The sequence below is a fragment of the Danio rerio genome, chromosome 15 (assembly GCF_049306965.1).
Source record: "Danio rerio strain Tuebingen ecotype United States chromosome 15, GRCz12tu, whole genome shotgun sequence".
NCBI classification, from domain to species: domain Eukaryota; kingdom Metazoa; phylum Chordata; class Actinopteri; order Cypriniformes; family Danionidae; genus Danio; species Danio rerio.
In genome coordinates this window covers 43,878,862-43,950,950 of record NC_133190.1, presented here as the reverse complement: position 1 = coordinate 43,950,950, position 72,089 = coordinate 43,878,862, and the positions used below count along the sequence as shown (strand labels likewise).

Sequence of the window (72,089 nt, the reverse complement as noted above, 5' to 3'; positions counted from 1 at the left end):
AGTAACTACTAGCTAGTTTGTAACTAAATTTGTTCTCACTTCGGTATATAAACCTCTTTGTGCTGTTTGTGTTGCTCTGCAATAACACTTCTGAAACGCTAGCTGGCAGTAGGCCTCTGTTTCTCTGTGTCGAGTTTCTTCATGGGTGTTTTTTTTCCTGAGATACAAACAGCTAAAACTTGCTCATTTGGGAACCGACGGATGTGCAACAACTTTTATTGCGACATCCTGATGCCTCCTGTAAGTCGCTCGAGAGGCAGTGAGGGTCCTTTTAATTTGTGACGCGCTGGTGGCTTTAGACAGACACACTGAGCCCAAGATGTTATATGGAAAACTTATGTAAACTTGAAGCATGACAAACAATACAGCAATTTGTGTCGTGGAATACCTGTTTTGTATGGTGCCGATTATTGCGTTGGTGTGATGGTTGTTGCATGTGCCGTTGCGATGCCGTTTTGCATTGCTGTTTTGCGTGGCTGTTTACGTGGCTGTTTGCGTAGCTGTTTTGCGGTCAACAAAAAATACGGCTACCCCACTCTCCTTCTCTCCTCCTAACACCTGTGTGATTGTGCACATGCTTTATATGTTCTAGCAGGTGCCAGTTATGCCCACGTGACCAAAACATAAAACGTCACTGTGAAACCCAAACTAATCAGTATACAAATAAACATTATAATTAAATGAAAAGTAATATGGCTCCTATAACTTTTAATCATAAGATTAACACAAATTTGATTGGTAGATTTGCCTCTCCTCGCAACAGACTTCGGGAAAGAGGAGAGACAAAAGAGAGACTCCGCTGATATTGAGAGAGTGACTGGCTGTGTGTGTTGTACAGGACAACATACAATCACCTCAGCATGAGCAGATTTGTGTGGAGACTTCCTTTAATTAAAAATAACACAATGCAGATAAACGACTGCAACAAAACTGGTGCCGTGACCCGGATGGGAGTGAGGTTCAGGGCGGTGAGTGTAACGGAGGCCAACTAGTAAATGCAGTGCAGTTAAATCTCACTCCTCTGACCTCTAAAGGTGCTCTAGCGACAGACACTAGAGGCCATGGTCTTTATAACCTTCTTGTTAGAGTAACCGACTCCCATAAGGAAGGTCATCGGTTCGATACCAGCTCGGAGCAGCGTCAGCATCACCCATGGCCAAATCTTTGCGACTGCACAGGCAGCATCGGAGCATACATGATAGTGATGCGAGGATGGCGGCTATATCCACGGCAGCTTCGAATAATCCAGGGGTCGGGAAGGGTGAGTAATAAAAAATACATTATGATTAATATCGGGTGAGTTGCAGGTGGATGATGAGCAGGACATGGCAGTGGACCAGCGATAAAGCAGAGAGTGGGCTTTGCAGAATGAAAAGATGAGACACCTAAAATAATGGATGAAGTGCAAGAGTAGCCTACTGTTCAAAGTTTCAGTTAGAGGAGTCATCAGAGGAAAATCTGCTTTCGTTCTGGGAGAAACGAGATCGCTTATTTCTACGACTGCAGCACCTTGCAAGGAGATTCTTGTTTATTCCTACAACAAGCGGTGCGAGTGAACGCTCATTCAGTGCAGCTGGCCATGTTTTGGTGGTGAGGCAGAATTGCCCGAATCCAGGCACAGTAGATGCTGTTCTGTTTTGGCACAGTGTGAAGAAAAAGGCCAAGTAAACACAACATACCTGCCATTTAGGCTGAAGTGGCACCCTTTTTGTTATCTTGTTCCTGTATCTGTAAAAGCTGAAATGTCTTATTTTTACTTTCTGTATCTATTTGAAAATGAAGTTAATGTTGTCTAAAGACAAACTTTTGTTTTTATAAATAAATGTTGATTTAAAAACGTTTCAGATAAACATATTACTTTACTATCAGAGATGCGCAGATTAGCTCACTGAATCTGCTGTTAATATCCACGGTGACCTGCCTAAAACAAAAGATTCAATTATTAAAGTGACGATGGGGTGCGGGTCAGGTGCGGATACATATATCAGATAAAACTATTAAGTGCGGTAGGGTGGCAAGTAGATTGTTAGTATGAAGCTGCAGATTCGGGTGTCATTTTAGCTGATCCGCGCATCTCTAATACGCGTGCACTTGACAGAAGTATGATTCAGCCTTTATAGTGAGAGCGGTCTATTAATAATAAAACAAAGACATTTCATTTCTGTCATGCAGCCTATACAAAAATTATGTTACTTTAATTTTATAATATTTGATTTTGTAATGTACAAAGGTAGAATTGCTCTTTAAATGCCATCTGGTTGTCAGATGTAGAAATTCATTTGGCACAAACTGTAATAACAGTGCATTATAGGGATTTTCTAGCTGTAGAGTGTACATGGATTGTAGACTTGTTATTGCGGTGCATTGTGGGATTGATTGAGTGCACCTAATGTCCACTATGATTTCGGCCACCACTATAAATGCCTGCTCTCTTAAATACATGCACTATTTGAGCTTACAGGGTTGATTTTGGATACAGTCTTTACTTCTTCATGTCTAAATTGTACTAATACAGTCTGTTCGTGTAGATGTTGTATGTTAGTAAACGTTTCTAATTCCTAACATTAGGCATGGAACGCCTCTGTGTCTTCCTCTGTCGGTTGTGCGAATTCACTGACGCTACAGATGTTTTCATTATTTCGTTTTCACCTCCTCTCTCTCGTGCCCCCGCAGACAGGGAGAGCGCGCTCGCTCGTGCGCGCGCCTCCTCCTCGGCCTCCTCGTGCGCGTGACGCTCCATTACTGCCACGTAATCTCGGTCGAGCCCCCGCTCACTCACTGAAAACCTCCGGGAACCGTGACAACGACTGCGGAAAACATTCAAACCGTACAGTACGGAACCCCTCCGGGCGGTGCGCGCGGGTGTAGCGGAACACAGACACTGCAGCGGTAAGCGAAAAGTGCGTGGAAGTGAACGAGACGCAGACCACATTAGTGCATTATCACAAGCAACAGGGCGAGCCATGTGTGTGTGAGAGAGACTGTGAAGTGGAACTGGATACTTTTCAAGTCATTTGCATGCAACAGGTCGATGATTTGTTGTCGGTAGGAACTCGTTTTCAATGTAAACACCGTCACGCAACTTTAATGCAGAAAAGAAAGTGCGGCGCTCACGCTGTCATGCGGTAGATTTCTAGCATGTTCCACAATGAAGCGAGTCTGAACGGGACCCTGCTGCCTTTCTAGGGGGTAATTTTAACACTCGTTCAGCTCACATACTGAGAAGTGTAACTTGTTTTGGTCTTCAAAAGAAGTTGAGCACAACACGAGATGTCACACCCACCTGTAGAGCTGATTCATAGTGTGACACCCGTCAGCGCTTATTTACGTTCATGCTATGCTGCATTGTGCTCAGTGGATTTGGCATGTCGTGTAAATTTGCTTATTTCTATTAATGGAGTGAGTTAAGGTAATTTAGGAAGATATTTAATTAATAATCTGTCACCAGAGGCCTACTTGGTGATTAGAGGGCAATTTCAGGTATGGGGCTCTAGCATTGAAACTCAAAGCATCTTCTTTCTCTACACTGTAAACAATTATATGATCAATTAGTCATGACAACATATGTTTTAAGTTCATTGTAACTTATTAAACTAAGTTAATCATGTTCTAACTTAATTTTTTAAGTTATGCAAGCTAATTTAGGTCAGTTTAACATAATATAAGTTTAATGGACTCATGAAGTTATTTTGAATCAGCTTAAAATTTTAAGGCAAACAGTTGTTTTTTACAGCGTATATATATATATATATTTTTCTCGTTTTTTCATATTAAAATACATTTTAAGTGGAACCTTTATAATGTAAAATTTAAAATAAATAAAAGTTATTTACCAATAAAAATCAAGTTCACTAACGATGTACAGTTAATTAGCCCTATTATTCATGGGGGCCTCCAGATTTGAAAAGATGTGATGGCAATAACATCTGAATGGTTACAGACAGATTTTACCACATATGATAGAATATTTATAAGAGCTATATGTTTAATATAGACTTCTTGGCATTAATCGGGACCCTCTAATTTCCTGGGGCCCTAAGCAGCAAGTTTACCTCACTTATAGGTTGAGTACGCCCCTTTCTGTCACATTACAAATATTTGACCTTGGACCACAAAACTAATCTAGTGTTGCAGGGGTATAGACCATTTCTATGTGGTGATATCATTGGCCCATGAACATTTCCATATTGCCATCAAACTATTTTATAACTGTAACAAGAGGTGAATCAATCATAACCTTTAATACAGCTATCATAACATATAATCATGACAACATGTGTTTTAGTTTATTGTAACTTAAGCTAAGTTAATCATGTTCTAACTTATTTTTTAAAGTTACGCAAGCTGTTTTAAGTCAGTTTAACAAAGTTCAATGAGCTCAAAGTTAGTTTAATTCAGCTTAAATTTAAGGCTACACAGTTTAGATTTTATTTTTTTTTTTCATGTTAAAATATATTTTGAGTGGAACTTTTAACTTCGTAATGTAATATTAAATGCAATAAATTCACCAGTAAAAAAGGTTTGAAAACAAATGATGTACAGTTTATTAGCCATATTTGTGATTAGATTTTAATATTTGCATGTGCAGTACAGAAGGAATGTTCCATTATTCATGGGGGCCCCAAATTTGAATAGAAGTATTTGCGGGAAAATCTGAATGGTTACAGACAGATTTTACAACATATGATAGAATATTTATAAACAAGCTATATGATTAATTTCGGCTTCTTAGCATTGATTGGGGCCCTCTATTTCCCAGGGGCCCTTAGCAGCTGCTTACCTCGCTTATTGGTTAAGTCCACCCGTCTATCACATTACAAATATGTGACCTTGGACCACAAAACTAATCTAATGTTGCAGGGCTATATTTTTGGAAACAGCCACAAATACATTGATTAGATCAAACTTATTGATTTTAGTTTTATGCCAAAAGTCATAAGAGTATAAAGTACTGATCATGATTCATCAACATGTTTTGTACATGTTTTACTATAAATATCACAAAATTACACGTTTGATTAGTAATATGCAATGCTCAGAGCTTAATTTATATGCGATTCTCTCATTTTTTTTTAGTTTTACTCATATACCCCAGATTTTCAAATAGTTGTATCTCAGCCAAATATTGTTCAGTCTTAAAATATACATCAATGGGAACTATATTTCGGGGTGTCCGCGGGGTCTTAAGTCTTAAAGTGTCTAAAATCTCAATAACTAAATTTTGGGCCTTAAAAAGTCTTAAATCTACTGAAATGTTGTGTTGTAGGTCTTGCATTTTAACTTTTTGTTTAAAGATTGCATTTTTAACTCTATTACCGTAATGGTTTAATTACTTTTCTTACAGTAACATTTAATACTGACCTGGCCTATATTTTATTATTATTATTATTGTTATTATTACTATTAAATGTATTAAATTATAATACTTTTTTGACAAGTCTTTTCCTTATTCTTAGCATTTAGCCCTGTATACACTGCAAAAAATGCTTTTCTTTCTTAGATTTGTTTTGTCTTGTTTCTAGTACAAATATCTAAAAATTCCTAAATCAAGAAAAAATTTCCAGACAAGCAAAACATATTGTCTTGTTTTGAGAAATAATATGCCAATATTAAGTGAGTTTTTCCTTAAAACAAGTAAAATAATCTGCCAATGGCATAAGCAAAATAATCTTACGTCGAAAGAAAAAACAAGATTATTTTGCTTCCGCCATTGGCAGATTATTTTGCTTGTTTTAAGGAAAAACTCACTTAATATTGGCATATTATTTTTCAAAACAAGACAATATGTTATGTTTGGCTAGAAAATGCTTTTTGATATAAGAAATTTTAAATATTTATACTAGAAACAAGACAAAAAATCTAAGCAAGACAAGCATTTTTTGCAGTGTAGGTCTAAGTTTTTATTTATAATGGTCTTAAAATGTCTAAAAGTCTTACATTTTACTTGGTGAAACCTGCAGACACCCTGTATTTGTTCTGCTTTCTTGTTATGTATAAATCTCAAAAATCCCAAAATTTAAAGTCGCAAAATACATTGTTATATAAAAAATATATATCATGAAATATTCACTTGTTTTGTGTATATAAACATGATTTAGTTTGTCATTAGTCTTATTCAAAGTAAAATCATTATCTACTAATCCCCAATGATGAGTTTCAGTTCTACTATCTCGCATCTCACAAAACTGGACTGACAGTTTCAGTTTTCTAGACCAGGGGTGTCCAAACTCTGTCTTGGAGGGCCAGTGTTCTGCAGATTTTAGCTCCCACTTGCCTCAACACATCTGCAAGGATGTTTCTAGAAAGCCTGGTAAGAGCTTGATTAGCTAGCCCAAGTGTGTCTGATTGAGGTTGGAACTGAACTTTGCAGGGCACCGGGCCTCCAGGATTTTGGGCACCCCTGTTCTAAAACTTCTATGTGAAGCTGCTTTGACACAGTCTACATTGTAGAAGCACTATAGAAATAAAGGTAATTGAATTGAATTTCATCTATATTATGCATATTTCAGCACTTATATTTATGTTTAGACTCTGAATTAGTCTCCTTTAACATATTACACATTTGCCAACTAGTTCATTAACACGATTACACGTCTCCATGACCCAGATTACTGTAATTCTATTTAGCATAATACTAGAGTGGAAGTAAAAACTGACTTAAGTTTTGTTTGTTAAAGGGTTTTAAATATGTATAAAGTTTACACAAACTTCCCCACCCTTTAGCAAGTAGTTCATTACGGGACACACTTGAAGTGTGCACAAAACCACACAATCTTAAGATTCAGGATACAACACCCAGTTCCTGTTTGCCTGGGTGGGAATTGTGCTTCATTCTGTGTGTGTGTGTGTGTGTGTGTGTGTGTGTGTGTGTGTGTGTGTGTGTGTTCGCACTGCTGCATTTCACATTTCTCAGAGCTGGCCTTTGCTCAGTTGCCATGACTACAGTTGGAAAAAGTTACTATAGGTATGAAGCCGCAGACATGGAGCAATATTTCATGTATATAGTTTTATTCTGAAGAGAAAGTGTGATATGAGGCTTTTTCATATCAAAACTACCTTAAGAACTTTGGCAAGTTTTATTTTTTAAGTTTACAATGATTAAAAATTCATACAACAAACTTAATATGCCACACAGAAGGACTGCTTGCCATAAAAAAAATAGAAATGTCAAATCATAGTTTTATTTATTATTAATTATGCATTGCAATTAGATCTTGCTAATGTGATATTGATCTGTTAATGTGCATTGCTGGAATTATTGTGCATAATTCATCAGTCATCCGTCTGTCCGTCCATCCATCCATCCATCCATCCATCCATCCATCTGTCTGTCGATTTATCCATCCGTCTATCTATTCGTCTGTCCGTCCATCCATCCATCCATCCATCCATCCGTCTGTCTGTCGATTTATCCATCCGTCTATCTATTCGTCTGTCCGTCCATCCATCCATCCATCTGTCTGTCTGTCAATTTATCCATCCGTCTATCTATTCGTCTGTCCGTCCATCCATCCATCCATCTGTCTGTCTGTCAATTTATCCATCCGTCTATCTGTCTGTCAATTTATACATCCGTCTATCTGTCTGTCAATTTATCTATCCGTCTATCTATTCGTCTGTCCGTCCATCCATCCATCCATCCATCTGTCTGTCAATTTATCCATCCGTTTATCTATTCGTCTGTCCGTCCATCCATCCATCCATCTGTCTGTCAATTTATCCATCCGTCTATCTGTCTGTCAATTTATCCATCCGTCTATCTATTCGTCTGTCCGTCCATCCATCCATCCATCCATCCATCCATCCATCCATCCATCTGTCTGTCTGTCGATTTATCCATCCGTCTATCTATTCGTCTGTCCGTCCATCCATCCATCCATCCATCCGTCTGTCTGTCGATTTATCCATCCGTCTATCTATTCGTCTGTCTGTCCGTCCATCCATCCATCTATCTATCTGTCTGTCCGTCCGTCCGTCTGTCCGTCTAACCTACCGTCTGTCTATCCGTCTGTCTGTCCATCTATCTATTCATCTATTTGTCCATCCATCTGTCTGTCTATCTATCTATCCATCTATTCGTCTGTCTGTCTATTCGTCCTTTTGTCTGTCTGTATGTCCGTCTGTTCATCCATCTATCTATCTATCCGTCCGTCCGTCCGTCCATCTATCTATCTATCCATCTGTACATCTATCCGTCTGTCTGTCCGTCCGTCTATCCATCCGTCTGCCTATCCGTCCGTCTGTCTGTCTGTCCATATATCTGTCTGTCTCTCTGTCTCTCTCTGTCCGTCCATCCATCCATCAACCAACAATATAAAGTGTTTTGTTGTTGTTTACAGAATGAAGGCATGCTATTTTCTATCTTATTTTTAAAGTTCTTCTTTTAAGAAATATTATCCATTCATAATTAATATGACATACTTAAATATTTATTTGACACGCTGCAGGGTCACATTGGAATAAAACAAATTAATATGTAATCAAACTGGTTTTGTGTATTAACAATATATTAATTGTATTATTTATTATGGTGTATTAATATTTATGTTGTACACTCCTGGTTTTATTGTGCATTATTCATCAGTGTACATTATTAAGTCATAACCTACTGTGCCTCTGCAACAACTTTTCTGTTTATTTTTTTCATGATTTTCCAATCAAATCCCAATTGCTTTTCTTACTGAATATCATGACCTAAATGTCTTGCAAAAAGCTTCAAAAATACAATTTCACTTATGTTATTTTTTAAAACAGGTTTAGTGTTTTTTTTTTTTTTGTAAGTAAACTTTTGTTAAACCATTTTTACACATATGCAAGGGTCCACTTACAATGTGTGTGATGATAATTCGATAGAAAATTTGATAAAGCCGTTTGCTCAAGGTCGCAGGCCGAGTGCATTAAGGGGGTTGCACACCAGATGCAAAAAGTGCTGTCGTGCCAAGCAACACCATGCATTTTAGCATTCTAAACATGGATTTTTATCAGGGTAAGCACACTGATGCCGCAAGCTGGCGGCTGTCTGTGGCACCCAGCTATGACTCGGGACACTGTTCATGTTCTGACGTGCCACAGGTCGCCATCTGAATAGTTTCATTTTAAATAAAGTGTGAATTTGCATGTCTAGTGTGGTATACTTCCAACTGTTATGTGCGCGCTGTGTCGTGGCGCATCCGCTGTGCGACTTGATTGAGTGTCCCACCAGTTCCGATATATAGCCATATCTCACTGCTTCAAGTGTGATATTGCGTTTATACAACAGTTCGACGGCATAATTTTATATATAAAAACAAAAGCTAACATGAAAAGTCTCAAAAATCCTTTTTTATGAGGAACTAAAATCCTTTTTTATGAGGAACTAACGCCATTCATTCACATCTGCAGCTGACACTCAGAACAGCAGAAACCGTTGCTACTTCACAAACATCACTTTAGAGCTAGTGTTTGAATGATTCTCTAGCATAATGTCTAAAGTGATGATAAAACAGCTGATTTGGCTTATATTTCAAGATTATAAGGCTGAACGGCATGAAATGCCTTCAGTCTACATAGATATCCCAGTATTTCTCTGTTGCAATCGGAAATCACAATAATTAACACCAAAAAAGCCAGAGCAAAGTAAACACTACCGGATTACCATGGTATAAATACAGCACCACAACTTACAAAATGTCACTTACCTGATTTATAATGATTTGATCAGCTGTAGTTTAAAATTATGCTGAGTTTATAAGGCATATGGGCTTATTATGCTTTCTTTGTCACCATCTTTTGGTGGAACATCAACCCTCGTTGCTCTGCTGTCATCAATGACATAGGCACTATCCTTATAAATAAACTGCATAGTGCATTCTCGCCTAAAAAAGCCTCAAAAGTACATTTTGTTGTCCAACAGCTGCAATATTTGTGGAACTGTGGTGAGTTTATTGATCTGCTGTCACTCTATGTGGGTGAAGTAATACACAAGGGTGAAGAGGCTGCATGAGTTTTGATATTGCAGAATATTGCACGGCGCAAATGAAAAATATACAAAAAAACTAGATGTACTTTAAGTCTGATTGAACTGTGTTGATGTGCTTCCAACTGAAGCTGAATATTGACAAGGGGGCGGGGCTTTCTTTGTGTGCATCATTTTCTCATAGCAAATTAAAAGAGGGGCGTGGCTTAAAAATATTGTAGCTGAAGCTGTCAAACTGACATCAACAGAAAAGAATCGCCATTACAAACGCGGAAACACTCAGAATTTGATTAAAGATTATCAAAACAAACTATATTTCATTCAGTCAACTTGCAGGTATCAATTCACTTAAAGAATACAATGAATGGACTTTGCCATTCACTTGTTTTCATTTGTAAAGCACAGTTTTTAACATCTCAAAACTGTATGTGTTTTAACAGGAGGGCTTCTTCTTTGTTTTTCTTTGGGATCGCCGGTGACCCGTTGTGTGGACGCACACTAAGCCATGCGGCAGCTGAAGGGCAAACCGAAAAAAGAGTCATGGAAAGACAAAAAGGAGCGTAAACAGGCCATGCATGAGGCGCGAGAGCAGGTGACGACTGTCGTTTTACCGACGCTCGTCGTCCTTGTGCTGCTCATCGTTCTCTTCGTTTATGTGGCCACCAGACCCGGAGCGATCGAGTAAAAAGACTCAAAAACAGCCAAATGTCCCCTGTCCGTGTCTCTCTATCCTTCCCCCTCATTCTTTCCCAGTGTTACGTTCGGTGTGGATTGAACACAATCATAAGGATGAATGGATTGATTTTCTGTGCCACGATTGGAGTTTGTCGAAGGAGTCTTCCATTTTGGTTTCCAATTGAGCTGCTCTTTCAGCCACCAGCATTGGTGTCTGTGGCAGCCATGTTGACTCCAAATGCATTTACAGGGTTCCAGTTATATGCCAAAGCACCTGAGACGCAGTCGGACTGATCCAGGAACAGATCTGAAGCTTCTGCGCTCAAAGTCTGTACAAGTGAGAAGTGACTAGTAGTATTGCACATGTCTGTAGCATGCACGCTTATGCACACACAAACGAACATTGACGGGCGACACATGAAACTGATTCTGACAGAAATGAATGTTATCCAGAATGTACACTTCTGAATGCTCATTACCGAATGCCTCTTAACAAGCGGTCGCTGATGTTTTTTGGTTTAACCGTGCGAGCGAATGCACCATGGAGTGCATGTTTCTATGACACATCTGTGATATACAATCCCAACGGCAAACATGCTCTTGTTTTAAAATGTGTTCCAGCAGGACTTGGATCTAAAAATGTGCCTTAAAACCTTTGATTTAACATGCAGTTAAAGTGTTAATAAAGAAATAGAAAGCCATGCTGAGTGCTTCAGATGTGTTTCCAGGAAGAGTGTGTTGTGAATGCCTTGATGTAATCGCAGTTCTTTGTTCTAGATCAGGGGTGTCCAAACTCGGTCCTGGAGAGCCGGTGTCCTGCTGAGTTTACCTCTAACTTGCTTCCACACACCTGCCTGAAAGTTTCTAGTACAGGCATGTCCAAACTCAATCCTGGAGGGCTGGTGTCCTGCAAAGTTTAGTTCCAACCCCAATCAGACACACCTGGGCTAGCTAATCAAGCTCTTAAGCTGCGGTCACACTGGGCTTTTCCTCCCATAGACTTCCATTCAAACGAATGCGAATGCATCAGACCTGAAACGCAGGGTTAGGTTTTGCAGGTTGCTGCAGTGTAAAGTTCAAGCTTGGTGAACTCTGACCTGCGAAATTGCATTACTTGACTGCGTGAGACCAATCGAGGATCAAAACATGATCTCTCTGTACAGAAATTTAAAACATGGAGCAATCGCTCGCTTTTTTAAATGTTTAAAAAGCTTGTTTAATCCCGACCCTTTTCACAGAATATCGCATGCTCAAACTCTAATGTGACCGCAGCTTTACTAGGCTTTCTAGAAACATCCTTGCAGGTGTGTTGAGGCAAGTTGGAGCTAAAATCTACAGGACACCGGCCCTTCAGGACCGAGTTTGGACACCCTTGTTGTAGTATATCTAGTAAGAGCTTGATTACCTGGTTCAGGTGTGTTTAATTGGGGTGGGAGCTAAACTCTCCAGGACTGAGTTTGGACACCCCTGTTCTAGATCATAGGTCTCAAACTAGTTTGCTGGAGTGCGCAGCTCTGCACAGTTTTGCTTCAACCCTAATCAAACACAGCTGATTCAACTAATCAAGGTGTTCAAGAATACTAGAGACTATTAAGCAGGTGTGAGTTGAAGGTGGTTGGAGCAAAACTACGCAGAGCTGAGGGCCTTCAGGAATTGAGTTTGAGACCAATTTTTTAGGGTTGGGGTGTCCAAACTCGGTCGTGGAGGGCCGGTGTCCTGCAAGTTTAGTTCCAACCCCAATTTGACAGCATGGCTGTTTCTCAATATGCGTTCTTCAGCGGTCTTGCGTCCCTCGTGTTCTCGTGCAACGTCATCATCAGCTGCCTGAGTTCAGTTCCAATACTCAAGACCGCAAGTACGGAGGACACGTGAAACTTCCCAGATGTGTTCTTGATATCGAGGACGCACTGATGCAGACTTGAGCAGCGAACTCGCTCTGGAAGTCCCAGAAGTCATTGCGACTGGAGGTGGGAAGCGCAGAATTGTATTTAGATTCATTATTAAAGTTCAGAGATATCACTTATTTACCTCAGGAGTTTCCCTAAATGAAACGGTGAAAATAAACATTAACATGGATATCTTAGTAAAGGAATAAACACATTAAGGGTTGTTTGTTTGCTGAAATTCGTATTAAAATCTGTTTTATTTACATTGTGCAGAGTATATTTATAATGTTTTTATGCAAAGTATATATTTTGAAGAGGGGGGAAACAATAAATCGTTGTATGAAGGCTGCAATGTTTAAATAATTTACCATATAAAACACGTGAAGGTCATGTGACCATCAAGAAGAACGCAGTATCTCAATTCTCAAAGGACGCGTTCTCTACCCTCGCGGTCTCCTGAGTTCATTCTTCCGAGGACACCTGGCAAGACCGGTCTCCACAAGAACACAAGTCCGTTCTCTGCGTTCTTGGAATTGAGAAACAGCCTGAGTTTGGACACCCCTGTTCTAGATCATAGGTCTCAAACTGGTTTGCTGGAGTGCGCAGCTCTGCACAGTTTTACTTCAACCCTAATCAAACACAGCTGATTCAACTAAACAAGGTGTTCAAGAAAACTAGAGACTATTAAGCAGATGTGAGTTGAAGGTGGTTGGAGCAAAACTACGCAGAGCTGAGGGCCTTCAGGAATTGAGTTTGAGACCAATGGTTTAGGGTAGGGGTGTCCAAACGGTCGTAGAGGGCCGGTGTCCTGCAAGATTTAGTTCCAACCCCAATTTGACAGCATGAACCAGCTTATCAAGCTCTTTCTAGGTGTACTAGAAACTTCCAGGCAAGTGTGTTGAAGGAAGTTGGAACTAAACTATGCAGGACATTGGCCCTCCAGGACTGAGTTTGTACACCCCTGGTTTAGAGGTAAAAAGGAATTTGAACTATGCAGTTTGGTCTGAGTGAACATCTTCAGTGTTTACATTTTTATTTTGGACTGAACCATGACTGGAAGAAATTAAGTTGTAAAAGGGGTGGGCCACATAACCACACCAACCAATGACAATCACCAAGGACCAGTGCTAGTTCAGATGTTCACCAGCACCAGTTTTGACCCCACTTTGAAATGTCACACCAGATTTTCAACATATTGAGGATTTAGGTTTAAAATGCCTGAAATTCAGATCCTTTTCTCTCAAAAATGTATCTCATTTTTCCGCAAGAAACTTTGCATTCAAACAATTGTTCAAAGTTAGTTCTAAGTGAATGCAAATCCCTCAACTATATTTTTTACTCCTTTTCGTTCAATCAGAGGATTCAAATGTAAGTTTTGCATATGATTATTAACTTTTCAGCCAGAACTAGATTCTGTTTACCCATATATATTCTCCAATGTTTTGTTTCCTCAACGAAACGTGTGATTATTGCTTTGGAAGCCCCCCAAATGTTACGTTCTAATGCACAGTATGGCTGGGAGTGGGAGAAATAAACTAATTAAAGATTATAAGGAAAATATAAATGAAAAATGAATAAGGTTTGGCGAAATCCCTCCTATCCTCTGCCACAGCAATGCAAGAAAACCAGATGATTGGGCTCATTCCATATAGTCCTGTTATTTCTATCACAAAAGATTATAAACTGGACTATACATTAAACTTTTGACATTAAAATTAGAGAAAGAGTATACCTCTATAACTAGCCTACCATTCGTATTTTGCTCATATTAAATGACTCAAATTCAAATTAAGTCGCGAAATTTCAAAAGTAAGCGATAAATTATGTAGTGAAGCTTTAAACTATTCAGTACACCTAAATATATCATGGAAAACTGCTACCAAAATAAAATACAAATGACCATGGGTATGATTTAGTTAATGCTTACACATAGCCCTATTTAGACACTGTTCCTACAGCATTCATTCAATAAAACTCCTCGCAAGTCATATGAAAATTAGGCAACTGTTATCTACAGCATCTATTTAAGTATATATCATGAGAGAAAATGTATCCGCTAAAGATGATTAACTTGTTGTGTGTGCAATATTGATGTCGCGGTCCCTTTAAGATGTTGCTCCGTCATGACGGCGGTGACGTTGAGCGCATAGTTTGTGTGTGAGATCCTGAAACGATGATGATGATGATGTGTGAAGCTCATCTTCGGTGATCCTCGAGAAATCTCCAGCGGAACTCAGCTTCATTCACGGTTGAATGTTTCTCGGTGGGATGTCAACACGCTGGGCTTGATTATATGGTTTTTCGGGGCGGTTTTCAGAACCAGGACAAGGCCGGTGATGGTCGGGCTTCAAGCCGGAGAGAGAGACCGAGGAGAGGCTGAGATTTCTGCGCTCCTTCGGTGAGTCTTCTGGAAGTACATTACACAAACAGATCGCTTTTTACTGCTTATAATACATCACATTTAGATCCAGGTGTTAATTCGTTGATTAGTCTATTTATTATTATACATTGTGATGTTTTTCATGAGGTTTATGTCAGGAGTTTTGGATTTAAAATGATACTTAAATGTAACAAATAAACTGTAATCAATTGTGATAAAGCTACATTATAACCTTTGGTAAACGTTCATTGTTTACTGTGTGATGTGTAGTCATATATATATATATATATATATATATATATATATATATATATATATATATATATATATATATATATATATATAAGACTACAGATCACATATTAAATATTAAATGTTTACCTTAAGTTACAATGTAGTTTCATTACGCTTGATTACAGTTTGTTATGTTATTCATATATATTAAAAATATATTTCTGTTATATATATATATATATATATATATATATATATATATATATATATATATATATATATATATATATATATATATGTATATATATATATATATATATATATATATATATATATATATATATATATTAGTAGCAACTATTTTTTTATATTGATTTTTATTTGTAATTTGTTCATATATTTTGCAGCATGGGTTTTCTGTCATGTGTTTACAGTTTGATTTTTGTGTTTATGAATGTGTGTCTTTGTGTTTGCAGTTTAGAGCTGATTCCTGGTGTGCAGACTCATCAGAGTACACGACACACACACTGTAAGATAATCATCTGTTGATAAAACATCCTCCAGATGAGCAGCAGAAGATCATGGCTTCAGCTGATCAACTAGGTAATGATGATGTATGTGTTACAGCTCAGGTGACACAAAACTTTACATATTATCAGATATGGGAAATTAAAAATGTTCAGTTTACTGGAGTAGGCATGAGCCGGTATAAGATTCTGACGGTATGATAACGTTGGATAAAACTATCACGATTTTACAGTATTGTGATTACTGCTCTAAAATATATTCATTTTAAATGTCTGGGTAAAAAAGTAAAACTTGTTCCTCTTTGAACACAACATATTTTATAAAAAAAAAAAAAAACATTGAAAATATTTTAAAGCAGTAAACATGTCAGGCTACATAATGAAAATTAATTATTGACTTCTTCTGTCTTCATTAGGTTCAAAAACACAGATTTCTTTACAATTTAAAAGGACATCTTTGGATATCCTTTCTGCTGGAGATACTGTTATCAAAAAAAAAAATGTAAATAAAAAGTCATACACATACCTTAGGAATGGTATTAGAAAAAAGTTTGGCGGTTTTAAAACCTTGAATTTACAAAACCACGGTATACCTTGAAAACGGTTATCATCCCACACCTAATCTGGAGTTTGAGTAAATTGTTAGTGTTCATTTAATTCTACAAGGGTCTGATAACAATTTTTGCAAATTTAAAGAAAATATAATGTCCTATTTTATTTTCAGAAAATGACTATTGGTCATAACAAATGTTTATAAATAGATGTATGTACTATAGCCTTTATATTACCACGAAAAAAACACATTAAGATTAAAAATATCATTTACAAGAACGTCCTGGCCAAGATTAGGCAGTATAGAGTTCACGTGGGTTTAACAAACATAACAGAGAATATCATTCATCCATCAAAACACGCATCAAATGAAAAACTACACAGAACATCTACAGGCCAATGTTTAAAATTTCACTTTTTTTAAAGTAGCTAGTGAAAGCAACTCTTTAAATATGTATACGTGTATACATAAACAAACACACGCACACAAGTTTTCCAGAAACGTTCTCACAAAATACAACACATTAGGAGAATATAATGTGGCCAATAATTGTCTTTAAAAAAACCACAAATGACGGCGATGCGGTTGCGCAATAGGTAGTGCTGTCTCCTCACAGCAAGAAGGTCGCTGGTTTGAGCCTCGGCTGGGTCACTTGGCATTTCTGTGTGGAGTTTGCATGTTCTCCCATGGGTTTCCTCCGGGTGCTCCGGTTTCCCCCACAGTCCAAAGACTTGCGGTACAGGTGAATTGGGAAGGCTAAATTGTCTGTGGTGTATGAATGTGATTGAGTGTGTGTGGATGATTCCCAGAGATAGGTTGCAGCTGGAAGGGCATCCGCTGCGTAAAACATATGCTGGATAAGTTGGCGGTTCATTCTGCTGTGGCGACCCCGGATTAATAAAGGGACTAAGCGGAAAAGAAAAGAAATGAATGAAACACAAATGACCAAAAACATACGTTAGTATTTGAGTTCCCCTTCTTTTCCATTTTAATCCTCAACTCTTTAACTACCCCAAGAAAAAAAATGTTTGGATTGCATTTTTTAACTCCTAATGTCGCTAGTTAACACACTCAAGGCAATTTTTTTTCAACACATCACATAATTTCTAAAATATCAGCCTGTATCCAATAGTAGATATGTTGGTTTATGGTAAAAGTACCAGAATTTAATGCTAAATCACCTTCCTTTTTTTGAAGTATGCCATAAAATATTTCAGATTCTCATTTAACATACTCTCTTGTTTTTTTTTTTTTTCTGTTTTTGTTACAATAAAACCAAAATAAAGAGTAGTAGTTCAACAGGATTATGTTTGTTTGATTTTTTTTTTTTTTTTAAATAAACATTTTTATTCATTTTTGTAAACCAACAATGCTGTGTGTAAGCCATTATTTAAAACAGTCATTCTTTAAATGACTTTAACAGTCATCATTTAAAACTGTAAAAACATGATTAACCATTTGTGGTAGAGGAGCAGGCAATGGGTTAAAGAGTTTTCAGTATAGAAAAAGTAATTAAAAATAATTGTACAAAACAAACAGAAATAACTGGCATTTACTATAATCTACAAGCCTATATTCATTTATGAAAATCAAGGTCACTTAAAGGGTTAGTTCAACCCAAACTGTCACATCTGCCATTATTTACTCACCCTCCACTTGTTCTAATCCTGTTTGAGTTTCTTTCGTATGTTGAACACACACACAAAAAGATGTTTCATAGAATGCTGGAAACCTGTAACCATCAACTTCCATAGTATTTGTTTTTCCTACTATGTCAAAGGTTACAGGTTCTCAGCTTTCTTCAGAATGTCTTACTTAGTATTCGACAAAAGAAACTCCGGTTAGGAACTACTTCAAAGTAAATAAGTCGTGTATGAATATTAAGTTTTGGATAAACTGTTCCTAAGCTTGTAGTGTTTGTGAAATTCACAATTCAATCAGCTCTTCCTGTGGTTTGTGCTTGGTCTTGTCTTGATAATTTGATATATGATCTGAAAAAGACTTTCCTCTTGAGGCTCACTGTAGTAGTCCATTTTGGCTGTTCAGGTGTTTCTTATGATCTGAATGAAGCTGCTTTTTTATTTTAAAGGGACAGTTCACCCAAATATGCCAATTCTGCTATCATTTACCCACTTTACTTATTCTAAACTTATTAGAGTTTCCTTCTTCTGTTAAACTCAAAAGAAGATATTTTGAGAAATGCTGGTGCCCATTGACTTCTGTAGTAAATAGGCTGCTTTTTCCCCAAACTTTTTCTGAATTTCTTGTTTTGTGTTTAACAGAAGACGTCCCAGAAATCTTTGAGTCTGTTTATTTACTTGTGTAAATGTGTGTAAATGTATATTTGTTGAGTTTTTTTTAATAATTTCAGCAATATCACTGACTAATGTGCAATTTTTGAGTAATTTATGTACAATACAGTTTGCAAGGTCATCTTTTAGTAAATATATATTATATAAGAGGCTTGCTTTGTTTACCAAACAAAGAGATCTATTTGTATTTGCATTGTTAACCCTTACTTATTGTTTTTTTATTTTGTGTTTATAATGTCCCTATATTCTGTCTGGTCCTGCTCATATCTCATATAAACCACATGAGGTAGAATAAACAATGTGGTCATTTGATTTTTTTGGGTGAGCTATCCTTTTTGAATCAAGTTTCATTTTAAATAGGCCAAAATTGAGTCAGATCAATGCATTTGATTAATCTGTGAATTTTGATTTCGAATCGGATCAGACATGGAGGTGATGACGCCGCTGATGGAGAAAGCAGAAGGTGATGAAGAGGAGGAGGATGAGAATGTAGATGGAGATGAAGATTCCAAGCATCTTCCTCAAGGCATCACGTAAGTCTCTCCTGTCGTCTGTCACATCACAGATGCTTGTCCTGTTTTAAGTTGGGAAAATATGCAATATTTCGATAACGGTATTTCTTAAAATATGACCAACTTTTAAAAATTAAAATGCAATTCATTTAAATAAAATACATTCATGCAATTTTAATTAACTTCATAAGCAATTTTTTAAAATATTTCGAAATTGTTCACATTAATCTCAACTGTGTGTGGGTCTCAATATGTATGCAAATATAAATATGAAAAGGTGACAACGCCAATATAAATTAATATTCATATATCAGCAGTTTGTACAAAATCTTGTATGTAATCTTCATACTAAAAAAAAACTAATAATAGATCATATTTTTCTGCGCTAATTAAATACTAAAAAAATAAACAAAGTCCAGATGCAAACAATTAGACTTTAAAACATCAGGAATGGCTGAAAACCTCAGCGGAAATTCAGATTTTTATTGGCTGTTGTCATTTTCGTTGTTCATTCACCTCATGGCCGTGACATTGCTTTGAAAACAAGTTAAATGCCTGAACGAATGCAAAAATAACCAATTATTACTGTGAAACATAAAAGAAGGTATTTTGAAAAATGCTGAAAACCTGTAACCATTGACTTTCATTGTAGGAAAAACAAATACTATAGAAGTCAATGGTAGCAGGTTTTCAGCATTCTTCGAAATATATATATTTTAAAAGCATGCACATCAATCTCAACTGTGTGTGCGTCTCAATGTACATGAATATATAGAAAAGGCTATATTATTATTATTATTATATTATCTATATTATTATTCATGTATATCAGCAGTTTGTACAAAATCATTTATGTAATCATCATACTAACATAAAAGTCCAGCGCAGAGCGCGTTAGTTGTGCACATCGCTTACACATTGCTTAAAACACACAGCATGTACAGCAATACGCAAATATCTTTACATATGAAAAAGAATAAAAGGATTAAAATATTACAAAATATTTTATTTTCTAGCCTACATAAATATAAAACCCACTGCCTCCATGCCTTCTTCATCTCTGAAGGCTTTTTCAGTTTATTCATAACAATTTGCTTTTGTATAATGTTATTATTATTAGCAGTATTATTTATTATATCCATATTTATATTTGTTTTAGTAAAAACAAGCTTAGATTTGCCCATCTGTCAGGTTTTAGACAGGTGCATATGGTTTGGAAATAACTCAGTTGTTTGAGCACACTTCATTATTATTGTTCATTTATTAATTTGCTGAAAATTAGAACTAAATTAAGAAATAGTTTTGAAACAAATATTTGCGCTTGATAAACTAAATTAATTATGCAGGCTAATGGATGTCTGTGCCTACAACACGTTTCCCTATCCACGAGTGTGAAAGTGAAAGTAGACTCATCTCTCATTCTCGCTCTGCAGATGCTGTTTAACTGTTTTCTCGCTAGTAAAACGCTCATTTTTTTCACTTACGAAGTCTGTCATGTAAATAGCAAATGCACCATGGCGTGACGCAACTGACTCTTAAAGGGAATGGGAGATGAGACTCTGATTGGTTTATTCTCAAAACACACCTATAACACATTAAGAGAATAAGCTCAACCCTGTTAGACCATGCGCCACGGCACAAGGCGGATTTTTCCATTCTTAAAATAGTGAAAGTGGATTCGGACACGCCCTTAATGCTTTTGTGCCGTGCACTATGGCACCTGGATTGTCAAAATAGAGCCCAAAACAGAGACTTTAAAAGACAATGAATGACTAAAAACCTCGGCAGAAATTGAGATATATATTTTTTTTTATTGGCTGTTGTCATTTTCCTCTCATGTCTCCCAGTTTTAATTTTCAGCTCTAAGTTGACTGAGGCCGCTTCTGATTGGTCAGATTTGAATAAACAACATATACATGCAGTGCACTGATGCTTTGCTCTGCTTTGCTTTGAAAATTCTTTTTAAACCAGAAGAATGAATTAAATGCCAGAATGAATGCAATAATCAATCACTCTATAGTAGGGATGTAACGGTATCAGAATTTCACGGTATGGTAATACCTCGGTATGAATGGCACGATACGGTATTCATTGAATCCTTTACAGGAAAAACAAAACTAATGAAAATACTCCAAAAAAGTGCCAAAAGTGTCAATGACATACAAATTAGCCATCTATCTGTAAGCTTTGAAACAGGAACTTCAATTTTTCAATTTTAATAACAAAAAATTATTAAACCATGTAAAAAAATAAAGTTTCACTTTAGTATTGTTGACTACTCATCACATTCAACATTTACTCACTCACTCACTTAGATAGAGATGGGTTTTAAGGAAAATTATCAAATAACTATAATCTGGTACAAGCTGGGATCTGTGGCCATGTCCCCTGCAACAGAAAAAAACCCCTCTCATTTGGGACTGAGCTTTCTGGGACAGAGATATGACTTGGCCCAGGTTGACAGCAGTGGGTAACGTTGTGCATTGTCTTTCCCCCACTTGAGAGGACAAGCCATGAGTGAGATAGAGGTCTCTTTGCGGTACAAGTCAATGTCTGCATCAATCTAACAAGTGTGCTGTGTTCTGCAGTCCCCATGACTGTTTTTAGTTGTATTCCCCAACTTGTATTTCACCACAGTCTGGCAGTGCCTGCATACTGCTTTTTTAAAAAAATTTTTGTCTGTCACCTTTTCTCCTTTTTCGTATCTTTTTAGAGAGAAACCGAAATGCTTCCACACATCCGATTTAAAACCCGCTTTAGGTTCGATCATTTCCAGCTCTTTTTCATCCCTGCTACTAGCAGCACACTCCATTTCCGCATTACTGGATCTGTAGCGACAACAGACCACAAAGGATGATGGCCACGCCTGGGCTGATGGGAAGTGTAGTTTCCGCTACCACCCGTTCAATTCATTCGCCTGAGCAAATTTTCTCAGAAGACCTATAGTTTTATCGAGTCATGCAACTATGGTAATATTGAAAAAAATTACTATTGCGGTATGACGGTATTTACAATACCGTTACATCCCTACTCTATAGTAAAACTAAGGTGTCCAAATAGTGTATTTATCAACGCACCACACATGTATATCTGTCAATATCACAAAAATGTGTTTTAGCGTTTAATGACCATTTCATTTATTGCACTTCTCTGCGTTATTGCATATGCTATTATCACGATAATGATATTTTTCCGATATATTGTGCAACTCTTATTTGCATAAAGTTAATCTGTAAAAAAAACAATTTGAATATATGAACACCATACATTTATAAAGAGATGGTTCACCCAAAAATGACAGTCCTATCACCATTTACTCACCCTTCACTTACTTTCTTCTGTTAAACATAAAAGAAGATATTTTGAAGAATGTTGGGAACCTGTAACCATTGACTTTCATAGTATTTGTTTTTCCTACTATGGAAGACATGGGATACAGATTTTCAGCATTCTTCAAAATATCTTTTTTTGTGCTCAACACAAGAAAGGTTTGGAACTACTTGAAGGAGAGTAAGTATTGAGTAAACTTTAATTTATGGGGTAAACTATCCCTTTAGTTCATGCTGTAATCTTCTGACATCTGAAGTAAAATCACTGGTGTGGATTTCTTCTTCTTCTGTGTTTCAGGTTTACTCAAACTCTGCTGCATCTTTTGAAAGGGAACATCGGCACAGGATTGCTCGGGCTTCCTCTAGCAGTGAAGAATGCTGGCATAGTGGTATGTATTAATAAACTAGGTCAAGGTTAACATCAGCATTTTCAATTCAATTCAGCTTTATTTGTATAGCACTTTTACAATGTAGATTGCGTCAAAGCAGCTTCACATAGAAGATCATATTAAATTGGCACATTGTAGTTCAGCTTTTAGTGTTTAAGTTTAGTTCAGTTTAGCTCAGTTCAGAGTGATTTAATAGTCACTACTGAGAGGCACACTTTAAGCTGTATAGAAGTGTCTTGAAAAATATCTAGTCAAATATTATTTACTGTCATCATGACAAATAAAATAAATCAGTTATTAGAAATGAGTTATTATGAGTTATATTTATGTTGAGAAATGTGTTAAAAATCTTCTCTTCGTTAAAAAGAAATTGGGCAAAAAATAAACAGGGGGTCTAATAATTCAGGGGGGTTAATAAATCTGACTTCAACTGTATATAGTCACTAATTTACTAATTAAAAATATATATTAAAATATTATTCAATAGTTTCCCAGTCATGGGTTGCAGCTGGAAAGGCATCCTCAGCCCACAGTATCTAATTTAAAAAAGCCAAAAATACACAGCTCAAAGAAACATTTAAAATAAAACAGACACATATAGTCACTAATTTACTGATTTAAAAAATATTTAGATATTAATAAATAGTTACAGCTCATTTTATATTAAAATAAAGCTAATCCTCTGGTTTGAACGTTAATAAAAAAAACAACAAAGCATGAAAACTGACTCTCAAACTCTAAAAACCTGAAGCGCTTGAGGGGAATGTTAAATGTACAGTATGTGTTGTTTGCTAAAAATGCAATTCCAGCTTTCTTGCCTCATTATTAGTTAGTTTTGCCATCATATCCTGATGCTGACTGTTTAAAGTGAGTTGAAAAACCGGTCAGTTAGGTTTACAGGCTTAAACCGCACAGTATAGAGGCTGTGTTGTAGCTTAAGGCTAGATTGCTGTTGGTTTGTAACAGCGTTAGTCCACAAACTTTACTGCCATCATAAAGACCTGTACAGTATGAAAGCAAAGTTCACAGTGAGTCAGAAAGAGAGCGATAAGACTTTACAGCTGTGGTAAGATGTTAACTTTGGTCATTAAAAACCGATATTTGCTTTTTAAACTGTTTGTTAGTTTTGAGTTTTCATTAAAAACATACTAACCTAAAAACTGTCACCTCACAGTAAAAAGGTCGCTAGTTTCAGCGCCAGCTGAGTCAGTTGGCATTTCTGTGTGGAGTTTGCATGTTCTCCCCGTGTTGGCGTGGGTTTCCTCCAGGTGCTCCAGTTTCCCTCACTGTCCAAAAACATGCAGTATAAGTGAGTGAGTGTGTGAATGCGACAGAGTATGGGTGTTTCCCAGTACTGGGTTGCAGCTGGAAGGGCATTCGCTGTGTACTCTGTAATAGTTGGTGGTTCATTCCACTGTGGAGACGCCTAATAAATAAGGGATTAAGCCGAAGGAAAAGGAATGAATGAATCCTTTATGGGTTCCTTTTTTTCCGTTGAATACAAAAGAAGATAATTTGAAGAATGTTCTTCGAAATATCTTCTTTTGTGTTCAACAGATGAAAGAAACAGGTTTAAAACAAGTGGTTGGTGAATAAATAATGACAGAATTTTACTTTGATAATTATAGTGAATGACAGAATTATCTCTTTAAATGAAATTTTAGCGGTCTTTTATTCCAAATTGTACTAATAATAATAATTCCTTACATTTATATAGCGCTTTTCTGGGCACTCAAAGCGCTTTACACAATGAGGGGAATCTCCTCATCCACCACCAGTGTGCAGCATCCACCTGGATGACTCAACGGCAGCCATTTTTCGCCACACCACACACCAGACAGAGAGGAGACAGAGTGATGATATGCCAATTATGATATGGGGATGGTTAGGAGGCCATGATATACAGAGGCCAGTGAGCAGATTTGGCCAGGATGCCGGGGTTAAACCCCTACTCTTTTTCAAAGGGCATTTTTAACGACCACATGGAGTCGGGACCTCGGTTTAACGTCTCATCCAAAAGACGACGCTCACTAAGCATAGAGGCCCCGTCACTATACTGGGGCATTAGAACCCACACAGACCACAGGTTGAGCGCCCCCTGCAGGCCTCACTAACACCACTTCTGGCAGCAACCTAGCTTTCCCATGTGGTCTCCCATCCAGGTACTGACCGGGTACTGACCAGGTACTGCTTAGCTTCAGTGGGCGACCAAGTAAGAGTTGCAGAGAGCTAGCTGCCGGCTGAATAATCTGAATAATCAAGTAAAACTGCATCTGAAATATGAAAAATGTAGGACAGGTCTTGATTTTATCATTCAGGAATTGATTGGTTGGTCGTGGTCTGCTATTGGTGGATCTCATGTGATTAACGGGATGATTCCACCATTGTGACATCATATATAAATATAAAATATGTTATAGTAGAGGGAGAGAAAGGTATTTTGATTAAAGAATTAAAATGTGTTTGTACAAATGCAAAACTGATAACAGATAGTGTCTTAAAAACACATTTTACTGATCATGATTGTGTTGTTTGTTTCCTCCAGTTGGGTCCGGTTAGTCTGGTTCTGATGGGTGTGGTGTGTGTCCACTGCATGCACATCCTAGTCAACTGCAGCCATCAGCTGAGTGAGCGGTAAGAATACACCAATCAAAGCCCTCCGCCTCAGTCTGCACAGCCAGTCACAATTCGTCAACACAGAGATCATATTTTTAGGGATGAAAAAAAGAGTGTACTTTTGCCAACTGTTTTCTCCCATTCACTGCGCTCTAAGGCCTCGTTTACACTAATACATTTTAGTTTTAAAACGCATAAGTTCGGCTACGGTTACGCCATCCATCCACACCACGCTGTAGTTTTTGAGTGCAGAAAGCAAAGCATTTTGATAACGCTGGAGAGGCCATTTTCATTTTAAAACGTTGCTGCTCGGTGTCAGTGTGGATGGGGAAAAACGGAGACATCTGAAAACGGAGGCGTGGCTGCAGACATTCGCCTCTCTGATTTGGGCTTTTTACTCAATATTACGTAGACTACATACAACTCTCCTGCATCCTCTCCTAGTTCAGACTACGCAAGTTTGATATGGAAAACAGACTCTCGAGGACATGTCGGGTAAATCTTCAAAGGACACTGTACTTTATAACCTCATTCACATCTCCCATATTTCACTTTCTTAACAATAAATTGAAAACATGATATGAGGAACTGCAGAATTTTATGTATTTATATTTTATATATTTATCCAAGTAACTTTTTATTGTAACACAAAATACTTTTTTTATCATGTAATATTTTATGTATATCCATCTTGCCATGAAATAGCCATAAGTTGCTGAAGTGGCAATAAATAAGTAATAAATAAACATGAGGAACTGCTTTTTTCATTTTGGTATTAGCAACTTAACAGACACCAAAACTGTTGAGGCGTCGTGTAGCTGCATATTTTAGATGAGCGTCATCTCCACTGTATGCATAGTTATAACAAAACAGAGCCTATAACATCAATGGCTCCTTTCATTTTCATTCAAATATGAAACATATCCTTTTTTTTGCTGAATATCAGTTTTAATATTCAGTAATGGCCATTATAAAAGTATAACATACTAATAGTTTAATCATTATAGGAAATAAAGGTAAGCAATCAGTCAAATGTGCAGAATCACTTCATGTGGTTACATAAATTAATGTATTCACTTATCTTTGCGCTCAGCCAAAACGCATTACCTGAGAATAAGTAATAGATTCAAAAGTCCAAAGTGGGGGAATATGTCGTTAGATATACGCCGCTTTCACACATTGATACCGGTAAATATATGGAAAATTTCTGGAACGACTTTACCGGTAAATTCAAAAAAGGGCTGTTCACCCAGGCGAGGACGTTACAGAATTTTTCCGGAAAAGTTCACACATCTATTCCAAAATACCAGTAAATTCTGACATCATTAACCAGAAATGACCTCTAAACGGCTGCGCTTGTATTTGTAAACATTTGACTCCATTACAAACTCTGTGGATGGATCAGTGTTGTGAACAACTTCGAATATAAACATACAGAGAAACACTTTCACATGTCGAGATGTACATGATATGTGTGTGTGCTGGCGCTCACGGGCACACGCAAAGCTTGAAGGTAGACAAACAACAGATTATCATAAGCATCTTATCGATAATTATTCACATGGTTGGCATTAAGAAGAACATATAAAACGTTATCTGACTAATTTCTAGCAGCTACATGTGTCTGGAAAAATATTCAAAGGCTTTTATTTTCATAAACCACGCAGATGTGAATGCGTCTGACTGTTCTGATTGGCTAAAGCAGACGTCTCATGTCAGCAGATTCTAAACGTGTACGCGCTCTTTCCGGCAATCTTCCTTCTGCGTTCACACAGCGCAGCATTCCGGCAAATTACCGGTAATGTTACAATTTCTCTTTCCTGAAAATAGCCAGAATGAATTTACCGGTATTTTCAAAAAGGGCCTGTTCACACATACACACCTTTCCGGAAAATTGCTGGTAATTTTCCGAAAAGGTCACAGGTTTTAGACGCGATATGTGAACAGCCCCATACAGATTTACCCTTAGAGATACAGTACAAGCACTGATCTAAAATAGAGATACCTGTTTATAAGCCATGCAGGGCGATTACAACTTATAACACACAATTAAACACATATTTTGCAAACTACACAAAACAAGGCAACAGTTTTGATCACACTTGCTTGTTATGATCCGGAGGAAGAAGAAACTGGTCCATTTCAACTGTAAAAGTTACTGACAAAGTCTCTGCTGCACTTCAATAGCAAACGGCCGACGAATCCCGCGCTGCAGCGTAGGCTATTGTATCAAAAATCTGAATCATGACAGGAACAAGAGCGTCATCTTCGCATCATGATCAGTCCCGTGATCCCCGCGCCTCTGCTTGTGTGTGGAGGGAAAATGCGTGCACATTATAACAGAGCTGGAGTACATATTTGGTGATGTACCGTACCGTACGTTGATGCGATCAAACAAAAGATCCGAACCCAACTCGATTTGTTTACTAGATTTTGCAAAAGAATCAATAGTTTTAAACATGCTGCGCTTTTAGATTTAAACCTCAGCTGAATGTTTTCATTCACTTAGAGCTGTGTTACACACTGCATGAAGATCGTTTTCAAAAACCCATATTAATCATTAATATTGGAATGTGGAGACTTTCAACCAGCATAACAAAACATGTTTCTGAAGACAATCTTCGGTCCTACTTTATATTAAGTGTCCTTAACTACTATGTACTTACATCATAAAATAAATACAATGTACTTACTGTGTTTATAATGTATTTGAGAACACTTGTGGTGCTTTTGAGTTGGGTTAAGGTAAGGTAAAACTTTATTGTCCCAGTTAGGGAAATTTGTCTTGGGCTCCTGCCCCCAGCTGCAGTCATCACAAACATGGACAAAACAATGCAACATACAAAACACAAATAGATAGTTCAATAAAAGTTACAAGCCTCACTCCAACAACACATAAATAAGCAAACTGAATACTCTTAATCTAATCTAAGCCAACACTATTATTTAATAGCTTAATGCTCGTAGGATAAAAATAATTTTTATATCTGTTTAATCTACAGTAAGGTACTCTGAATCTTTTCCCCGAGGGTAACAACTCATATTCCTCATGCAGAACATGTGATACGTCACGAACAATTTGTTTAGCACACCTTAATGCCTCCTGTTCATACATATCCTGCAGTGACGTCAGCTCTGATACACCTATAATTTTCAGGCAGTGTGAATTAAACAACCTACTTTTGATCTCAGCTCCACAGACAAGTTGCCGAACCAAGCTGTGATGCCGTACCTTATCAAACTCTCACACACAGCCTTATAGAAGAACATGATCATACATTTCTGATCCACCCCATAAATTCTTAGACGTCGTAAAAAATACAGTCGTTGCTGAAGCTTACAACAGAGATTATCAACATGTATATGCCATTTTAGTGAGTTATCGAAGAAGACACCAAGATATTTAAATGAAGTGACCTGTGTGATGGTTTGAGTTTTGATGGTCACAGGCCTATGATCACCAATTCCTCTAGGGTCAAACACCATCTCTTTTGTCTTACTGACATTCAAATCTAGAAGATTGTCGTCGCACCAACTCGCATGGACAGTTATGGACAGGTTTGGTGGTATGGGTAAGTTGAAGGGTGGGTTAAGGTGTAAGGGATGGTCGACAGTGTATTTACAAATGTAATTACAAAAGTTAAATACAGATGTAATTACATTCATGTATTTAATCAAGCATAAGTACACAGTAGATACATGTGTTTACACAATAAGTACATTGTAACAAACTATTAATTCCTGTGTAAGTACCTATTAGTTAAAGCCACTTAATATAAAGTGGGACCCTACCTTCTACTGCATTTTTAATATATAGCACTCTTTAATTTTGGGTGTTACTTTAATGGTTTGTATTTTAAACTTTGAAATGTCACTATTAGTATTTCATCGTCTTGCAAACCCATTTTGGGAAGCCCTGCAATGACGTGTCTCCCATTCCTTAGTTTCTCTCCCGAAGAACTTTCAGTAATTCTTATCTTCACCAGGTTAATAGACAGAAATAATCCTCAAATTCTCATTGAACCTAAAGCAGGTGTTCATCTAAAGAGCAAGCCGACAGCTGGCCGACATCAGGCCATCATCATCAGCTTGGGTTTTGTGGTTTGTTTCACACCGTCGGTACTACTGAGAGCCTGCTGGGGGGTTTTTGTATGCATGTCGAGTCTCCGTCGCTGAGAGAGATCGCTCTGATTGGCTCGTCCTGTGAACGAGAATAAAAACAAAAGTGATGAAATCGAGCAGAGAATTTTAGACACCACACAGACAGAAGGCTGCTCTAATGTTCTGCCGTATTACCTGATCATTTCAATCTGTGAATATTTTTTATAATAACACCAGCCATCTGGAATGAGGGTGATGATTCATATTCTGAATAGCAAGCGGCGGCTGCTTTGTTTATGGGTCATACATCTGCACTCCTAGTTTGGGTTTACTGTTTGATTGATGATTATAGTGAAACTAAAACTGGATTGTTGAATCTGATGTCTTCACGTTTTCATGATCTGTCGGATGACAGAAGCGAACAAATAATGCTGCTAATAAACGCACACAATGTGCTGTAGTATTATTGAAAGTCATGATGGTAGTGTTTATATCCATGCTTGATCTCAGACGCTCCAAGACAGTGATTCATCTTTTCTAAAGCATTCAAATATTGATTTATGTGATGCAGCAATGTGTCATATGACTGAACCGTAGCTGTAAATTTCTACTTTCTGAAAAAAATCTAATAACTGTACACTACCTGACAAAAGTCTTGCCGCCTATCCCAAGGTTTAGGAATAGCCCATAATAACTTGACTTCTAGTTGATCATTTGGTATCAGAAGTGGCTTATATGAAAGGCAAAGGCCTCTAGATTACGCTTATTTTACCACAATAAAATATGATCAGGCCTTGATTTTTAATTATTTAATTAGGATAGTAAGGTCTCACTTTTCTTGGACAAAAATCTTGTCACTTCGCAGAAATAATGTGTTTATGTTATTGTGTAATATTGTGTGTGACTCCCATGAGCTTGGAGGACTGCATCCATACATCACTGCAATGACTCAAATCACTTAATAAGGTCATCTGAAATGGCAAAGAAAGCGTTCCAGCCGGACTCGCAGAGTTCATCGAGATTCTTTGGATTCATCTTCAATGCCTCCTTCATTTTACCCCAGAAGTGCTCAATAATGTTCATGTCTGGTGACTGGGCTGGGCAATCCTGGAGCACCTTGACCTTCTTTGCTTTCAGAAGCTTTGATGTGGAGGCTGAAGTATGAGGAGGAGCGCTATCCTGCTGAAGAGTTTGCCCTCTCCTGTGGTTTGTAATGTAATGGGCAGCACAAATGTCTTGATACATCATGCTGTTGATGTTGGCATCCACTCTGCAGATCTCTCGCACGCCCCCTTACTGATTGTAACCACACACCATGACTTTTCCTTCACCAAACTTGACTGATTTCTGTGAGAATCTTGGGTCCATGCGGGTTCTAATAGGTCTTCTGCAGTATTTGTGATGATTGGGATGCAGCTCAACTGATGATTCATCAGAAAATCTACCTCCTGCCACTTTTCCAAATGATCAACTACAAGTCAAGTTATTATTGTTGCTATTACAACTGAGATCAAGACTTTTGTCAGGTAGTGTATGAACTTTTTTTACATTTAAAAAGAGTAGTTTATCCAAATGAAAATTCTATAACCATTTAAGTATCCTCCACCTGTTCAACACCTCTTTGAGTTACTTTTCTTCTGTTAAACACAAAGAAAGATACACTGAAGACTTTCATAGTATTTTTTTTATTTCTACTATTGATGTCAGTGGCTTTTCTCCCCAAACGTTTTTTAGAATATCTTGTTTTGTGTTCAACTGATGAAAGACATATATAAAGGTTTGGAAAGATTCATTTTTGAGTGAACTATCTCTTTAACCCTCTCAAGGCAGGCGTTGCTGATTTGCAACAGTTAAAAGCATGGATTTTTCCTGTTTCTAAAATTTAATTTGAGCCTGAAAGGGTTAACAAGTGAATCGATCCCTGCTGGTATAGACAGGTTATTCCACAAAATTAAGTTCATATTTAATTCTATAGCGCTTTTACAATGTAGATGTCAAATGTCAAAGCAGCATAACAGAAGTTCTAATAAACTGAAACTGTCACTCCAGATTTCAGAGTTGAAGTTCAGTTTAGTTCAGTTCAGTGTGTTTTAATTTTCACAGCTGAAAGGCCAAACACTGAAGAGCAAATCCATCAATGTGCAGCTCCACAAGTCCCACACCAATGGCGACTGTGGCGGTGAACAATCTTCACTAATTGAGGAAAGTGAAGGGAAAAAAAAAACCTTGATAGAAATCAGGCTAAGTTGGGCATGACTATTTCTCCTATGGCCAAACTTCTTGTGCAGAGCTGCAGTCAAGGTGTTGGAGGCTGAAGAACTCTTGACGTACATTGTGGAGATGCTTTATCAGCGGGTAAGATGTAGGACAGGGGTGTCCAAACTTGGTCCTGGAGGGCCGGTGTCCTGCAGATTTTAGCTTTAACTTGCCTCAACACACCTGCAAGGATGTTTCTAGGATTGTGGAACATTCCAGCATGTAAGGCAGGGTGGAGAGTAGTGTAAAATGCTGGTGTAGGTCTAGTAAATTGAAACCGCTTCAGTTCAGTATTAATGTGGCCGTTGAAGGTCAGTTCAGTTTATTTCAGATCAGTCTAATGCTAATGCAGATGGACTATCCACTGAAGAGCAACTCCACACACTATACCTGCTAGTTGGCCAGTGCTGGAGCCTTTGTGGTGTGTTCCATCACAATTATTAAGCCCAGATGCGCATAACATGAAGCGACAACACGGCTTTCATTTCAAGAGTTCTGTTTGGTTAGTTTAGTGTGTGGGCTTCAAAGGGAAGATTGCACAGTTCAGGTGACCAAATGTGACTTTAGGATGACTTTGGTCCCCTGTTGGATCACAAGTGAAGTTTCCCCCCACTCACACATTTGATCCTGTTGGTGACTAAAGCTCAGCTCCCATTCAACAAAGGCAATGTTCATGCGGCGAGACTTTGTTTGTGGCACTCGATGACCAGAAGCATCAAGCAAGCGTTCCCAATAGGAAAACACATCTCATTAGATATTCAGATAAACACTGTATTGTTTGTGAAACTATCCTCAAAGCTGAGTAGTTGTTCCTGAGTGGTTTGAAGCACGCATACATATTCTGTATTCTGAACACAGCACTTGCTAGCGTGTGGACTTTCCTGCAGTCAGGATATCTGTGTATGCGTTCTCGGTGTACAAACGGCTGCTGCTTGCACGCATTCGCTCTTCAAACGCGATCAAAGGCCTATCCCTGGGGTCTGAGAGCAGGAAAGGCAGACCGCTGCATCAGTCATATGTGGGCAGGCTGATTTTACAGTGTGTGCCGGCGTTAGACTGAAGACTTGTCATCCTCATCTTCATCAGTGGGCTGTCATGGGTTTGCCAAAGCTACTGCAATTAGCATAAATTATCAACCACAAAGACTGACATAGAGTAGAAGTCAGAATTATTAGCCCCCCCTGTATATTTCTGTACAAGTTCTGTTTAACGGAAAGACGTTTTTTTTTTTTTTTTAACACATTTCTAAACATATAACTAATAACTAATTTCTAACAACTGATTTCTTTACCATAATGACAGTACAGATTACACTTAAGTAGATCTATAATGACAAGGGATCTGTGATATATCCAGTGCCATGTCCTTATTTTTATTGCTATCATTATTATTAAATATAAGATTTTTTTATCGGCCACATCCTGAAGGTTGTTATCGCAGAATAAAGCCCAACAGGCTTATCTTTTGTGCAAGACTAAAGGGCTTTATTCTGCAATAACAAACATCCTAGATGTACTTTATCTTGTTTATTAAACGGCTACTTGCCACAGAACATAACAATTAGACAGTTTTTTGTGCTGTAATAGTTTATTAATTCTTTAATTAAATGCAAAACTGACAGAAACGAAAACAGCTGATGGAATATACACTAACCTGCACATTATTCAATCACAAGATGGCGCCAAACAGTCAAAAACACATAGCTGGCAGAAATTAAAACCGCTGATGGAGTATACACTAACCTGATCATTATTCAGTCACAAGATGGTGCCAAACTGTCAAAAACACAGATAAGCAGGATGGTGAAACTCTTAGTTGAAGATACATGAGACTCCTGCTGCAGAAAACGCCACTAAACCATCACACTTTTGAGTTCAGTCTGTTATTATATTATATTATATTATATTATATTATATTATATTATATTATATTATATTATATTATATTATATTATATTAATTATATTATATTATATTATTTTATATTATATTATATGATGTGATGTTTTGATATTTTATTATTTTTTTATTTTATTATATATATTTTTTTATTTTATTATATTATATTTTAATATATTATATTATTTTATATTTATTTTATTATATTTGTTATATTTTATTATATTAGATTTTATTGTTTATTATATTTTATTTTATAATATATTTTATTTTATTATATTTTATTTCATTTTATTATAAGGACTAAACATTAGGCTGAAGTGTGTGGTGTTATATGTGTTCGCACCGCTCATGAGGTTATCAGCCCCGGCAGCACCTCATTTTATAGGCTTTTTTTCTGGTGGTGTCAGATTTGGCTTTGGGGTCAGTTTTGCGTCTGAAGCTGATTCTAGTCATGAGTAGTCGAGCTTTCTTTCTGTCCTTTTTTATTCAAGTGTTTTGACTGCATTTCCCCCTCTAGAATTGTACGAAAGCTGTTTTTATTCTGCCCCCGCTTTGTTCTTCGGTGATATGCGTGTATGTGTGAGTGTCTGTCTGTCGTTTCTCTGGCTCGTTTCTCACCTTTTTTGTCTGTGTCCTTGTCTATGTGTGCCTGACTGACTGTCTGTATAGTCTTTATGTGTGTGTGTGTGTTTGTCTGTCTCTCATCCTTTCTGTCTGTTGTGTGTCTGACTGTCTGTGTGTCTGTCTCTATCTTTCTGTCTGTCTGTAGCTGGTTCGAGCCCCGGTTTGATCAGTTGGCATTCCTCTGTGGAGTTTGCATGTTCTCAGAAGAATGTATGGGTGTTGCCCAGTGATGGGTTGCAGCTGGAAGGACATCTGCTGTGTAAAACATATGCTGGATAAGTTGGCGGTTCATTCTGCTGTGGCAAGCCCTGATCAATAAAGGGTCTAAGCTGAAAAGAAAATGAATGAATGTCTGTGTTTTTGTGTGTCTCTGTCTGTCTGTCTCTCTCTTTCTTTCTGTTTTCCTGGATCTCACTCTGTGTTTGTGTGTCTGTTTGTCTTAGTTTCTTTCTGTCTGTCTCACTCTCTCTCTCCGTGTAAGTGTCTGTCTGTTTCTAACATGCTCTCACTGTGTGTGTGTGTGTTTGTCTCTCTCTCTCTCTCTCTCTCTCTCTCTGTGTGTGTGTCAGGTTGAAGCGTTCTCCCCTTGGTTACAGTGAAACAGTTGCTGCTGCTATGGAGTTGAGTTCCTCCCAGTGCCTGAGGAGAGGTGCTCATTTTGGAAGGTGAGTTTTCCCATCATGCAGTTCAGTGGCGTGACAGAACCCCCCCCCCCCCCCCCCCACACTCCTGTTTGTGCATATATGAGCGAGAGAACGGGATGGCAGGAGGGCAAATATCTGTGCTTGAATGAATATATTCATTAGAGAGCAGAGACAGAGAGACAGGACGCTGCCTGCAGATCTGATGTGTCCCACACACACACTGAATCCTAAGAAGACTCAGCAAATGTTCTCTGTTTTGTTTTATCGGTGTTGAAAGATAATATCATGTCTGCTGAAATATAAAATTATATTTATAAAATATAGTAAAATAATTATGTATTTACTTATATACACACTTTGCGGCCACTTTATAAGGTCACTTTATCACACCTTACTAGTACAGGGTTGGACCCCCTTTTACCTTCAGAACTGCCTTGATACTTCGTGGCAGAGATTCAACAAGATGCTGGAAAATTTTGGTCCAAATTGACATGATGGCATCACACAGTTGCTAATTTGTTGGCTGCACATCCATGATGTGAATCTCCCGTTCCACCACATCTCAAAGATACTCTATTGGATTGAGATCTGGTGACTGTGGAGGCCATTTGAGTACATTGAACTCATTGTCATGTTTAAAAAAACAGTCTGAGATGATTCGTGCTTTATGACATGGCATGTTATCCTGCTGGATGTAGCCATCAGAAGATGAGTACACTGTGGTCATAAAGGGATGAACATGGCCAGCAACAATACTCAGGTAGGCTGTGGCGTTGACACAATGCTAAATTTGTACTAATGAACCCAAAGTGTGCCAAGAAAATATCCCCCACACCATTACACCACCACCACCAGCCTGAACCTTTGATACAAGGCAGGATGGAGCCATGCTTTCATGTTGTTGACGCCAAATTCTAACCCTACTATCTGAATGTTGCAGCAGAAATCGAGACTCATCAGACCAGGCAACGTTTTTTCTATCTACTATTGTCCAATTTTGTTGAGCCTGTGTGAATTGTAGCCTGAGTAGACAGTTGGACGTGTACCTAATAAAGTGGCCGTGTGTATGTATATAAAAAGTTTAAATAGTAAAAACATTTTCATCTTTTTCTTCATTGGAGAAATTTAGAGAAATAATTTTTAATATAAAGAATATTGATATTAGTTTTATTATATCTAATAATATATGTTAAATTAATTTTTATATCACATTAAGCAGAAACCTTTGTTTAAATGTAACATTTAATCTTAGTTGAAGGATAGTAGCATGAATACTGAAAAATATCAAAATAACACTGAAAAGATGTCTGCAATTAAAATATAAAGTACAAATGTACAAGTTTAAATTTTAATTGCATACCTAATCTAGCGTATGATATCCTTTAACCGGACCAGAATTTATTTGTTCAGCTTTTAATAACAGTGTCATATTTTACTTTTAGATAATATTTTTTTATTCTGATAACTGTAACTGTTTAAATGTAATCACATTTAAATGTAATATTTGTCTTGTGCTTGATTGCAATAATGATTTCTTTACACAGTTTTAGTTTTATTAAACAGTAACAATATTTCAAATCCATTTAAAGGTCAACAAAATGTATTACAGGACTATGAAATACATAATTTTGATTGGATAGCTGGTCTACTACACTGATATTTATTTATCTCATGTCTCTCTCTTCTCACATAATATAATGATTTGCCCTGAATTTCTTTTACAGGCACTTGGTGAATTTCTTCCTGGTTTTGACCCAGCTGGGCTTCTGTAGTGTTTATTTCGTATTTCTGGCTGAAAACATTAAACAGGTATGTGCAGCAGTAGAGCTCCACAAGATAAACATGCTCTATTATTTTATTATTTGCTGAAGAAGTCAAATAAAAAGCAGAATACTGACATCGTCAATCCTGCAACCTGCACTTGTGTGGAGTCTTCAGCAGAGAGAGGCTGAGTGAAAATGTGTTTTGAACCAGGCGTGCAATACCTAGTTCAACCACTGGGTGTCAAGCTTGCATACAGCACCTATAAAAGTGCTGTGAAGTACTTTCTCTAAAGAGTAAGAATAACATACGTTTGAAGCTATAATATGTTTGCCATGCAACTGATATTTAACTGCCATTGGCTCTTTGTTTGAGGGGAGGAACTAAGTGTTAGGTCAGTTCTGTCTATAAATAATATACCAATTTTTAAGAATGGTGATTTTGTAATTTTGTGGTATTGTTTGAGATTTTTATATGAAACTTTATGTGGAAGGCTATCTTGACCAGGTCTCGCTGGAAGAAGAGACAGTACTGTCTCTATGTGATCTCCTGGCTAAATAAAGGAAATAAATAATAATAAATAAATAAATCAATAAATGTGATTTTTTTTTTTCTTTTGTATGCTGTAGGTTATGGAGGGCACTCATATGAACTCGACGGCAGAAACTGTGCTGTTATCCTCCAACAGCTCAGAAGCGAGTGCCGTCTCTTCTGTCGCAATAGATCTGCGCCTCTATATGGTCTTCCTCCTTCCCTTCATCATTGTGCTGACCTTCATCAGAGACCTGCGCAATATGGCCGCTCTGTCCGCCATCGCCAACCTCTGTATGGCCATCAGCCTCATCTTCATCTTCTCTTATATCCTCAATGTAAGTCTGTGTTAGGGCCATGTGATCTGCGGGGGATTTTAAGATTAGTTTTTTTACTAATGGGATGGTGCTCTATATTTGTTTATAATAGCAGATGGTGGCTGGTTTATAACAGATGGCACTCCAAGCTGGTTTATAAAAGCAGATGTCGCTCTAGGCTAGTTTTTAACAGCAGATGGCGCTCTAGGCTAGTTTTTTTAAAGCAGATGGCGCTCTAGGCTAGTTTTTAACAGCAGATGGCGCTCTAGGCTAGTTTTTAACAGCAGATGTCGCTCTAGGCTAGTTTTTAATAGCAGACTGTGCTCTAGGCTAGTTTTTTATAGCAGATGGCGCTCTAGGCTAGTTTTTAACAGCAGATGGCGCTCTAGGCTAGTTTTTTAAAGCAGATGGCGCTTTAGGCTAGTTTTTAACAGCAGATGGCGCTCTAGGCTAGTTTTTAACAGCAGATGGCGCTCTAGGCTAGTTTTTAACAGCAGATGTCGCTCTAGGCTAGTTTTTAATAGCAGACTGTGCTCTAGGCTAGTTTTTAACAGCAAATGGTGGCTGGTTTATAACAGATGGCACTCCAAGCTGGTTTATAAAAGCAGATGTCGCTCTAGGCTAGTTTTTAACAGCAGATGGCGCTCTAGGCTAGTTTTTTTACAGCAGATGGCGCTCTAGGCTAGGTTTTAACAGCAGATGGCGCTCTAGGCTAGTTTTTTAACAGCAGATGTCGCTCTAGGCTAGTTTTTAATAGCAGACTGTGCTCTAGGCTAGTTTTTAGCAGCAGATGGTGGCTGGTTTATAACAGATGGCACTCCAAGCTGGTTTATAAAAGCAGATGTCGCTCTAGGCTAGTTTTTAACTGCAGATGGTGCTCTAGGCTAATTTTCAACAGCAGATGGCGCTCAAGGATGGTTTATATCAGCAGGTGGCGCTCTAGGCTAGTTCTTTAACAGCAAATGGCACTCTAAGCTAGTTTTCAACAGCAGATGGCGTTCTAGGGTGTTTTTTATCAGCGGATGGTGCTCTAGGCTAGTTTTTAACAGCAGATAGCAGTCTAGGCTGATTTATAAAAGCAGATGGCGCTCTAGGCTAGTTTTTCTATATGCACACTCAGCCCACACTGAACATTCATTTTTGCTGTTAAAATTCCTCATTGTAGAGCACAATTGATACAGGCTGCTCACGAACTAGTGCTAAAAACAATTAATTGGCATTTAATCACATCTAAAATAAAACATACTAGTATACATGTCCATATTTATTATGCATGCATAAATACAAACATAATACAAACACAATATGCATTTTTCAAATATTTACATGCATATATTATGTTAATACAAACGTTTATTTTGGATGCAGTTAAGCGTTTGACAGCACCAGCACAAACGCAGCATACAAACTCTCACCAATTGCATGAAGCCAACAAATGAGATTGGAGCTATTTCTTGTATTCAGCAGACTGTCGCTGCTGTGGGCGACTGCTGCGTCTGAGGCTCACACTAGATCTTTACTTATATTGTTCCTGTAAGCTTGTGTGTGTCTGTCCGCCTTAATATTAGAAAGAAATACTGCAATTACAGTCATAAAGTGAAATTATATCACCCCTTTTACCATCTCTGACTCTGTAGGATTTGAGTGATCCCAGACGTCTGCCATACGCCTCCACATGGAGAAAGTTCCCCTTCTTCTTCGGCACAGCCATATTTGCCTTTGAGGGAATCGGAGTGGTGAGATTATGATTTTGCTTTCATTTATTTATCGATAGATGTACTGAATCTTGTTGTTTTCTTTTCTTTTGAATGTAGAAGAATAGTTCAACCCCAAAGTTTAGTAAGCATAACACTTCACCGAAGCTGTCATGCATGGCAAGTGTTTTTTCAGCCACCAATAAACTTCAGCTGAAAGTTTAATGTGACTGTTTTCAATTTCATAAGATTCCTTTAACAACATTGATAAAGTAAATTAATTAACATATAATCTATTAAATAGACTTGAGCATTAATCTAGCTGTTCAAGTGCAACTCAAGGTGAAAAGCCGTTTAAACTCAAGCGCTGTCAGGAGCAGCTGTGAAACTCTATTAAACATACTGGGGTAAAATACATTTCCATTTATTAAAGATATGCCAAGCAGCAATGGAATTTACTGCAGTGCTTCTTGTCCAGACTGAGACCGACTTTATTTCATATATCAATCAGGCTTAATCAGAAAATCATAAGTAACCCAGATTTTAAAAGCAGTGTTTTAATAATGGCATGACAGTTCACTGGAAGTCCTTAAGCTTACATAATGAAAATTAGGGATGCACCGATACAGCTTTTTACAAACTGATATGAGTACGAGTATTTTATTTTGTGTACTCGCCGATTGTGTACAGAGAACCGATATTTCATAGATTTGGTTTCGAAGAAGTTTATTTGTTTGTTTGTTTGTTTGTTTTTGCCTGTAGCAAGGATGAACACAAAAATCTTTCAACAGAAGGCTGTTCCAAGCCAAAAATATACACACATTGTTGATAACCCTGCAAATCCAGACCTTATCTATTAATGATTGAGCATGGACAATTAAAGGACTAGTTTCTGACATGCGTCCACGACTTTACACATTACACAAAGTGTGTGCAGTGTAAGATACTTTATGGATACTTTATCTCTTGGCATTGCATATTGGGGACGCATAGAAACCTTGTTATGTGCGATTCTTTCATAATCACGAGTCCTGCCTTTGATCCGCATGTCAGGTAATCAAAAAGTTGGCTATACTTGATGTTTAACTATGGGTGGGTCGTGGGTAGATAAGCTCAATGGCCATAAATACGCAACGCATAGGCCTACTCCTTTTTAAAAAATCTTGCAACCATCAACCATCAATGTTTAATAATAAATAATCTTATTTTTTTAATAAAACAAAAATAATTTAGCACTGACAAGCAAACTGCAGAGAAACAAAGCAACCATCGCAGCAACTGCTGTAGGCTAAATACTTTTTGCCAAGTTCAGCTCTTCTTTTTTTGCACTTGATTATTATTATGCGTTTAATGTTAAAAAATCAATAATGAATAGGCCGACAAGAGTGTAACCTGTGTGTGTCTTTTATCACTGATGCCGCTCTCTTCCAAAACCGAAAGTTTCTTCGTCTGTCTGGCAATATATTGTTTAATTTTTAAATTAGATCGTATTTTCACCGGTCAATGCGAGTGCAATGTGCGTCATTAAAAACCATGGTGAATAATGTCAACTCTGACGCTTTCATTTCAGAACAGACTTCAGCAGAGTCCCAAACCTTAAATCTCATACACGAGGACTAAATATGCTTTTATATTGTCATATAGAACACATATTTAAACATGTTAACAAGAGAGAGCGAGAGCGCAACATCCACCACGTAACCAATATAAACTAATATACAACTGTGGTACATCACGTGCATAAATAACAGCATGGACATTACATTAAGATGCCTGCTGGTTTAAAAAGGCTTAGATTAAAAGAAGATGGCTAAAAGAGAACTTCTCTGTCATAAACTAAAGTAAAACAACAACTTCAAAATGAAACCCAGTGAACACATTAAATACAGGAACTGAGAAGAGCTCTATATAATTATCAGCTGTTAGTCAGCGCCCGCTCTTTTTTTTTTTTTTTTTTTTTCTGGTCATTGCCTTTTTACCGTGTGCAGTATAAATGCAGACAATCGAATACGAGTCACTTTTAAAAGATGATGTAAGCAGGTCAGCTAAAAAAATCGGATACAGTCACAAAATCGGAATTGACCATTAAGATCTGCAGTGTAAATGCAGCCTGATGCTGTGTTCACACCAGACACAGAACGTGCGGATAAATCGCGCTATTCGCGCGTAAATAGCCGCGTGAACATTTGAGGTTTCTTGCTGCATTCTCGCGTCAAACACCGCTTCATTCGCGTGTCAAATTCACTTCAGAACAGACGCGGATTCGCGTGATGGGCAGGGCTTCTGTCGGCCCCGTGACTCTAGCTTCATAGCTAAATGGCTAACATGGATTTTATGAAGAAAATAACAGTGTTAATGTGCTTTATAAAGGATGATAAACAACGTTGATACGTTTAGGGTCGTGTCTGAATCCACTACATCCTTTCAGAGGTGCATCCAGCTCTTCAAGCTCATAGACTCCTCCAGAAACTGAATCTGACTGATGGAGGTTTTCAGCAGTGCTTTTGACTGAGCCCAGCCCAGTTTAATGAACTTCTTGTCGGTGTCTGCTGGGGGATTTCCCCTGGGACACAGATAACAGGCGATACGTCACAATCACGCCCCCCCAAGAGCAAGCTACTGACTGGTTAACTCGGCGTGAATGTCCGCTGAAGTTCAGATTTTTGAACTCGAGTGATTCGCGTGAAACGTGCATTAAGCGCGTCAAACGCGCAAAACGTTCAATTCGCGCAAATCTCGTCATTCGCGCCGCGCCATTCGCGCGTATCACGCCGCAGGATGTCTATTCGCGCGTTTGCATTGACTTAACATTTAAATCACTCGCGCTTGATGCGCATGCCGCGTCTGGTGTGAACGCAGCATTAGTGTTAAATAACTCTCACAGAGTCTGAGCATAAAGTTTAAAAAAATAATCCGTCTAAGGGATTAATCGACCAGCAAAGCACAAACAGAACTGCCTCCCTTTAGTACACTCCAATTCACTCCCTCATTTTCATTCGCTCTTTTAAGTGCACTTTATTAGTGGTCTAATGTAGTGAATAGTGAATGATGCGATTTAGGATGCAGCCTTTAAGTGTCCATGGCCATGCTTTACTATGTTAGCCAAAGGAAGCAGAAATTGGTCAAAGGAATGTGCCTTTGAAGGCGGCATCATTTTGCACACTACTATTTTTCTTTCCTCCTGGACTAGGGTTGTGCATGTTTTGCCTGGAGTGCCGCTACCAATCAGCCTACATTTATCTCTCTTGTTCTGTTCTTGTAGGTTCTTCCATTAGAGAATCAAATGAGGGAGCCCAAGCGATTCCCTCAGGCCCTCAACATTGGCATGGGCTTCATCATCGTCCTTTATGTAACGCTGGCCACTCTGGGCTACCTGCGTTTCAGAGATGACATCAAAGGCAGCATCACGCTAAACCTTCCACACGACTCCTGGTGACTAACATTCTTTAATGCTTCCCCATAATGACACTTTAAAAGTTGATCGTTTTGTTTTAGGAGGGCTTCTTAAATACATTTCTGAAAAAAACAAAACAAACTACAACAAAAAAACACTACTTTTCCAGTATTATCCATTGGAGCATCAACTTTTTTCCATAATTTGGAAAAAAATCTTATATTATCTGGTTAAAATTGCAATTTAAAATATGATTTGCTACCATTTCAACAGCTACAGGTTTGATGTGGTGGTTTTAACAGCACCAAAGAAAGACCATTCATAATCACAAAGTAGGCTACACTATGCTACTGTTTATTTAACCCTCTGGGGTCTGAGGGTGTTTTGGGGCTCTGGAGAAGGTTTGACATGCACTGATATTTGTGTTGTTTTCAACATCTTAAAAACATATTAATGGCTAAAGGGTGATACCACTGTAAACGGCACAAGCTGGGCTACAATAATACCTAAGCAGAATGTTTGTATGTGTTTGTGTTTTTGAGAAAGAAACGTTTATGCATGGTTAGTTTAAAACTAAAATTTTAAAGTCACTAGCTATGTTTCCATCCACCTATTTATTTATTTTTTTTTGCAAATGCGCATAAAAAAAAAACAGTTGATGGAAACGCCATGATGCGAATAAATTTTGAAAATGCGCACAAAAAATATGCGCCTAACTGGGTAGGATAAACTTTTTATTCGATAAGAAAAAATGCACATAAACTGCGATGGAAACACTTTTACCGCACAAACTCCAGCATGCGCATTAAAAAAGGTCATGTGATTTTGCTGAAAGAGATCATGTGATGCTTAAAATATGTGTGAATGGACAAAACGTCAGGCTGAGCATATTATAAAACATCTGAAATGTTTTTTTTTCATTATAAAACGCCTTACCATTTCAGTATTAATGTTATTATATTACTAATGACCTCCAGAATCAAGAGCGCCTGTGCTCCGCTTCTGACACCTTCAAACGCCACTGCACGCTCACTGCTTGTCAGGATTGTCTTCTGAGGTGCATTCATTTAGAAAAGATTGATGCAGCTTCTCCTACTGCAGCAAATGCAGTTTTTACTGTTGATATTTGGCGCCAGTTAATCAGGAAGTGATGATTTTTTTCGCTTTGACTCGTTGGATGGAAACGATGCTTCATTTGCACAACTTTTATGCGGTAATCGAGTTTTGCGCATAAAGTTTATTCGCATTTTTGGATGGAAACATAGCTACTGAAACAAGGCTGAGAAACACACAGAACATTTGTTCACATGAATTTTGAGAACTGGATCTTGTAGCCTAGTGTTGTTGCTTCAAAATGATGTGAGAATCGTCTTGTTAACTTGCTAACAGAAAACAATATAATGAATAAAAATTTCTTAGTCACTTTTTGAGTAAAAGTGGTCTATGCGAGAAGGCGTGAGCTATCATTACTAATGCAGTGATTCACACCAGAGAAGACAAAGACCTGCATAATGAGCCATCAGACAGGTATGTGACATAAGCCTGGTTTATACTTCTGCGTCAAGTGATCGGCGTGACCCACGGCGCATGCAACGCACGTAGCTGTGCATGTATACTTCTGCACGCTGTTTCTGTTGTTCTGCATTAACACTTCCGAAACGCTAGTTGGCCGTGAGGTGTTAATGTTCCTCTGTGTCGAGTTTATTCGCTGGTGTTTTGTTTTTCCTAAATGCTTTCTCAATGTACAAGTGGGTCAAACTCGCTCATTTTCAGGCAAGAACTGATACAGGCAAGAACGCAACTTTCCATCCCGAGCTCCTTCACGGGACTTCACACTGAAGTAAACAATCGCTCCATCGGGCTTGCATAGCTTCTCGGTCCCGCCCAGACTGGTCAGCGCTACCAAGCCGACCAATTACAGAGCTTGCGCTATGCATCATTTTGACGTGTAGTTACATTTTTTGAGAGGTGCGCGTCAGCGTATAGGGCAATGCATCAACGCGTGTTGGCTATTTGACATTATTATTTAAGACATCAACAGTCAAGTTCATTCACAATTTTAATATATTCAAGGTGCAGTAGGTGATCTGCCAAAATGCCAACCAGTTAGCATATTATCTTTGGACTGCGGGGAGGGACTGTGATTCAAAGCCACGCCTCCTGAAATTATGAACATGCCCACCGCGTCACAACAGCAGAGAACCCACTAGGAATTAAGTTTGAGATCATTGCTTTAAATCCTCATATGAGCCATAATCCTTTAATCGACCACATAATATAATAAGTCAAATTTGCTAAAAGAAAATATTTATTCAGGTGTATATTTCCTTCAGGAAGTTTCTACGCAAAGTTTTTTTTTTTAAAAATCAGATCAAATCAGAAAAAAGCACATGAAGTGCTCAGGTGTAAACAGCCACTGCAGGAAGTAAAGCTGGAATTATTGACTCGTTACAGGCACAGTTTTTTTTTTTTTAACTTGAGGGACAAACACTTTCCAAGAAAGTTTAAAAAATGTAAAGTCACATCCATCAAACTCCAGTGTTAAGTCAGTTCAATTTAGTTGTCGCAGCTCTCTGCTATAATGCAGTTAAATTCACTAGAACTAATATTAAACTCCAGACTGAAGTGTTTGAAGCGTCGTCTTCATTCCCCCGAGTTCAGTGTCAGAAACATCTCGAGTGACTGATCGCAGCTCACAGACACTTACGATCAAATTACAGAGAAATCAAAACCAGCTGCTTTTGATAAAGCCTGCCGTTTCCTACCAACTTTTAAGCAGGCGTTTATTAGCAGTTAGCGTATTTCTAGACCTCATTAGCATTATTTCAGCGGAGAACACATCAGCCACCAGAGCCAATATCTGAGCAGTGTGACGTGCTTCTGAAACTGACTTTTGTGCGATTATATACATGTATAACTTTAACGACCTCATATTGACATTATTCTACAATGCAGAAGTGCGCTTGTTTTTGACTTTTGTTTTAGGACTTGCAATTCTGTTGCTAATGGGAGAAATGACTAGGAATAATAAATGGACTGGCAGAAAACTATGGAATAAAATCACGGTCATAAATATTTAGTGCGTAAATAAAATTCACACATCCGTAATTATAAGATTGTAAAGGAAAACGGAACATACTCGTAATTTTACGAGGGTACAAATCCCAAATCTGCGATTGGAACAGACACAGATACAACATTTTCTTTGTCTGTTTGTATATTAAATAAATTAATGAGAGTAAAAAAAAAATCTTTTTATCTACCTATTCTGAATAAATCTGTCTAATTTAGTTTGTGTTCTCTGGTGATCTTATAAGTTGTTTGTGAATTACTTCAACAGTTAAAAAAAAGTAGTTAACTTACATTATGTTAATTCACTATCCTCGTCTCATTCTTAATTTGGATTCTGTAAAATGTCCAAGAAACACAGCGAAAATAGACCTCATTAAGTCTCAACCTTTATTACAGCTCATGACAGACATTTCTCAAAGAGGGAATAACAAAACTCTTACTTGATACGGTGTGTGGGCGCTCTGAAAGCCCAGGAGGCACACCATTGTGATCGATGAGTCTCGCTTGTTTATTAATGCCTGTGACAGCGGTGATGTAATTTTGACAGTGGAGTGTCGCTGTTTGATTCGTACTCTTAACCAGGACTTCGTGTCCGTGGTGAAACTGTATTTCGTGTTTGTAAAGTACACCCATCGTACATTTATCAGTCATATACAAACAGACAAAGAAAATGTCGTATCTGTGTCACAGTATCACTGAATCACTGAACACTGTTAACTAGAACATGACATCTGCTGATTGAGTCACCTGTTTTAACTGTTTAAGTAATTCGCAAAAAACTTATAAGATCACCAGAGAACACAAACTAAATTAGACAGATTTATTCAGAATAGGTAGATAAAAAGATTTTTTTTACTCTCATTAATTTATTTAATATACAAACAGACATAGAAAATGTCGTATCTGTGTCTGTTCTAATCGCAGATTTTGGAATTGTGCCCTCGTAAAATTACGAGTACACGTTTTCCTTTACGATTTTATAATTACGGATGCGTGAATTTTATTTATGCACAAAATATTTATGATGTTAATTTATTCCATAGGAAACGGTCAAACTACTTGCCCTACAAACAAGTGTGTTTATGACTGTACAGACAAAGTAGAATAATATAATAAGAAAATATCAGTTTGCAACATAACAAGCTTTGCAACAAAGGCTGATTTATACTTTTGCGTCGAGTGATCAGCGTGACCCACAGCGCATGCCTTGTGTGTAGTAGTGTATTTATACTTCTGCGTTACTCTGCAATAACACTTTCGAAACACTAGCTGGCGGTAGGTTTTTATGTTCCTTTGTTTCTTCACAAGTGTTTCTGTCATGGGTTGTTTTTTCTATACGCTACTTTTTGGCAGTTCATTCTGCTGTGTTGATCACTGATAAATAAGGGACTTAGCTGAAGGAAAATGAATGAATGTAGTAATTTTTGCACAGTGATCTTAATTTTTTATGTTAATATAAGTTTGTATAATATAAACGTTTAATGTCTTAAAGTACAGATGTATCAGTTCCAGAGTTTTTCTTCTTTTTTAAATTTAAAGTAGACCCAAACTGCTTCTCCTGGAGCAGTATGGTGTCTTTTGGAAACACACAGCGTCTGCGTTTGAGCTGCCTTTGAAGTCATGTGTTGAAATCCTGCGTTGCATCATTGAAGTTCTTCAAACCGTAATTGCTCATGCTGTGGTTTCTGACTTGACATTTCTTTGCAGTATTCATGAGTGTGTGTGTGTGTGTGTGTGTGTGTGTGTGTGTGTGTGTGTGTGTGTGTTGCAGGTCCAATCAGCTGGTGAAGGTCTTGTACTCTTTCGGAGTGTTTGTGAGTTTTGCAGTGCAGTTTTTCGTGCCGGCAGAGATTCTGCTTCCGCCGATGTGTGAACGAGTCAGAAAGAGCTGGAGACGAGTGGCTGATCTTAGCCTTAGAGCACTGCTCGTCTGCCTCACCTGTGAGTATACATACACACACACACACATACACACACAACACAGACAAACTCTAATCCAAAATATAGTGAGCTGCCTCAATAAGCACCACTGCAAGGCATCACATTTTTCATGATGAAAGCAATCCCAGAATGCACCATGTCAAGCTCAGTGAAAATGAAAAATCCAAGAGCAAGAGGGTCAAGCAAAGTAAAGACAAATAAGTATAAGAGGTGTTTTTTAAACAAATGGGACATATTATGGGTTGTTTCAAAATGAGCTTCCAAACAGGGATCAATAGAAATAGTTAATAGTGTAATATTAAGTTTACTGTTGAACCATTTCAATAAGTGCCATTAGCTGTATTACTATCCAAATATGCTAATTAAACTTGTGTGCAAAACTGGAACACTTTGCCTCTGTTACTCATCCCCCTAAACCTCACTCCCATCCTAGACGAACACCCAGGTATAACCCACTTGTTCTACTGAGTCAGTTGCTCTAACATGGAGGCTAAAGTTCATGACCTCTAGTGTCTCTAGAGCACCTTTTGAGGTCAGAGGAGTGAAGTTTTTTCTGCATAGCACTTCGCTTGCTGGCCTCTGTTACACTCACCCCCCCTAAACCTCACTCCCATCCCGGACGAGCCCCCACATGTAGTCCACCAGTCCTACTGCACCCAGCCTGTGCTGAGCTTGGATCGAACTGGCAATTCTTTGCATGGGAGTCGGTTGCTCCAACAAGGAGGCTAAAGACCATTGCCTCTAGCGTCTGTTGCTAGAGCACATTTTTGAGGTCAGAGGAGTGAGGTTTTTCCTGCATAGCACTTTGGCTCCATTACTCACCCCCCTAAACCTCACGCCCATCTCGGACGAGCCCTCAGTTGTAGCAAACTGGTCCTACTGAACCCAACCCGAACTGAGCTGGGATCAAACCAGTGATTTTTTGCATGGGAGTCGGTTGTTCTAACTAGGAGGTTAAAGACCATGGCCTCTAGCTTCTGTCGCTAGAGCACCTTGTGAGGTCAGAGAAGTGAGGTTTACCTGCACAGCACTTCGCTAGATGGCCTCTGTCACACTGGCACCAAATATCAAAAAAGTATTTTTTTAAATTAAAATGTCACATTAAAAATGTCATTTCTCTGTCGAATAATTTTAAGAGCGTCAATATTTAATGATATATTACTGACAAATTCTGACTTGCTCCACTGTAGTTGAGGTATAAAAAATATTTATGATGTTATAAAATTCCTGACATATTTATAATGGCTTCATGACAATCATGTTTATGGCAGATTTATGACAAGTTGTGTGTCTAGTATTGTCAAGTTGTCATGACAAAGGCAAAAACAGGTTGTGATGTATTTGTTTACGTCAAGTTGTCATAACAAACAATGCCATTTTGCATTTAAAATGTAATTTCTGAATGAATGACAATTAGGGTGCTTTCACATCTGTAGTTCGCTTCATTTGGTCCGGACCAAAGGCAATAAATGATACATTGTAGCATTTTCTGCCGTCTTTGGGTCATTTTCACACAACACTGATTACTTTGGTTCAAACCAGTTGAAAAGAACCAAAATGCAGTCATCTGACAAAAATCCACATCACTCATTGGCCAGATTTTATTGAGCGTATCTTCTAAACGGCTTATTGATTGGTCAGAATTCACGTGCAGGAAAATGCCATTGGAACTCCCTGCAAGTAAACAAACCGGCAGACACAAATGTTGCTTTTGTCTATGGAGCTACGACTGCACTGACTGATTGTATCCCTGATCATAGTACACTATATTTTGTATACATCACTTTAGGCAAACTATACATTTCGAGAAGAAGCGCGGCTGGAAAATGTTTTAATGCATCGCATGCCACATTAGGAGGAGGCATGAATTAATTTAGCCTAACTGCGACATGGTCATCTTGCGGAAATATTACCAACTATCCATCAGGTAATGTTTTTCCCTCGGTTTAAAATTGTTGGTAAAGTGATGTCAACAAATATTTGTCCTCCACATTCCATAATGCACAGCTCATCGGCCACAGGAAGCTGGATTAGTCCAAAAAGGCACAGTACTTTTTGCTCTCGAGTCTGTTTTAATTCGGATCATATTCTCACCACAAACAAACCGCTTCAGGGTTCGTTTGAAAGCATATAGAGACCACCTCTTTTTTGGTGCGCACTTGAGTGCGATTGCTACATTCACACCTGAACAAACGAACCGCACCAAGAGGGAAAACGAACTCTAGTGCAATTCAACTGAACTAAATAAGGGAGACGAGAAAGCACCCATATTGACAGTTGTCATAAGCATGCTTAACATCTCATTCACGTTCCTGATGACAGTCTTATGCACACTGTTATTTATTTTAAAATGCTGCTGCTTTTAAAGCACTTGGGTCAGCCTGGTGTGTGTTAAATGTGCTCTATTAATAAATTGACCTTGACCTCCTGTCACCTGAAATCACATGTACAACTTCCCAACAATAAATATTGTCTTATTAGACATCCAAACACTGTAAGCAAGTCTAAAAGTACCCTAAAATGGTTTTAAAATGTTCTTGTTTTCCAGGTAGCCCATTTACATTTGGAAATGCAAGTATTATTTGGTAAAAAGGACTTTTTTTGGAAGAATATAATATAATAAAAGTTATTTTAACACAAATGACTTACATGGACATCTTTCTGAGATTGGACAGCTAATCGGTTACACATAGTTCATTTAGGAGTTAATTAGCCACTTCACACATCTTCATTGTACAAAAGACAGAAACAGTGTTTTTCTTAAGTCAGTTCACTGTTGATTCACTTCAGTAACCGCAAAGTTTCTCAATTTCCACGAGAAGTTAGATTGAGCTATAAAGCAGTTCTACAGAAGACAATGGTGTCATTATTTACCCTGAGTCAGTTCGTTGTTAATTCAATTCAGTTCAACAACGTAAATGTTGCAAAAATTCAATTATGAAGCTAATTCAATTAAGCAGCGAAGCAGCTTTACAAAGGGAAATAGTGTCATTATTCAGCTAAATTCAGCTCTTGATCTTGCGTTACGCTCCTCTTTCGTCTTTATCAGCCTTTTTGTTTTCCTCCTGTCCTCTCTGCACTTCATCCATCTATCTATCCATCCATCCGTTTTGTTTCTCCCCTCATTTCGTCCCCATTCCCGTTTTCCCCTCGTCCTAATCCTCCCTCTAGTATTCACTGGTGATGAGAGGTGAGATAGTGGAGGTTTTTGTACACCACCCCAAAAAATGATGGATGGATCCTGTGAACCATTGTAAACCTGAAGGCTTTTTGGATTACTTTGATATATGTTTTTTTTATCTTTGGAAAAATTGAGTCTGCCGCTGAACCGTGAACCTCCCAGAGACCTAAAATATGAAAATAAATATTTGTTTAACACTGTCAGTCATGCAGGTGCGAGCGAGAGAGCGTTTGCTGTGAAGAAAGAGAATGAAAGAGGAAGAGAGAGCATGTTGCAAGGCTTGTGTGGAAACGTCAGAGGGTGGATGAATAAGTGAGTGATGGTGTGTGTGTTTTTCGCATTTGAAACGAAGAAAAATGGAGTGAAACTGTGCAAAACGCAAGCTGTTAGAACAGAATCTGTCTGCGCTAGCAGGGTTAGTTTTGTATACATTATGTACAGTATTACTATAGTATTTTGAATGGGTGTTTTGTTTGTCCATCTGTTGCTCTATTTTTCACTTCTCTGTTGCGCTATTTTCTTTATTCACTATAATCTGTTTTTCATCTCTATCCCTCTATCATCCTGTCTGTTGTTCTGTTTGTCTGTTGCTCTTTTATTCGATCATTCTGTCTGTTGTAGTGTCTGTCTGTTGCTCTATCATTCTGCCTGTTATTTGATCAGTTCTTCTGTCTGTTGCTCTATCATTCTGTCTGTTGTTCTGACTGCTGCTTTATCATTCTGTCCGTTATTTATTCTCTATTATGATGTCTGTTTATCTGTTGCTCTGTCATCCGGTCTATCTGTTGTTTTGTCTGTTGCTCTATAGTTCTGTCTGTTGCTGTATCACTCTGACTGTTGTTCTGTTGCCGCCATTCTGTCTGTCATCGTCTGTTGTTCCGACTGTCGCTATATCATTCTCTGCCATTCTGTCTGTTGCTCTATTATTCTGTCCGTCATTCCATCATTTTTTCTGTTGTTTTGTAATTCTGTCTGTTGCTCTCATTCTGTTTGTTGTTCTGTCTGTCACTATATCATTCTCTGTCATTCTGTCTGTCGTTTTGTCTGTCTGTTGCTCTATTATTCTGTCTGTAATTGTTTTGACTGCCGCTTTAGGATTTTCTGACATTCTGTCAGTTGTTCTGTCTGTTGCTTTCATTCTGCCTGTTGCTCTATCATCCTCTCAGTTGTTCTGTCTGTTGCTTTTATTCTGCCTGTTGCTCTATCATCCTGTCAGTTGTTCTGTCTGTTGCTTTTATTCTGCCTGTAAATCTTTCTGTTGCTCTATCATTCTGTCTGTAATTGTCTGTTGTTCTGACTGTCGCTATAGCATTCTTTGCCATTCTATCTGTTGCTCTATCATTCTGTCTGTAATTGTCTGTTGTTCTGACTGTCGCTATAGCATTCTTTGCCATTCTATCTGTTGCTCTATCATTCTATCTGTTGCTCTATCATTCTGTCTGTTGCTCTATCATTCTGTATGTTGTTCTGAGTGTCACTTTATTATTCTCTATCATTCTGTCTGCCGTTCTGTAAATCTGTCTGTTGCTCTATCATTCTGTCTGTTGCTCTCATTCTGTCAGTTGTTCCCTCTCTTGCTCTACCATTCTGTCAGTTGTTCTGTCTGTTGCTCTATAATCCTGTCTGTTGTTCTGTCATTCTGTCAGTTGTTCTGTCTGTTGCTCTCATTCTACCATACTGTATGTTGCTCTATCATCCTGTCTTTTGTTTTGAATGTCGCTATATCATTATCTGCAATTCTGTCTGTTGTTCTATCATTCTGTCAGTTGTTCTGTCTGTTGCTCTCATTCTACCATTCTGTATGTTGCTCTATCATCCTGTCTGTTGTTTTGAATGTCGCTTTATCGTTATCTGCATTTCTGTCTGTTGTTCTATCGTTGTCTGCTGTTCTGTAATTCTGTCCGTTGTTCTGTAATTCTGTCTGTTTCTCTATCTGTAAGTTGTTCACTCTGTTGCTCTATCATTCTGTCTGTTGCTCTCATTCTGGCTGTTATTCTACCATTCTGTCTGTTGCTCTATTATTATATCTGTTGTTCTATCACTCCATCTGTTTTTTGTTCTGTCTATCACTCTTGTTTATTTTATTTGTCACTAGCATTCTATCTGTCACTATTGTTCATCTGTCGCTCTATCATTCTGTCAGTTGCTTTGCTCATCTCCTTTTTCCTCTAGCATTTTGTCTTTTGTTTTATCTGTCACGCTGTTGTTCATCTGCCATTATGTTTTTCTATCTGTTGCTCTATTTTTCATCTGTTTTACTTTTTATTATTTTTTATCTGTCACTTTTTTTGTTTCTCCATAATTTTGTCACCCCTCATTCTGTCTGTGGTTCCAGTCATTCTGTTCTTCTTTCTCTTTTTTTATTTTACCTTTCTTTTTACTCTAATAGTAGTGCATGACACTAGCATTGTCAAGGGTATGGGTTCAGTTCCCCAAGAAAGCAAGAACTGATTAAATGTGTTCTTCAACGTCATTGCCATTAGCTCACTACATCATTTTGATCTGTCTTAGTAGATATTCTTTAACCCCGCTATCTTTCTCTTCATCCACTCTTCCATGTTTATCATCCAAACTAACCGTCCATTGTGTAGCTATTGTTCTAGATACCATATCAGCTACTGATCTATTATTAAACCCATTGTTCTGGCGCTTTTCCACCTGTTGTTCTAACCACCTTTCTATTGTTCTAGTGCTGCTCTTTATCATTCAAGCTATTTTCTAGCAATCTATCTTTCTAGCAATCTACCATTCCAGCTATTTTTTCATATTGTTGTAGCTATCAATCATTCTATGTAGATACAATCTTTCTTCTTTCCATTCTTCCTTCGCCAATGTCCCTGCTCACTATTCATTTGTCGCTCTTTTGTTCTATCCATCTCTCTAGTCTCTTGGACATATCACTTTCTCTGTTTATAAGATTTCTTTTATTGCACCCATGACTCCTTTTCTTTTTTTTTTCTCCGTCTCAACCCTTCGGTCGCTCGCTGCTCTCTGTGTGTCTTTTGCTCTTTCTGATCCAAGTTTCAAGTTTCAACTTGCCATCATGACAGAAGCATGGACATTTGTAAATTTGTCTTTGGGGTAGAAAAGAAAGACGCTTGGTTGTGTTTCTTAGAAAACAGTTTTAGTTGCATAGCCTGAATTATACATTTCAGAGTAAAGCGATTATCAGTGGGAAATGATGTTTGGGTGGGACTTCATTTTATCCATCCATTTTTATTGGTTTATTGGCCAAGATATTATTGGATAATATTATTTCCTCTGCCCACACAGTGGGAAAGTCATTTTCAGAAGCAGAGAAAGTCATTATAGTTTGATCAAACATTATGAAAAACATTTTTTCTCTCTTCACAATGAAATGTGCCAGTGAGTTGTGTACAATAAATCCAAGCATGATTATTAGTTATAAAGAAAAGCATGGTAATCATGTAAATTACAGTTTGAAAAAAGGGAAAATAATAATGTAAAATATGTAAGTAAAAAACTTTGTGATGAAAATTTTGATAATAAGTATAAATGTTTCCACAGCTCTCCCGACTGCAATTTATACAAATCTTTATCCAGAATTCATAAACTCTTGGAACATTATAATATAAAGCTGGTGAAAAATCATTAAGATGCCACTTGATGTTCTCATTTTCTGTGGATTTGAGATTCATAGTTTTGCAATTTACTAAAGCATAATTTTAGTTTTTCTTTGTAAACTACTGACGACATTTCAGGGCTTGCAAAATCCAGTACCCTGACATCCCGGGGTTTTTGTTCTTTCAGGCGGGCTACCAAAATCTATCTCCACCTGCCTGGTAGGCTACCTTAGAGGGAGGAAAAATATATATGTCAATGCCTTTAGATTCTGTCATCAAGTGCAATAAATCCACTAAAGGAGAAAAGCCACAATATGATCAACTAGCTTCCAAATAGCACAGTGTTTCTGTCAGTTTAATCGCTTGTTCTGTACTGAAAAGCGCTGCACTGGAGCACACAAACACTCGTCACTCACTCAGAGATCGCACTGACATGATATTCAGGTACAGAAATTGCTTAAGTTACGATTTAAAAGTAATAATCATATGCTATTTAAATCACGTTAACGTGTCTATATCAGCAGCATTATATATCAACAGAACATTCTGATTCATTTCATTAGCTCGCACGGCAGCTCAAAGTATACAAACAAAAGTATTAAAAAAATTACATTTATTCGGGGACAATTAAAAAAATGTATAAATATAAATTTTCATTAATAAAATAGTAATAATAATTAGATCGCCCATATAGAAATCTGATCTAAATCTAAATATATGTCATTTGCATATTTTGCCATATATATATCTTTTCACACGCACGCGCACACCGGCCACTTTATTAGGTACACCTGTCAAACTTCTCGATAGTGCAAATTTCTAATCAGCTGATCACATGCCAGTAACTGAATGCATTTAGGCATGTAGACATGGTCAAGATGATCTGCTGCAGTTCAAACAGAGCATCAGAATGGGGAAAAAAGGTCATTTAAGTGACTTTGAACGTGGCATGGTTGTTGGTGCCAGATGGGCTGGTCTGAGTATTTTAGTAACTGCTGATCTACTGGCATTTTCACGCACAACCTTCTCTAGAGTTTACAGAGAATTTTCTGAAAAAGAGAAAATATCCAGTGATTCATATTTCCAGTACCTTGTTGAATCTAAGCTAAGAAGGATTAAGGCAGTTCTGAAGACAAACGGGGGTCCAACCCAGTACTTGAAAGGTGTACCTAATAAAGTAACCGTGATATTTAGAGAGAGAGATAAATGTCCATTTGTTATATTTTGCATTTTTGACATTTTATATATGTGAAATCCAAATAAACACTTGTATGTAATTGTAATTTGCATAGATTTTTAGACGGCCAATAATAATAATTTAAAATCTATAACTAGCTTTGGTCCCACTTTATATTAAGTGTCCTTAACTACTATGTACTTACATAAAAAAGTAAATACAATGTTCTTACTGTGTTTGTAATGTATTTGAGAACACTTGTGGTGCTTTTGAGTTGGGATAGAGGTTGGGTTATGAACAGGTTTGGTGGTATGGGTAGGTTTAAGGGTGGGTTATGGTGTAAGGGATTGTCAACAGTGTATTTACAAAGTTAATTACCGATGTAATTGCATACATGTATTTAATCAAGCATAAGTACACAGTAAATACATGTATTTACACAATAAGTACATTGTAACAAACTATTAATTCCTGTGTAAATACATATAGGCCACTTAATATAAAGTGGGACCCAGCCTTTTGTATCATCATTATTATTGCAGAGGTATGTTGAACTGTTTTTTTTCTAAATCACAGCTTCTGAGGAAGTTTTCTTCTAGTTGCCGTTGAATGGAGGTGTAATGAGTGCTGAAGGTTGCAGGTTTGCGGCCCGTTGCTGATAGATAAATAGATGAAGTTCTCATTCTGTCACTCTTTCATGCTGTCTTTTATCTGTCTGCATGTTCTTTCTTCCTCCCTCTTTCTAAGGCTCAAGGCCGTCACCCTGCGAGCGCAGTGATAGATTAGTGGGCATATCGCGTGTGTGTAGATATACGTGTGTGTGTGGGTTCTGTGTTTTTATATAGTGCGTTTGTGGCAGTGTGTGTGTGTGTGTGTGAGCTGGGGCAGAGTTGAGGGACTCATTCAGTGTCTGGTCGTTTATCTCCGTCTTCCTGAGGCTCTGTGAATTATTACCTGCCTGCCCTGCGGAGACAGTCCCATCATGGAGCTCTCCGCTGAGGCCTGTCGCGGAGCTCCGTGATGGGGCTTATCATGCACCTGCATGCTGAGGCCCTTTTCTGAGTACTCAAGATTTGACTTAACCTTCTTGTAGGACGTGAAGTAGTTGATGCTCACTGATATCCCCAAAGAAAAAGTTTCTGCAAGTTTGGATCACTACGAGGATTACGCCACATAAGCCCGGGATTTTCAGTTAAACATTTTTTAATATCTTAGGGTGCTTTCACACCTAGACTTTTGTTCCGAAACCTGGCGTGTCTCCTCCTTTACCGCGGTTTCTTTGGCATATGTGAAACCATCAATCGCGCTCGGATCCGCCCCAAAACAATCAGTCCGAGATCGCCTGAATGAGGTAGTCTCAGCTCAATTGAAACGAACTCTGAAGTGGATCGATTATAGTGAGAAAGCAACACGATCAAACAAACTAACGGACAAGGCTATATCACAGTGTATTCTGGATGTGTAATAGGCAAAGAGAGAATGATGATTGGCGCGGGATGTCATTCCTACAGGTAAATGTGCGTTTCATGTAAAATACGTAAAATAAGTGAAAGCTTGCTGAACTATTAACGAGAGCTGTTTATCCGTTAGGAAAATTGACCGAACTGCAGTCTTAGTTTATCTGTTATCTCTCTATAATGTAAAGCCTATAATGCATAATTCTAGCCAACAGCTGTGTATGAGAAAGACTTGCCTCTGATTTATATCTGGTGACGATGTCTGTGGCTGTCACCATTCAAAATTAAAGCACAGCGCTTCACTTATAATGTCTTATTGCTCATCATCATTAATTAAAATAAGAATAATAGCCGAACTGAAAAATAAACCGTTGGAAAGTTTACTTGCACTTGCTATTTTGGTCCGTTTAGAAACTTTGCCCTGTGAAAGGGTAAAGTCTAGATCGGATACGCGGCCGGCGGGAAATGCACATTAATATAGGAGCATTTTTTTAATGACACTGTATAACAATAATTCATATTTGTACAGTACTGTGATGGTTGGGTTTAGAGTTGGGGTGGGGGTAGGCAGTAAAAAATACAATTTATTGAGTAATTTAATAGAAAACATAAATAATACTCGGTACAACTACTGATTTTACAGTGCTGTGACGGTTGGGTTTAGGGTTGTGGTGGGGGTAGGCGTTTATAAAATACAATTAATGAGAAATTTAATAAATATAAATAGTTCTTGTTAATTTCCGGCCCAGTTCAATCTAGCAACAACCGAAAGCCGACCACACCAAGAATCAAGTGCATCATTTTAACAAATTAAATCCCTGTTTCAAAACAAAACAATCGATCTACAGGTGCTAAAGCACCCTACAAAAATATGCAAATATCTGTAGTTTTTAGTTTTTTTGTGTGCATATTTAAGCCAAATTTTGGTTTGAAAATTTGGTTTTAGCTAATTTTCATTACCAGTATCTTTTAGTTAATTGTTTAGTTCATTATAAACAGTGACCAGGGTTTTGGTTAACTATCATTACCAGCATGAATTATTACCTGTAATAATTAAAATAAACTTTGTTAACTTTTTTTAAATATTAAATGTTACATTTTAATTGTTTGTAAGCATGTTTACATTTTGCTTTATTGGTTTTATCTTTAAAATGACTGTCTTATAAACACATTATTATTTTAATAAACCATTTAAGATTTTTTAACTTAGACTTTTTTTTTTAATTGAGGCAATATAAATATTTAGTTATTTTATTAGTTGTTTACTATCTGTACATATTTTAATATATTATTAAAATTTTATTTTTATCATCATTTATACACACTAGAAATGCTGGGTTGTTGTAACCCAAAGGTGGGTCAAATATGGTCAAAGAAAACTGTTGCGTCAGAAATTGTAATTTAAATTTAATTTTAAAAATACATAACCTAACTTCGGGTTTGTCGATATTTCACCCACCTTTGGGTTACAACCCAGAAATGTTTTTTTGAGCGCATAAATGTTAAAAATAATATTGTTTTAATAATACATAAAATTATGCACAAATAAAAAACAATAAATAACTAATTATTTAGTTTTTTTTATTTAAAATAAGTTTAAAAAAATTAAATATGAAAATATGAATAAATAATTAAAGATTATTTGATTAAAAAAACAAACTAATGAAATGACAAAATATAATCATATAATAATAACTGCTTTCATTAACATTATATTCACTACTGGTCAAAAGTTTAGGTTCAGTGGGATTTTAAATGCTTTAAAATAAGCTTCTCCTGCTTACCAAGGCTGCATTTATTTAATAAAAAAATAGTAAAAATTGTGAAATATTATTGCACTATAAAATAACTGTTCAAAAGTAGTTTAGAATTTAATTTAATAATTTATTCCAGTGATTTTAAAGATGCATTTTCATCTTCATTACTCCATTCTTCAGCGTCACATGATCCTTCAGAAATCACTTTAATAGATTAATAGATTAACTTTAATAGATATTTAACAATTTTATTTTTTATTTTATATTTATTTTATATTTATTTTTTTTACTTTTGCCCGGTAGTGTATAAACAAATAAAATTTAGTGTACTTAAAAAAAAAACTACAATAGTTATAATAATAATATTAATAACACAAAACAATTCTCTAAAACAATTCTGATGGATGTTAATAATGGTTTCTGCCTCTTAAGATATCTTCCTTCCTCAATTGTTATTCATATATTGTCAATGTGCTTGTGTAGCTGTTGGCTGATGTTTTGGTTTATCTCTCCAATCGTGTCCTGGACTGTCACACGTTTATCCTGAGGGTGGCAGTAGCACACAGAGGCCAGAAACTGAAGCGTTCATGCGTGTTTGTGAGATAGTGTTCAGAATGCATGAGTGAACCCGCCGCGCATGTGTGTGTGAGAGTATGTGTGTGAGTTATATGTTACTGCTTTCTTCCTGCAGCACAGAGAAAGAGAGAAGATGCAGCTTAGAGAGCAGGTGTGTGACACTTCACACTTCAGTCTCATGAATTAAACATATGTGTACGGCTGAAACTGTGTGTGTGGCTATTATAAAAGAGTCGCTCCACTAAAAGCACTGTGTGTGTGTGGAAATAAATTGTGCCTTTGTTTTCAGGGATAGAACAGAGGTTTCGTCTTTCACGTCAGCAGAAAAGATGAATATTGATTTTTGATTTCAGCCACAATCCTCTGCATACACTCGACCACTAACCACAACATTAGTGCAGATCACAGAGAGTTAAAGACCACAAACATTGCCATTTGAAACCACAGTTCCATTAATTAGTGTTTTTATAAGATTTGCTAAACTACAAAAAAAAACAGCATTGTGATGGATATATGTTGCATATTTGACACACAAATGGGAAAATGACTGTATTCCTCATTAGAATTAGTTGTGTCTGTAAATAAAACTTCGGTAACTTTACCTGAAGGCTATAACGCCCCATTAACACGTGACATCAACGCTTGAAGGAGGGCGTGTCTGAAGTTGGGGTTGACGTGATTGTCATAGCAGCGTCAGCTAATAAAAAAAAAGTCCGCAATCAGCGACTGTCTGAGCTGGGGAATTTGCATAAAGCGATCTAATTGGCTGATGCTCCCGTTGGCGCTTGAAAAGTTGAGAAATTCCCAACTTCTGCAGCAAGCAACACCGCTGAAACAGCGCTGACAGATCCACAATTCAGTTCGGCAACGCTTGGCGTGTAATTGCGTCATGACTTTTATAACAGTAGCTATGTTTCCATCCAAAAACGCCAATTAAATTTATGCGCCAAAATATCGCATATAAGACTTACGAATAAAGCAGCATTTCCATCTAACGAGTCGAAGATAACAAAATCATCACTTCCTGATTAACTGGTGGCATATATAAACAGTAAAACCAGAATTTGCAGTGGTAGGAGAACCTGCGTGAATCTTTTCTTTATTTAACTATTTGACTTACACCTCAGAAGACAATGCAGACACGCAATGAACATGTGGTTTTTAAAGGCGCAAGACGCGGAGCAAAGACGCTCTGGATTCTGGATAACATAATAACACTAATGTTGAAACGGTAAAGGTGTTTTAGAATGACCAAAACATCATTCCAGATGGTTTACAGTGTGCTCAGCCTGCTGGTTAATGCATTCACACAGATTATTATCATCACATGATCTCCTATAACAAAATCACTTGACTTTTTCAATGCACATACTGGAATTTGTTCGGTAAAAGTGTTTTCATAGTTTATGCGCATCTAAAAGTTTATCCTTGTCAGTTATGCACACTCGTTTTTTATGTGCATTTTTAAAACTTATGCGCATCTTGGTGTTTCCATTAACTTTTTTATGTGCATATCCAAAATGCGCATAAAAATAGGTGGATGGAAACATAGCCAGTGTCATTTGTTTTTCTTGACCTCAACTAAAGTGGCGATGATTGTCAAAAGCTTATTTGACAAAGTCTTGACACTGAAATTTTAATGAAAAATAAAAAAAAGTTGATGAACTCATTTATAATAGCCTTATGATAATAATGTTTATGACAGGTTTATGACAAGTTATGTTGTCATGACAAAGACATTATACACATTTTTACCACTAAAATTCCATAACTTTTCCTTGATTTTTCCAAGACTTTCAAGTAAATTTTAATGGCCTAATGTTTCATGCAATGTCTACATTTGCGTTGTAAAAGAAAAACAATGCATGATTGAATTTATTACAGAATATTGTAAAACCAATCTATTTGGTTTCAATTTATATCCAAGTAACATTGATTTAGTGACGAAGTGGTGCAGTAGGTAGTGCTGTCGCCTAACAGCAAGAAGATCGCTGGGTCGCTGGTTCGAGCCTCAGCTCAGTTGGCATTTCTGTGTGGAGTTTGCATGTTCTCCGTGTGTTCCCGTGGGTTTCCTTTGATGCTCCGGTTTCCCCCACAGTCCAAAGACATGCTGCAGGTGAATTGGGTAGGCCAAATTGTCCATAGTGTATGTGTGTGTGAATGAGTGTGTGTGGATGTTTCCCTGAGATGGGTTGCGGCTGGAAGGACATCTGCTGCGTAAAAACATGCTGGATAAGTTGGCGGTTCATTCCGCTGTGGCGACTCTGGATTATTAGGGACTAAACCAACAAGAAAATGAAGGAATGAATGAATGAATAAAATTGATTTACATAATGCTTACACCACACTAATAATGTGAGAGTATGTGATTTGACCAAGAACAGAAAAGAAGTAAACCTATAAGTATACAGATATTTATTTACCATGAATTTACCAAATCTTGCGTCAAAATTCCATGACTTTTCCAGGTTTTCCATGACCGTATGAACCCTGTGCATGGACACCAATGATGCAATTCTAACATGATTAAGACAATACTCTGATTAATTTTTTTAATTCATTTAATACGATTAAGTTCATAATTAAACTAAACAAAAGTCAGATTAAGACATGTTGGATCATGTTAAGTTAAATCACATTACTGAAGTGCAGTACAGAAATGTAAACACCGCAATCCAACTATTACTGTTGTGTTGGCTTGTGTAAGAAACAACACTCTTCCAGCAGTTCATACTCTCATCCAATATCACGTCACGGCGGTATGCATGAAATGTTCCAGAATGAAAGTGAAAGTGCCCAACCGCAGTTAAAGTCATTAAAAATGAAACACCCAAAATGACATGAATCTCAAGAGGAAGTGTGGATAGTGTGGTGACGCAATGGCGTTACCTGAATTATTTCCTATAACAGGTAAAATGGGATCAAAAAAATAATTTTTAAAAAGCAACTCATATAAACACCTTAATCATATTATTGCCTTGTTTAGATTAAAACAAATAATTTGATTACTGATGTCCATGTAAACATAGTCAGTGTCAGATTTATACATTTAAAGTGACAGAAATGAGTGACTGACACTTAATTAGTTGTCATAAACATGCTTAAAATCTCATTCATATTCAAAACCTGTATTAATTCATATTACCAAAACCTCAATAAGTATCATACATTAAATGCTAAGAAGTTATGATCAAATTTTGGCCCTTTTTCCCTTCTAGTTTACGACTAATAGAGTCCTCTTGACAGTGAATGAACATAAATGAGTGAAGTGATGAACACCTGCTGTGAACAAGCAGAATTACATCAGCTTTAGATGAGATCCACTATAATAAATGCATTCATTAACACACGGGTCCTGCTGTTAACTACCAGATCAAAGTTGCATTGATGTTTCTTTCTTTAATGCGTTTGACTACTGGAGTTTATTTTACTTCAACAAGTATACATTTAGAATAGGCTCAAGTTAAATACATTTTCAGTAGAAAAATGCTCTCGTTATGAACATGTTAAATATTATTTGATGAACTCAAATGGAAGTTGGCCAGTTTGAGATGGTTTCTGCAAAAGAAATTCATTCATTTTTTTTTATATATACACAAAAAAAATGGAAATCATTAAAATATGTAACAATGAGCTTTCATTAATAAATGGTCCTGATTAATATTTGTTTATTTTAACCTTCAGATTCTACATTTTTAAACAGTTGCTGGCCCGTAGGATCTTGAAGTTTAAATCTTAATGTATACATTTAAAAACAAAAGTACCTTTATGACTGGTTTTGTCATGACACATACAGAAAACGTACTGGTAACTTTGTCAGGACATTAGCAGGTCATTTTTACCTTGTAATGTATTAAATTTTTAATTATTTTACTATAAAATGTTAATTTAAAAATCACATTCTTTATTTTTTTTATTGTTTTTTACTTTAATAAATTGAAACAATTATAAATAACATCATTTAGTAGCAAAATTGGTTTTTCATTTACATTTTTTATTTGACAATTTTTATAATTTAACTTTTTTTTTTTTTAATCAAATTTAAAAAGATGGGTCAAAATGAAAATTGCCTCATCTTTTACTCTCCCTTTTCAGTGATTCAAACCTTTGAGTTTCTTTCTACTGTTGAACACACAAGCAGATATTTTGAAAAATGCTGCTTGCAGGCTCTCACTGACTTTCACAGTAGGAAAACAAATGCCATGGAAGTAAAGGTTTGCCAGCTACCAGCATTCTCCAAAATATATACACTCACCGGCCACTTTATTAGGTACACCTTACTAGTACCGTGCAGATTTGTCGGCTGCACATCCATGATGCTAATGTCCCATTCCACCACATCCCAAAGGTGCTCTAGTGGATTGAGATCTGGTGACTGTGGAGGTCATTTTAAGACAGTGAACTCATTGTCATGTTCAAGAAACCAGTCTGAGATGATTCGCGCTTTATGACATGGCGTGTTATCCTGCTGGAAGTATCCATCAGAAGATGGGTACATGGTCAGCAATAATACTCGATTAGGCTGTGGTGTTGACACGATGCTCAATTGTTACTAATGGGCCCAAAGTGTGTCAAGAAAATATTAAAATATCCCCCACACCATTACACCACCAGTCTGAACCATTGATACAAGGATGGATTCATGCTTTCATGTTGTTGATGCCAAATTCTGACCCTATTCTCTAAATGTCACAGCAGAAATTGAGACTAACGAGTGGTTATTTGAGTTACTGTTGCCTTTCTATCTGCTGGAACCAGTCTGGCCATTCTCCTCTGACCTCTGGCTTGCTTCAACAAGGCATTTGCACCCACAGAACTGCCGCCCACTGGATATATTCTCTTTCTCTGACCATTCTCTGTAAACCCTAGAGATGGTTGTGTGTGAAAATCCCAGTAGATCAGCAGTTTCTGAAATACTCAGACCAACCAGTCTGGCACCAACAACCATGCCACGTTCAAAGTCTGTTTAATCCCCCCTTTATCCCCCATTCTGATGCTCGCTTTAAACTGCAGCAGATCGTCTTGACCATGTCTACATGCCTAAAATGCATTGAGTAGCTGCCATGTGATTGGCTGATTAGAAAATTGCTTTAACAAGAAGTTGGACAGCTGTACCTAATAAAGTGGCCGGTTATTGTATATATATTAATATTATATCATAATCAAATATCTTCTTTGTTTTCAACTATAGACACTCAAATAGGTTCTAAACAAGTGAAGGACATTTTTAAATAAAATTTAACAAAACCACAGAACACTTAAATCAATGCCAAAGCAACCCTAGCAACACATTTACGACCAGTCATGTCACAGGATTGACTCTCACAAACACTACTCATATATCTTTTAAATCTCATTCATATTCGTGACATGCCGTGATTATAAGAGAGAAGAGTTTTAGAAGAGTCATGAAGTATTTTTTGGCTGAAGTTTAACAAAGCAGAACACTCTCGACTTGCCAAAGCAACTCCTCGGCAGCCACCCAGACCAGTCATGTCACGCACAGCACTGACTTTTACCAACACCACTCGCTTTTTAAAATCTCATTCATATTCTTGACTCGTCATGATTATAACAGTCTTATGAACACCCCTTCAAGGGTGATCATTTATTGGGTGAAATTTAACAAAACAGCTGAACACTTAACTTAAAACAAGGCTAGATCTACCCTAGCAACACCTTGGCAATCACCCAGAACCTATCATAAGACCCTATTATGTCACAGCATTGACTTTCACAACCACTACTCATCCTTTCTCCAGAACTGACGTCATCTCTCCATTCCTCCGGCAGGTGTAACAGCAGTGTTGATCCCGCGGTTGGACCTGGTGATCTCTCTGGTGGGTGCAGTGAGCAGCTCAGCATTAGCGCTGGTTTTCCCTCCTCTGGTGGAGCTGATAGCGTTTCCCAGTCAGCCTCCTCCACCAATGCTGCTCCTCAAAGACATCTCCATCGCCGCTCTCGGCTTCATCGGCTTCCTCACGGGAACTTACGTGACGGTGGAGGAGATCATTTATCCAGACGTCCAAGGACAGATCCGTCTCCATGATGACGGGAACTGGACCACACCCACTACCTCAACACCCTGAAGACCACGCCCACAAATGAAGGACCAATCAAATTCCATGTATAAACAGGATGCTGCCATTTTTGTAACACCATAACAACAGAAACTTCTTCCTATAGCTACGTTTCACAATCCCAGTACTCGCGCTCCTCAGCTCTGCCCATTTCATTTAACGTCTGACCTTTATTCTAATTCAACAACAAGTGCCCTGTAAAGTGGACTCCGCAGGATGTTCAGCCATAATTTCAGGGAGCATGTAAATGTTTCTTTCGTATTGCATTTGAGCGTGTGAGATCGGAATTTATATTGGATTTATTTATGGAAATATAATAGCTCTTCTCGAGTATAGTGCTGCAGTGTGAATCTGTGAATGAGCATTCTGAAGTGAAATAAAGGTTGCTTAAGCGTTGGGAGAGTATAATGGAGAAAGGACTAGAGAACAGTGCACACTGCTTAGGGATCTCAAGCCACGTTCACACTGCACTTTTTGCCCCATAGACTGAATTTTTTTTTTTTTCGTCTTTAAAACTTAATTCTCAAAGCACTTTACACTTAAAAATACAACGATAGCAGAAAATAAAGAGTAATGCAGAAGATAAAAATTATATATATAAAAATTAGGACAAGTCAGAAACATTGTAACCATAAAACCGATCAAAAATCACGTCACAAATCATGTCTAAAAAATAAATAAATAAAATTCTTCAGGGATACTTAAAATTTCTTAAGATTTTTACATTACATTCTTTAAAAGACTTGGAATCATATTCATGCAAATGCTGTAGACCTGAAACACAAGCTTGTTCGACAAGTTTCGCATGTCGCTGTATTCCCAACCTGCGAAATTGCATCACTTGATTGTGTGAGACCAATAGAAGATCAAAACGTGACCTTTCTGTACAGAAATTTTATATATGGAGCAATCACTCGCTTTATCAATGTCTAATCATCTTGTTTTATCCAGCCTGTTTTTATAGTACCATACGATAGACTTTCAGCGTGCTCAAACTCTACAGTAATGTTATCAAAAGTTTTGATTTCGGTACTGAATTTTTTTTTTAAACGCAAACATTTCAACAATGTTGAGCAAGTTCTTAGATGCCGCTGATTGGCTATTGTGTTTATAGGCTCAACAGAATGACTGTGATTGGCCGTGAAGGTCATCGGTTTACCACTCTTTATCGCTGGTCACCAAATGCAAACACATACATGGACACTGGAACAGCTTCGAAGGTAGTGTTGAGGCTTCGAATCGTTTCAAAACCTGACTACAATGACATCTAGTGGTCATATTTTAAGTATTGCCCTTAAACAACTTCAACCAACTTCAATATTTATTTATTTTTTTTTAACCAACTTCAATATATCGATTTCGCTACTGCAACGTTCAGTAATTTGAAAACTCTAAACAAGTGGTAGGCAGAGCGACGCATCGTGAAACACTGAAACAGTCAAAACAAATGTGTAGAGGGTTCGAATCATTTTAAAACCTGACTACAGTGACATTGTTATACTTTTTTTAAGTATTGCCCTTAAACAACTTTAATATATTGATTTCGGTACTGAAATGTGTTTTAAAAAAATCTATTTCCCCCAAACAATTGAGCACTGTTGAGCAAGTTCTTAAACACCACTGATTGGCCATTGAGTGTACCTGCTCAACAGAAATGACTGTGATTGGCTGTAAAGCTCATCAGTTCACAACTCTTCATCGCTGGTCAGAGTGCCAGTATAGATAAACAGACACTGGAACGTTTCAAAGCCACGTAGGTACTTCTGACAACACTGTCCAGCACTACTCTAGAGAAGAGTGAGGCTTCGTGAAACACTGTAACAATCGAAGCAAATGTGTCAAGGCTTCAAAATGTTTCAAAACCCAACTCGACAATGACATCTAGTGGCCATTTTTATAAGTATTGCCCTTAAACAACTTCAATCAACTTCAATATATCGATTTCCGTACTGAAATGTTCGGTAATTTGACAACACTAAACAAGTGGTAGGCAGAGCGACGCATCGTGAAACACTAAAACAGTTAAAGCAAATGTGTAGAGGCTTTGAATCATTTTAAAACCTGACTCTACAGTGACATTGTTATAATTTTTTTGAAGTATTGCCCTTAAACAACTTTAATATATTGATTTCGGTACTGAAATGTGTTTTTAAAAAATACATTTCCCCCAAACAATTGAGCAAGTTCTTAAACCACTGATTGGCCATTGAGTTTACCTATTCAACAGAAATGACTGTGATTGGCTGTGAAGCTCATCGGTTCACAACTCTTCATCGCTGGTCAGAGTGCAAATATAGTTAAACGGACACTTGAACGTTTCAAAGCCACAAAGGTACTTCTGACAACACTGTCCAGCACTACTCTAGAGAAGAGTAAGGCTTCATGAACCACTGAAACAATCAAAGCAAATGTGTCAAGGCTTCAAAATGTTTCAAAACCCAACTCGACAATGACATCTAGGGGTCTTTTTTTATTGCCCCTAAACAACTTCAATATATCGAGTTCGGTACTTTTGACAACACTAAACTAGTGGTAGGCAGAGCGACGCATCGTGAAACACATAAATAGTCGAAGAAAATGTGTCGAGGCTTTGAAACCGACTCTACAGTGACACCTAGTGGTATTTAAAAAAAATATTGCTCAAACAATTTCAACAAAGAAACAGTTATGCGAATTAAGCAATTAAAGCCCCCGTTGTTTCAACAAGACATCAAGAAATTTAGTGGAGTGGTTAGTGTTCTTGACTGGCGTGCAGACGTATTGGGTTCGAATCTAGATAAAGCAATCATGGTAATTAAAAGTTTGTTATTTTATTGCTCCGTTCTCGTGTGTTTTGTTTTAACATCAGTCTGGATGAACTCAATCCGAATGAACTCTGCAAATAAATATGTGTTGTTTTGGTCATAAAAAGTCTACATGAATACAAGACAATAAGTCACGATTTCTGAATGCTTGTACAACTGGGATTCAAACTCAGGTCACTCACAGCACATGTGCATTATACACACATACACAGTCCTCTTAACAACTGTTTCCCAACCCTGTTCCTATAGGCACACCAACAGTACATGTTTTGGATGTATCTCTTATCTGACCCATTAACTTCAGCTTTTGGAGTCTCTTACATTCAGATGAGTTGATTCAGGTGTGTTTGATTAGGAAGAGGTTGGAAATGTGTACTGCTGGTGTGCCTTCAGCAACAGGGTTGGGAAACACTGCACTAAGTTACAGGAGATGGTGGTTTTGCTTCAGACCCCATCACTGAAACACAGATTTGCCAGGTCAATCCTTTGAATCGCTTTAATCATATGACCTGGGTGTTTTGAAACATCTGAGCAGGGTTTGGAAAGCTCTGCGGCTTGGGATCTCTTCAGTCAGAACACACATGGATCTCTTCTAACATACTGGATATCCGAATTAGCTGTGTTAAATCAAGGAGACATGCACAATATGCAGATTGAAGTGGGGTGTGAGGACGGGGATTGAAAAACGATGTTCTATAGGAAGTGAGTGACTGCTGCTCTGGGATGGAGAACTTGTCTTTGCTGGCTTGAGGTGCTTTTTTATTGCTCAATTTGTTTTCCATTCCACATGCACATGCCCAAGGTGTGCTGCTGTAGCATGGACGTGTGTGTGCGGGAGTGAGTGATGGTGTGTATGAAGAATATTACTCTCCGCACAGCCGTATGGACTTCCCATGACTCCACCCCTGTTCCTCGATGGAATGGCTTTTACTCCATCGGGTCGCTGGACCGTATAGCATGACAAGCCGTCAGCATTAAACACTGCGGGAGAGCGCCAGAGAAATATTGCACACTGTAAAGAATGTACGTTCCCGCTGACTAGAGCTGTTATTAATAAACTAATCATTCCTCCTGAGGCTTGTGATATTTAATTTTTTTTTCTTTCTCCCTGACCGCGGCAGGATTCAGTGGGAATAATGAGTATTTTAATTACTGACAAACATTGCACAAAACCAGTGCGAGCCTTTAAACTGTTAAGTAAGAATCCACTCGCTTGGATTTTAGCAAACGAGCACATTTGCATATATACAGATCTATTCTGGAGCCGTATCGACCGCATCAGTGGTGTACAGTGTGTGGAGGTGAATTCGCACAGACATCATTTTCATGTTGTTCCTCGGTTTGTAAAGACAAGCAAAAATCGTGTTTGCACTATTGCACACACAACAAAAGACATTGCAGAAGCTTTTTAGCTCTGAACTACATTAGTGTGAAAATGTCTTTGTAATTAAACCGATTAGTAGTGTTTTCTGATTGTTCCCAAGAATCCTGAAGGTGGATTTTCCCCCTCCACTGTTTATCAGCATAATTATTGGGTTTCAAACCTGCTTTGTTTTTCGTGGTTCTTTATTACAGTGTATTTTTTGAAGGGATAGTTCAGGCAAAACTTAAAATGCACCCTATTTACTCTAAAATCTCAAAACCTGCAAGCATCGACTTCCATAGTAGGAGAAACAAATACTACGAAAGTCAATGGTTACAGCAAGAGTCAAAATGATGACTAAATACACTGGCAACTATTGGCCCGGGATGTCACTTGGAAAGGACGAGTCTTACTGCAGCTCTGATAGACTAACAGTGCCAAGGTTGTGGGTTTGACTCCTGATAACAGACGAGTCGTCAATGCAGTGCAAGTGGCTTTCTTTAGGGCCTACTCACACTATGCCATCCGTACCGTGCCCAGGCCTTTTACCCGGAACGTTTGAGAAGTGTGAGTGCGCTGAATCAGGCTCAAGCACGGTTCACTTGGCTGGCCCTGGCCCGGTCGGAAGAGGTGGGCCTGAGCGCGGTTCCGGCTTTGGCACGGTACGCTTGTAGTGTGAGTGCAAAACACGCCAAAGCCCAAAACTGAAAGCAAGACGTGACTTTTAAGGGACTGTTTCATATGGAAATATTAATCAATCTTACTGTTCAATAACCACAAACTGCCGTAGTTTATTAAATACGCAAACCCCTCACTGCATGACAGCTGCACACCTTCACCAGACCTCCTCATTCCTGCAGCACGAGGACTTTATGACTGTTTATGAGCATCAAAAGTGGTGGATTTGTTCGGTGAAATATCTGACTGCGTGTCACCGCATCCCTAAGGACTGTTTGGTGAAATATTTGACTGCATGTCACTGCATATCAAACGACTTAAATGATATAACTAGAGAAATCTCCACTGTGCTGAGAGAGAGCGCTCACTGAGAACAGCGCAGCATCGATGACGTAAGCGTGCCCAGGCCCGATTGTAGTGTGAGTGCGGGCCGTCGGGGGAGACGGGAGAGGGGCTATGCTCTATGCTCCTGCATACTAAAGGTTGACAAGTTGGATTTTGCTGATATGATAGGCAGGTTGGACCATAGTGCTGATAAGAGATTAATTAACCAATAGTTAATCGTTGATTTTCACCTCTAGAGGTCGGTCTTGCACTGTATAATGACAACAGACCCTTCTCAGCCACTCCAGTAACAGACACAACCAAGAATTTTTCACAAAAAAACAATAGTTTAAGAAACTATTATAACTGCGTTCCTGTATAACTACCAATGCATTGTCCAAAATGCATAAAGTTTGGCCTTAGTTTGGACTTAGTATTATGGGGTGCAGTTAACTAGTGTCAGTTAACAATGTTTAACAAGATTAAATTTAACTTGTGCTTCATATGAACGCAGCACTAACTTTTATTCAAAATTAATTAGCTGAAATTACAAAACAAACAACAAAAATTTGGTTGTTTTTTTTCTCCCCAAATTTGGACCAAATATGAACGTACTTAACTGCTAAGTTACATTTTTACATCTAAGTGCATTATAAAATAAAGATTAAAGCTGCAAGCAGCAATGATAGGGACCTTGCAAAGTTTTGTGAGTTTTCGGGCATGTTTAGCCCCTCAAAACCACGATTCATTACAAAGAAAAAGAAACTGTTCCGGTGCTCAGTCCCTAAAAATAACATTTTGTCATGGCCAAACATGGAAGATAAGGATGGTAAAACTTTAAGAACGTTTATTCAAACGTATAACAGCAGATAACAACAGTAGGAGAAGCAGGTGAATGGCGTTGTAGAGGGTGAGCGATCTCACACACAAACAGTTCAATAGATAAGCAGTGCTTTGGTTAAACACCAATATAAAAATTGTGACTTCCCCTAAATCAATGGAACTGCATTTCGCAGAAGAAGGAGAAGGGGAACATCCACGGAGGAGTACAGGAGAGTCCAACAGAGATGACGAAGGGCACCTTGCATCTTTGATTCCAGCCACTCACTGAGTGAGGTGAGTATTTGTAGTGAGTGGTGATTACAGGTGCAGGTGATCAGTAATCAGGGGAAGGTTCAGGTGTGTGGTGTGTAGTGGATGGTGAGGGAGAGCGGTGGTTTGGACAACAGGAACAGGCCGAGGGTGACACATTTGGGTTTGTCCATATTTGAGCCCGAAAATTGGGTCAAACCCCCAATTTGGCAAAGAATTGTATTTTACCTAGGCATAGTAGCCAAGTGAACATGTTTAATTATTATGTGCCATGCAAATTGCTTGTTTATTATACTTTCTCTGCTGAAAAATCCAGCTTAAACTAGCCTAGGCTGGTTGGCTGGTTTTAGCTGGTTGACCAGCCTGGTTTTAGAGGGGTTTTGGCTATTTTCAGGCTGGTTTCCAGCCATTT

The 72,089-nt window shown here is 37.7% G+C and overlaps 2 protein-coding genes across 7 annotated transcripts; both read left to right on the top strand.

The window, feature by feature from the left end:
• The first annotated feature begins 2,702 nt into the window (after window positions 1-2,702).
• On the top strand, window positions 2,703-11,331 carry smco4 (single-pass membrane protein with coiled-coil domains 4). Of its 2 annotated transcripts, none has more exon segments than NM_001291899.1 (2): window positions 2,703-2,889; window positions 10,396-11,330. In NM_001291899.1, a coding segment is annotated over 1 exon segment (180 nt). In that variant the 5' UTR covers window positions 2,703-2,889; window positions 10,396-10,460; the 3' UTR covers window positions 10,641-11,330.
• Window positions 11,332-14,650: 3,319 nt separating this feature from the next.
• On the top strand, window positions 14,651-69,295 carry slc36a4 (solute carrier family 36 member 4). Of its 5 annotated transcripts, none has more exons than XR_012391055.1 (13): window positions 14,651-14,914; window positions 15,607-15,733; window positions 18,947-19,055; window positions 22,662-22,752; window positions 25,298-25,386; window positions 34,820-34,915; window positions 36,619-36,703; window positions 37,285-37,524; window positions 39,141-39,239; window positions 42,460-42,629; window positions 47,435-47,604; window positions 65,130-65,809; window positions 68,620-69,295. XR_012391055.1 is itself a non-coding variant. In XM_005157799.6 (12 exons), the coding sequence occupies exons 2-12, from the start codon at window positions 15,712-15,714 to the stop codon at window positions 65,423-65,425; spliced, it is 1,467 nt and encodes a 488-aa protein (XP_005157856.2). In that variant the 5' UTR covers window positions 14,651-14,914; window positions 15,612-15,711; the 3' UTR covers window positions 65,426-69,295. The 5 variants fall into 5 exon arrangements, 3 of the variants coding, with proteins under 3 accessions (XP_005157856.2, XP_002664741.4, XP_073780145.1); XR_012391054.1 differs by having other exon boundaries at window positions 65,130-67,173; window positions 67,749-69,295; XM_005157799.6 differs by having other exon boundaries at window positions 15,612-15,733; window positions 65,130-69,295.
• Window positions 69,296-72,089: the final 2,794 nt, after the last annotated feature.

What these genes read in the sequence shown, in the direction of transcription:
- smco4 (XM_021481327.3), top strand. Translation starts at nt 10,461, where the DNA reads ATGCGGCAGCTGAAGGGCAAACCGAAAAAAGAGTCATGGAAAGACAAA.
- slc36a4 (XM_005157799.6), top strand. Translation starts at nt 15,712, where the DNA reads ATGGCTTCAGCTGATCAACTAG. An exon ending in AGAGGTGCTCATTTTGGAAG is followed by an intron (nt 34,916 to 36,618) that starts GTGAGTTTTCCC and finishes TTTCTTTTACAG; the next exon opens with GCACTTGGTGAATTTCTTCC. An exon ending in AACCTTCCACACGACTCCTG is followed by an intron (nt 42,630 to 47,434) that starts GTGACTAACATT and finishes TGTGTGTTGCAG; the next exon opens with GTCCAATCAGCTGGTGAAGG.